At 33.2% G+C, this 72,089-nt stretch overlaps 1 protein-coding gene across 1 annotated transcript; it reads left to right on the top strand.

Annotated features, from left to right (window-relative positions):
* The first annotated feature begins 5,142 nt into the window (after positions 1-5,142).
* On the top strand, positions 5,143-57,058 carry LOC129224709 (glucose dehydrogenase [FAD, quinone]-like). The gene is made up of 11 exons (XM_054859259.1): positions 5,143-5,306; positions 12,911-13,113; positions 16,835-17,024; positions 18,698-18,829; positions 23,036-23,157; positions 26,936-27,103; positions 28,606-28,756; positions 36,451-36,596; positions 39,666-39,843; positions 52,837-53,059; positions 56,848-57,058. The coding sequence occupies exons 1-11, from the start codon at positions 5,147-5,149 to the stop codon at positions 56,987-56,989; spliced, it is 1,815 nt and encodes a 604-aa protein (XP_054715234.1). The 5' UTR covers positions 5,143-5,146; the 3' UTR covers positions 56,990-57,058.
* Positions 57,059-72,089: the final 15,031 nt, after the last annotated feature.

Below are 72,089 nucleotides of genomic sequence, written 5' to 3' on the forward strand. Positions count from 1 at the left end.
ATTAATTCGCGTGAAAGATCTCATTGATAAGAAGTTAGCTGTTGCCATTTTTCTTGAGTTTGAACAAATAAATTCTTTCTTTATTGTTTTATGGCTTTTCATGCAACGGGGGGATTTAAAACTTTTTCTATTTGATATTTTTAGCGATTGATTGATCTTGCAAACTGCGTGAGTACAAAATTTGAGTATAGTCACGGCTTCACTTGATACCTGGACCGATTATTATGAAAATTGCTATATATATATATATATATATATATATATATATATATATATATATATATATATATATATATATATGTATTTTTCCACGGAGAAAGTGCATAATATGCTCATTGAAGCCACTCGCCACCAGGCGGCACTGCAGAGTAGCAACTTCTGCCCCGTTCAACCGATTGTCATGAAAATCAGTATAATAATGTTTTTTTTTTTTTTTTTTTTTTTTTTTTTTTTTTTTTTTTTTTGGCGTAGCAACGCGCGTCGGGTACAGCTAGTTTCTAATAGTTTAAATGCTTGAGTTTCTTAAATTATGGACGTTTCATTGAATAAGTTAAATTGAAAACTCATTAGAAAAATAAGTATATCACTTATTTAACATTTGTTTCCTTCCAATTAATCAGATGAATCATGAATAAAATCTAAAGAAAATTAAAAACGCAAATTAAATTTTGAATTCTAAATTTTTGAATTTAAATTATGTGTTTCGCAATCACGAGTTGCGACAGGACCGTACTTATTGGAGTTATTGTTTTCTAGAAACGGCTCCTGTCCCCCCAAGCCTGCCCCTCCTCCTGGGCGGTTACATGTGTATAGTTGTATGTGTGTAAACCTGTGTGTATGCACTAAGGCGTGTGTGTATGTGTATTAGCGTGCGCGTGTGCATGACATGGACGCCACCGACCAGAAGAAGTAGATTCCGGAGGACACAATGCTCAGGACCAGAGGAACCGCGCCTGCAGAGGACGGTGGGCGGGAGTGCTGCAGAGGAAAGGCGGGTGGGGGTTGGGGAAATAAAATAGCGCAACGTCAAGGACAGTCAAATGACAACAATAAGCAATCGTGATTGCTCAAAAATAAATGCATGATGAATAATTTTTTTCTAAATTACGACTTTTAACCTCAATATTTCTTTAAAAATCCAATACTAGCACCCCCAGTGAAAAGTAGAACATTTGGAAAGTTTGATGCAAAATGCTTTTCTAGAGATTCGCCTTCATGTATCCAATGGAGTCGTTTCCGAGATTTCAAAAGTATTTTTTTTTTCTGAAAGAGCATGCTTAAAAACATAATATTTGACCATTTGTAAAATAATTTGACAAATATATTCAGTTAAATTACCGCCCAATAGCCAGGGCTAAAGCAGAATTACATGAAATACACCGCCAGCTCAGTCATTTCCAGCCGAGGACTGCAGTTTCGTGCTTATTAGCACTCATCAGCCCGGCATAGGAAAGTGACTGAGCTGGAGATGGAAAACCTCTTAAGGAAGCCAAGAGTGCACAACAAACTGGTAGCTAATATAGAATTAGCGCAGACCAGACGAGTGACCGAAGCAATGGTTCGGTTCAACTCGAGGATTGAAGGCAAAGGCATGGTATATTCAGTAAATTACCGCCCAATAGCCAGGGCTAAAGCAGAATTACATGAAATACACCGCCAGCTCAGTCATTTCCAGCCGAGGACTGCAGTTTCGTGCTTATTAGCACTCATCAGCCCGGCATAGGAAAGTGACTGAGCTGGAGATGGAAAACCTCTAAATTTACTGAATATACCATGCCTTTGCCTTCAATCCTCGAGTTGAACCGAACCATTGCTTCGGTCACTCGTCTGGTCTGCGCTAATTCTATATTAGCTACCAGTTTGTTGTGCACTCTTGGCTTCCTTAAGAGGTTTTCCATCTCCAGTTCAGTCACTTTCTTATGCCGGGCTGATGAGTGCTAATAAGCACGAAACTGCAGTCCTCGGCTGGAAATGACTGAGCTGGCGGTGTATTTCATGTAATTCTGCTTTAGCCCCTGGCTATTGGGCGGTAATTTACTGAATATACCATGCCTTTGCCTTCAATCCTCGAGTTGAACCGAACCATTGCTTCGGTCACTCGTCTGGTCTGCGCTAATTCTAGGCTTCCTTAAGAGGTTTTCCATGTCCAGCTCAGTCACTTTCCTATGCCGGGCTGATGAGTGCTAATAAGCACGAAACTGCAGTCCTCGGCTGGAAAGGACTGAGCTGGCGGTGTATTTCATGTAATTCTGCTTTAGCCCTGGCTATTGGGCGGTAATTTACTGAATATACCATGACTTTGCCTTCAATCCTCGAGTCGAACCGAACCATTGCTTCGGTCACTCGTCTGGTCTGCGCTAATTCTATATTAGCTACCAGTTTGTTGTGCACTCTTTGCTTCCTTAAGAGGTTTTCCATCTCCAGCTCAGTCACTTTCCTATGCCGGGCTGATGAGTGCTAATAAGCACGAAACTGCAGTCCTCGGCTGGAAATGACTGAGCTGGCGGTGTATTTCATGTGATTTGACAAAGTTCAATATTTTTTTAAAATTATTTTATTCGGTGCGCAGATTTAATTTACTTACTTACGCTTCCGCACATGACATAACAAGTGATGAAATCCCATCCACTGATGCCGTTAGCGCTGAGCGCAATATTTAATTCGCTTCTTTACTCACGTCTGTTGGCATCGATAGAGGAAGAGTAAACATTTAGCGGGCCAATGGAGTGCGCGCCGAGGTTCATCACTTGTGATGTCATAAAGACCACTCCGTGTTTGAAAAATTGGATAGCTTAAAAAAAATTAATTAGAACTTAAACGTTTTGTAAACAAAAGATTTTCCTCGCTGCATGTTTCCACCACCTCCCCTGACTCCATTTTTTTTTTTTTTTGCTCATTCTATCAACTTCAGTGACTAAAAGTAGTACTCTTGACTGATGGAAACAGCCCATTGCCCTCAATTTTCGAGTTGGATCATATGCAATTTTCAAAATGTGAATCGTTTATTTATTTATTTATTTATTTATTTGTAAGTCATATAAAATGTCATTTGCGTAAAAAGTTGTTTTTAACGGCCTTTGTTCCAAAACACAGTTTTGAACAGTTCCAGGCAAATTCGAGTAGTATCTTTTATTAAATTCTAAATTGTCTGCATGTCCAGATGAAAAAAAGAGTGGAATTTAAGTAATTAATTGTCTCGCTAGTAAATCTTTATGCATGAAATGACATCGAAACGAAAAGAAAAATTAGATCTGATTTCATTTCTTAAAATAACACCTGTATTTGCTTAATATCAAAGTTTTACGCTGTAAATCACAACTATTGCTTCTTTTGCAATGGTTTTTGTTTGGCGCTTAATGGGGTTGTTTCCTTCATTCAAAAGTTACTAGGTCATTCCATCGTGACAATTGAGAGACTGTTTCGTTGCATAACATGAGTTTCAAACGTCTAATAATCATTTGCTAGTGGTTTTGTGAAACTTTATGAAAGAATAAATTTCTGTGTAATATTCATGCGAAAACACAGTATAAATCACATAAATTGGTTTTTGAAACTAAATTACTATAGTCTGACGAACGTAACATTTTTGCAACCTCGAATTTGTTACATGAAATTCAGCTCTCATTTTCTCTTAAATTTTGGTAGTATTATTGTTAAAACAATGTATTGCGTAATTTTCATTCCTTAACTTTATTTTTCATGCAGATGAATGATCAGTATTTATTAAGTAAGTTTTGTTAATAAAATTAAAAATTTAACTTCAAGGCTAAACTTAAGTAAGCATATCATCGGCTCAGAACAACAGTAGGATATCTTAGTGTTATTCCTGGGATTAGATGTCTTACTGTTGCTCTGATGCGACGATATATTTGTGGATTTTGGTAACTTTAAACGTTTCTAATAAAGCAGCTTTTCGAGGATTTCTTTGATTCACGTCAAGTCATAAGTTTAAGAGAGTAATCCACATCTGTCACTCAATATTAAACTGATACTTAAAAGATCCTTCCAAATAACTTCTAATTTATTGTAAAATTCATAAAAAAAGGTGGAGGGGGGATGAAGAATGAAAGGAAAAACTAACTTTTTGCACACTTTGCTGATGATGATTATTACAAGTGCGTTGAGTTTTCAATAACTATTAGAAGCAATGGGTTTGTTTCCTTCAGTCAAAAGTACTACTTTTAGTCCCTAAAATTGGTAGAATAAGCAAAAAAAAAAAAACATGGACCCAGAAAATACTTTTATTATCCAACCATTTAGTTTTTAGTCAATTTTTTGAAATGTCAGATTTTAAAACGAAAATGCTTCATCGTGTGACTCCACAAATGACGAAAGCCATCTTGAATCGGAGCGCATGGCTGTTTTTTTTTTTTTTTTTTTTTTGACAAGATATCGCTTTTTAATGACTTTTCACCGCGAGCAATTTATTAGCGGAACGAGAATTGCTAGTTGAATAAAATATTCATTTAGCGAAGTTTGGCAGCGTCCTGAAACTTTATTCCGGAAACCCTAGCGATTTGCTCACTTGTGACGTCAGCAGTGAAAATGAAAACAACCAGAGCCGCTAAATAGGCTGACGTATCAGCGTAAGTTTAGCCATTTTGAATCGGATTTTTTATTGTTGCGCTGCTAGGGTTGCCCACAACAAAGTTCTGGGTTTCGCCAAATTTGCCAAAAATAATATTTTATTGAATAAATAATTCACGGGCCGCTAATAATCGCTCGCAATGAACAATCAGCAAACGCAATAACTCGCCAGTAAATGCAACCATTCAAACATGCGCTCCGACCAAAAACAGCTGATCTTAAGCTGATGCGCCGGCTCATATATATATGGGGCCTTAAAAAACAAGGGCCGAGTTCGTTTAAGATTGTTTTCCTAAGAAAGAATATAAGTCAAAATTAAGAAAAAAAAGTAACTTACCCGATGTTTTTGCCCATGCTCTTTCAGAAAAAAATGTTTTTGAAAAATGGGAAACAACCCAATTTCAACAGAAATTTGGACGTGCGTCTAGCCACCAGTAACCAATCCATTTTATTCGTTAATGAGAGGAAACTATTTTACAATTTATAATGGAAATTGAATTGAAAATATGTAAAAAAATGCATTTAGGATTTTTAATTTTTCTCTCTCTTTTCAAGTCAAATGGACACTACTGAGCCAATTGATTTCGTTAGGGAGTTAAGTTATCCTACAACATTTGCAACATCTCCATTGTTTCCTCTGTTATTGATATCTCTGTCTCTACAAAGATCAGCACCGAGGCTAAAATCAATCTTCCGCTCAGAATACGATTACATTATAGGTAAGATTAAAAATAAGTACCCATGTAAAATGGTAAGTATCTTAAGTTAACATTGTACAAGACTTAAGATTCAAAGATTAACTGTGTTAACTTAAAAGTAAAAGAAAACTAAAACAACGTAAAGGCACAAATAAGCTCACTTCTATTGCATTGTAAAAGGCGTTCCGTATAACGCCGAAACACGTGTAAATGGAGTTTCCTCCAAAAATTTGTGCCTTTTATTTTGTTAGTTTTCTGTTATTTTTCATACACTAAGGACGGAATTAAATTCTTGTGTTTACGACGGAATTTTGAAATACTTAACCAAACATGTTTTTATTTGGTAGACAATGTACTATGGTAAAGAGTATCTTATAAATAAAATTTCAAGTTTATAGGTGAGAAAAGAAGGTAGAATAGAATAGGTATGAAAAGAGTTATGACACGTCCGATAATCCGGACATATGTTACTGAAATACATATTTCAGATAATAAAACGATGAAACATCAAACAAGATTCTTTGTAAAATATTCTCTAAACAATAATAAGACATAATATAAGCATTTGAAATGATTAATATAAGATTGTATATTTTTTTAAAAAATCAGAAAAAACTCGCTTTTACGATGAGAATCCGTGGATGGGAAAATGAGCCAGTCATATTCTCCCAACCCCTATTTCTTTATGTTGTCAATCCTAAAATGAAAAATTCTTGCGTAGTTTTCGTAGTTGTAAAGAGTCAACTACGAAAACAATCGAGCAATTTGTTCAATTTATAAATAATTAGCAGTTGTTTAAAGTTCATGTCCGGTATACAGGACGCCACGTCTGAAAGTGACTCGGTGGTTTCGAGTATGTAGACGCGCTTATCTACAGAAGCATTGAATATTTTTAAGGGGCACACAGCTGTTACAACTGTATCATTTATAATATAAGTTGGGGTTTCAAAAAGTAACTTAACAAGAGCTCTAATGAGAGGGCGGATTCTCTTTATAAATAAAAATCACGCCGAAGATAACAGAGCTTTCAAGCGGTACCGTTGGGTGGAGCTGCGTGTCCACTAACAAGAAAAAATGTCAGTTAGAAGATGACTGTGTTGACGGAAACATGTCCCGCCTATAAAACATGATGTATGATAAAGCTTTAGCTTAGGGAGGTAATGAACTACCCTCCTTACAGTCCCGACGTCGCACTAAGTGACTTCCATTTCTTTGGACCTTTAAAGAAACAATTGAAGTTCCGACATGGAAGAAATCATCGTCAAGAATGCGAAACCACGTCAAGATGACTTTCTGAACGGCAGCATCAATTCTGAACTGCTGACCTCTCAAGTGTTGCTCTTCGGAATCGAACACACAATCTCCGACAAATGAAGCGAAACTTCTACCACGGAACCACGTATTTGTTAGATTTGTTAAATGTAATAAAATGTTCAATGCCCGAGCATAGTAATAGAATTCATAAAATATGGTATTGTTTTTGTTACCCATTAAATAAACTGCAACTTCAGGATAGCACAAACTAATCTTGATTATTTGGAAATTAAAGTAGGGGGGGAGGCAGAACAATTCCATTACGAAAAAGAGGGGAGAAGGTATAAAATGTTTCCAAACCACTGAGTTAATTGTTTCAATTACTGCATTTTGTGTGAAGGTGCTTTTTCTTTCTTTCTTTTTTTTTGTGTGAGTGTATTATGCACTATATCAACTTTTTCAAAGTACTATTCACTTGCTTAAAACTTTAAATATCTAAACTTTGCACCTTAATTGATCATTTTTGCAATTGGAAGTATGCACTTAGAACTAATGGTTGTGAAAACAGAGGTTTTGCAGATAAAAAGGGGCACGCTATATACATGGCTCAAAGCAAATGGATAATTGAATAAAATGTACGATAGACCAATACATATAGCAATGCAAATCATTGAAAAAATTGTTCATTGTACCTTCCCGCAGATGAAATTTAAGGCAAAATCCATAAGAATCCTTTCTTTATCATTGAAAAATTACGTTCTAGTTCATAAATTATTTATTTATTTATTTTTATTAATTTATGTATTTATTTATTTATTTATTTATTATTATTATCTTTTTTTTTTGCAGACATTAATCGTAAAAAAAATATTATTTAAAGTAAGAATTTTATAAATGTTTAAAATAACCGTCTGCACGTTGAAGTATCTGCGAGAAAATTCCGATGGGAAATGCAAATACAAAAAGAAAAATCATCATGTAAAACTTGTTTGAGTTCAATTCATACAAACCATTTACAGAAATCGTTTCAAGTGTAGAGAAATGAAAATTGTTTTGGTTAACTTACAGGTAACTATCAAAATAATGGAAACACTTTGAAAAATTTTGGGAATCGCTACTCTGCAGTAAATGTTTTGTTTATAAAGGTGCCCTTCTAACTGTAATCACTCACACTGGTGAATCCAGGTGTGATTAAGTTCTGTGGTCACTTTGCTGCTGTTGTTCACTTTTTAGACATTACAATTCATTTCAATACCCCGTCGGTTTCTTTTTCTGAGCTTTTCTTTCTGTCAACTATTTTACTCAGCTCTACTTGTCTTACCGCGCTGTGTGTTATGCTGTTATTTCTTTAGATACTGTACCTCTAGAAACACGAAAAAATTGAGATGTTTCAGTTACACTTACTCCTGCTAGAAGGGCTCCAATAATTTTGCCTCTTTTAAAATGTTAGAGGTCCGATATTTCACGTTCTTGAAATAAATCCAAGACGTCCAGAACTTCCGTTAAACCACCACATACTACCAGAATATATACATTGCTATCTATATATATATAAATGGATGTATGTTTGTGGGTGTGTGGGTATGTGTGTATGTTCCTTATACAAATCCACAGTTTTCGTTGGATTTCTTCCAAATTTGGCACAATGGTAAATTGTTGCTTAGGAATTCATATAGGCGGGTTTTTGAAATTTTAAAAGGACCCAAAGAGGTCTAATTTCATATTTTGAGTCATAAAATTGCTCTTTTCTGCACGAACTAATTTTTGTATAGTTATGAATTTAGTCTAAATGAAAAGTCCGCAAAAAACTGCCCTACATGAAGTTTCTTCAAAGATTGACTTTAATCGTTAAATTTGTGAATCTTGGTTAAAAGCAAATGAAAACAGTTATCAACATATAACCACCAGGAGCTATTTTAAATGCAATCAACACAAAACGTATCCTAAACGATGGCCGTCAATGCCATTTAGCGATGAGTGTTGAAGCATGTTTAGCGAGAAAGCCGTAGATATAATAAATGATGCTATACATCGTTTCTTAAACTGCGACCTACGAGGCCCCAGGGGTCCATTGACACTCATGGTGTTACTTAATTTGCTGTTACCGTTTAATTATAATTTTTAAATATTGTTTAATTATAAAATCCACAACAGTGAGGCTTCGTGTAATTTTTGATCAGTGTTTATCCCGTTAATAGCAAGAAAATACAAACATGAGTAAGGTAATAGTATTGCATTTAATATTGACGTAAAATCTTCGACTGTTTCAACATTAGACTACTTTTATTAAAACCACATCTATTTCATCCTTGCAACAGAAATTTTATTTAATGTTCTATGATCCTTATCAAACCAATTTGCAATTTGTAAATTTTCTTTATACTATTGCTTGATTTACGTCGAATCTTTAAGTAATTCGGTTCAACTATATCGGTATTTGTGAAATTTGGTTCAAAGCAAATGAAAATGGTTATCAACATATAACCACCAGGAGATATTTTAAATGCAATCATCACAAAAAGTATCCTCATCAATGGCTGTTAATGTCGATTAGCGACACACGTATAGCATGTTTGGCAAAAACGCCGAACGAAAAAGATATGCTGTCTTTCAGTAGTTCTTAAATTGCACCCTGCAAAGACACAGGGATGCATTGAAATCACCATCGGTGTTTCTTCTTCAATTTGCTTGCGCATTTCGCTAATAAGTTTTCAAGTAATAATACTGCAACAGTAAACGAAATTTGGATCTGTATTTTCTATGCATAAACAGCACAGAAAATAACAAAATGAGATAGGTATTATCGAAGTACAATCTTCAACAGTTTTACAGTTAGAATACTAAATTTATATTAAAACGACATCATTGCATCGGAAATATAAATTAGTATTGTATTATCTTTAAACAAATCAATATGTATATGTTATTTATACTATTCCATGATTTACCTAATTCAGTTCACCTAAGTTTCACAGAAATCGCTCCATTTTATCAGAGACCAGGGGTAAAAATACTAATATGGCTAATGAATTGCAAAATAATCATTTTTGTGCATAGTAGCGTAGATTGAATTTATCTTTCAAGGGGAAGGGGGATAGTCATGGGGTTCATTACATGTACATAAACTATCATACTAGGATTGCTAATGTGTGGTAGAGTAAAAGGCTGTGCACCTTTAGACTCGAAACCACACGAAAATTTAATACGGCGGAATTCATAGTTTTAGAAGGGTAAAAGTTTAAAGTTTGAAAAATGTGAAGAAATATTAATTTACATTTAAACTTTTAAAATGCATAAAATGTCTCAATTTTTACGTAAACAAATTTCCTAATCGTTTAAAATTTTATATTACTTTAACGCTCGAAGCAATAGTACACTTGAAGGAACATCATCGCTGACTAGCAATAATTTTAAACCAGTTAGCGGGTATGAGGCAACTTTTGACACGAAGAGATTGCTACTGAAATGGGCATGATGAAATATTACGCCACATTATAAAGTTCTTTCGTTTCAGTCTTCATCGGGAAATTAGTTGAGCGAAGCTCCATTTCCAGTTACAAGACTCTCAGTTCGATAATTTTATTGTAAACAATCGAAAAATATTACTGTTTGTAACTACCACTAAGTAATTCAGCCGTCATTGAAAAAATGCTGTAAGATAAAAATGGACACGTATCAGAGTTATAGAAGCAACTCTGTTCACAGTGGAGGGATAAGGTGAAACAATTTGTATCTCACGTATATCCGCTAATCTCAATACATCATTCTTTAAACTTCAAGAAATTAAAATCTCCAGTGAGACTTAAGTTCTGTATCACGATCAATAAGTCAGAATGGCAGGCGATTAAGTACTTTAAATGCATGTGAAATTTACCTATTTCCCATAAAGATAATTTTATGTTGCATGCTTAAGGTTAGGTTCATTCAAAAATGTATTTCATTTTGCTGCTAGAAGGGGGACTAAGAATTGTATTTAGAAGCAAGATTTGAGTTAAATTTAAGAATTAGAAAATTTTGAATAATTTAACTTTTTAGTACTTGGATTACGTTTCTAAACGTGGAAATACATTTCCTTCGTTTTGAAGCTGCGGATATGGGGAACAGAATGTGCAACAAGTTTTTGTAAAACATAAACAAAAGAATTGTCTATTATACAGTTGTAAGTAGAAAAACAAGACGGTTTTTTTCTGTCTTTTAATTTCTTGGCCTGCAAATAATTAAAAAATAAAACGACGCGGATAGTGACCAAATTGTGCACGCCTATTTCTTTTTCTATAAGGCAGTTCAATTGACGGGTTTCATATAGTTCGTTTCATAAGTTCGCGTCCACGTACTCCATTTTTAATGCTTTATGTATCTTAAAATAATAACTGTAACTGTTTCTATGGTAACTATTATTCAGTGGAACCATTCCTACCCCTTATGACGACTGTGTCTCTGCAAATTAAAATTTCGATATTCTCACAGGAATACTTCAGAGCAGCAAATCTAAATAAGTGATCTTACTACCTGTATCAGTTTGAGTTATCATGTACAATATTTACGGCAAGTGTGAGGTTTTAAAAATTTGAAATAAAATTTTAATCTAGACAAATTTTGAATCGTTGCAAGACACCAATATTAATATCTAACTGTCATTTTTACCTACGAAAATAGAAATTTGACATAAATATAGGAAATAAAACGTAGTTGACATACGTCTTTTTATACAATTTACACTTATCTAATATTACTCCATGGCATGCTACTAAATCGCCACGGAAAGGGAAAACAGACAAATTTTGTGAAGTTATTTATACTAAGTGAACGTTTTCTACGAAATGTGCTTACATTCCTGAACACTTACAAAAAATTATAAAATGAGTCTACCTAACACGTGAAACCTTGAAAGTAAAAACACCGCCAATTATTCGTAAAACGAAATGTTAACGGCTATTAATAACAATGACCGAATTCCTTATTTTCTGTACAGTGGACTATCTGTTTAGCTTTTGGGCCATTGAGGATGATTTTCATATCTGAAAATATTGTAACGGTGGCATATTTTGCATATATTTGTAACTAATAAAAGCCATTGAATTTATTAACGACTCTTTCTAGGAAAATACTCCAAAAATTTTTTTACAGAATAAAATGCATGTGAAGAGTACTATAGCATGCTTTAATGTCTTGAGGTATACAAAATCGTCAAGGGCAGCACAATGGTTTTCGATTCGAAGCACCACGCAAAAGGTTGTCCCACAAGATATGCAAGGCAATCATTTGTCTCTGCATTAAGACATTGGATGTACCGCCCATCTGATTCAACCGCAGATAACGTGCCAGTGGACACGGCAGAACCAAAGAATATCGTTGACAGAACCCCGATAACATGTCTCATTGCTTTTTCGTTTTTACTTGATGCTATTTTTCCTGCAAATGCTCAACTTTCTGTGCTATTTACAGTATTTTGAAAATTTGAGCCTAGAGTGGTGTGAATGCAGTTTTTTACTCTCATTTAGATAGAATTCATCCATTTAATTATCTAAATGATATGTTGCACTAAAAAGCACCCGGGCAACGCCGGATAATAAGCTAGTTTATGAAAAAAAAAGAAACATATCTAGTTTTATTCTTTATTTCTGACGAAGCGCATTCAAAAAGGTCATTTTTATTCACAGGTGTTTGCACTATTTTGATAATTATTTGTAATTTGTGACTTCTCAACGAGTATTTAGATAACAGAAATACTGGCAGATATGATAGGGCTTTATTTATTTTTTATTATTTCAATTTTAAACAAAATCTTGTAGTTTTTAATGATAATTTTCGCTCATTCCTCTTAATTTATTTTTTGATGATTGCTTCGTGTGTTATCGTATAAATTTTTAAAAAATTCCAATTTATGTGTGTTATTTTTGTAAATAATATTTCGCATGAAAAAAATTTGAAAAAAAAGTATGATTTATGAAAGATTATATTTTTAGAAAGAGGGAGTAATCATCAACCCATAAAGCAGAGATATTTAAAAAGAAAAAAGAGCGTTTCAAAAAACAAAAAACAATGTTTCAAAACCTAACTATTATCAATCCTTCACTGTAAAAAAATGTGTAACCTTACTCCGTAAAAGCGGTCGCAGCTTAGCTACCTCCATAGAAATGGAGTGACTTAACTGATAAAACTGGTGTAACGCTCATACGTTACACCATTTTTATCAGTTAAGTTACTCCAGTGCTATGGAGGATGCTAGCCGCCGGAATAAGGTTACACAAAGTGCAGAATGCTACCACCGTATTTACGGAGTAAGGTTACACATTTTTTTTTAGTGTTGGTTGAAAAAATTCTCCTTTTTCACAGAAACAAATTCATTTTTTCTTCTTTCGTTTCTTTAGTTGGAGGAGGAACTGCCGGTTCTGTTGTCGCTAGTCGTTTGTCAGAAATCCCTTGCGTGAGCGTTCTTTTGCTAGAGGCTGGCAGCAACCCGCCTCTGATTACTGAAGTACCAGCCGAATACAGAAGGCTAGAGAAAAGCGATGTTGACTGGAAGTTTCTAACCACCCCGCAAAGATATACGGGAGCAGGAGTTATTGACAGGGTACAGCATTGAATTATATTTGATTTGAAAAACTTTGTTAATTTTTAACACTTCAAACACACACACAAATACATAACATTACGTTTTGGAATGAAATCTGAATAAGTTATATGTCCTTTCTTTATGACCCAACTTTGTATCCTACTTTTAAGCATTTACGTGTTAAATCACTGCTAGAATACGATGGACGTTCGAAAAGTAAGTTCCATTTTGGAAGAAAGAAAAAGAACTTGTACAGATACAGCAAAGGAATTTATTGCACAAAAAAATCATTCACCTTTACATTATTTTTGGACATAGCTCCGTGATTTTCCAGGCATTTGTCATAGCGTGGTACGAGTGTTTGTTTGTCCTCTTTGAAGAATGTCGCCGCCTGTGTAGTCAACCATGAGGTAACAGGTTCTTTCTGCTCGTCATCGTTGTTGCACCGCTGACTGCCAAGGAAAGACTTCAGACACCAAAACAAATGAAAGCAGCTAGAAGCGAGGTCGGGGCCATACGGAGGATGGTCAAAAACGTCCCAGCCAGTTGACTCCTTGAGGGCTTTGGCTGGGACGTTTTTGGCCATTCTCCGTACAGTCCCGACCTCACTCCTAGCAACTTCCATTGTTTTGGCATCTGAAGTCTTTCCTTGATGGTCAGCAGTACAACAGACATGACGAGTTGAAAGAACGTGTTACCTCTTGGTTGACAGGCGCTAACATTCTACGAAGAGGGTACACAAAACTTGTACCACACTATGCCAAATGCCTGCAAAATAATCTGAGCTGCGTCGAAAAATAGTGTAAGGGTGATAACTTCTTTTGCAATTAATTTATTTTCTGTATCTTTACTTGTTCTTTTTTCCTTTCAAAACGAAAACGGTGCTTTCTGAACATCTTTTGTATTACAAATTGTCTTATTAACAAATCTGGATTGCTGGAACCTAACCGAAAAATAAGTCAAATGAATTGAGAAAAGTAATTCGTACATAGGGGAGAGTAGGGAGGGATGGGAAAGACATAATTATACTTAAAATAAATATTGTTACTAACTTCGTACTCTTCCACCGTATAGATCAATCACGGCCCCATATTGGTTGATGTAATTCATTTTGACTGGTGGGTCCTGTAAAACTAATTTCAAAAAAGATTATTTCACATCACTAAAAGTAAATTACTACATCTTTTTCAATGTAAATTTTCAATATCATTCATTAACGTTAGCATAATTTCTTTTAATGTTGCATGCGTCTTTTGTTTCTTCTATTGGGCTGAGCATAAATGGAATCTACCATTCGCAGACATAGTGCGATACCCCGATATGACGTAACTTTTTTCACGTGTCATCCTTAATAGCGAAATGTCATTACCACGAGAATTTGACAATCCGTTTCCAGCCAGGTGGAAGCACATGGGCTCTAGTCCATTCGAAACTGCACAAGGGATTTAATTTTGCCGAGGGCATTTCAAAGCCAAACGAAGTACCAAAAGGAATCTTTTACATGCCGTGTAATCAAACGACTCGGGTTATGACGATTTTCAGCATCCACCAACTGCACCAGGTTCGAATCTGCATCTTTGGGTGTAAGAGACCAGCGTCTAACCACTCCACCACTCGTAAGCGCACACTTTTAACAAGTTTATTTAAACCTTATTACATAGTATTTGATACTATGTCTTTGTCTTTGTACATAATATTTTGCAAAATAATTGAATGTATTTTAATTTTTAAAAGCATGCCCCATTTCTAACTTGCGTAAGGGAGGGATTGAAAACTGTTTTCTGTTGTCTTAATTATTTTTTTAAACAAATGTTGTAATAATTACTGTACTTTTTTTTATTTTTAAAACATGTTAAATGGTTTAATTTGTTGCTTGGAAATTTGCTGTAAACTAATTTTAAAAATATTTGTTTAAACTGTCAGATCCATCCCTGCCCTCCCCCCATCTATGCATGCATTGCTTCCACAAGACTGATCAATTCTCTTTTTACGCGAAAAAAATATGTTTTGTGATCAGAAAATAGTTTGAACCGATCAGAAACGCAGGGAAAATATTTATGAGCTAATGCTGCGGGATAGCTTCTCTGGTGAATCGATATTGGTTTTAGAGGAAAAGTAGCTTGTTTAGTTCTGGTAGAATTTTTTTTTTTTTTTTTTTTTTTGTTCAATATTGTTTTTACATTTCGTATTTGTTGTTTTTATTATGTATTGGCACTCCACATACTAATACTTTTTTTTTTTCTTATTTCTAACTTTAGATTCAATAGATAAACCATGTGATACGCGTAAATCTCTACATAGTATAAAATGAAGTCCCCAAAAAGCGTCTGTGTGTTTGAACTTCAAAACTCGAGAACCACCCTGCTGATTTCGATGAAATTTTCACAGTTTGTTCCTTTAAGTCCTGAAATGGTTTGCAGATCAGTTCGAAAAAATTCGATGAATAGTTCTTTTTTTATTAAAATTTAGGCCCAATTTTCTCATAAATTTTAAATTATGGGGGTGAAAAATTACTTGCACATATTAATATTACATATCGTTAGAAAGGATAGAATTTTCCGCGTTCTGCGCAACTTTGTTTCAATGTTCTAACTTTATTACGGCGGGAGTTATTTGCGTTTTCAGCTCGAATTTTTTTAGACTTAGCTGAAATTTACGTACTACTTTCTTCCTTAAATAAATCAATAAAAAGTGAAGGAATTGTCCCACAGCTTTATTTTTGACGCCATTGGAAAAAACGACCTTTTTTACTCCAGATCTAACTCGACCTATGGTCGAAAAAATAAGCTTTTATCTCAAAAGGAAAAAAAAAAGTTACAATCCTTTTTAAATCAAGTTTAAGAAATTTCGATTCCATTCAAATTGTGAACCATTTTCTTTCGCATTTTAATTCCTTAAACTTATTTTATTTTGTGTTTCCATGATTACGCATTTTAAATTCATCTTTCTGGATTTAATTACTTAAAAGTATTTTAATATCTGCCGTCATTGTCTGGAAGGGAAATCATGATGTTATTTTTAATTTATTTTTTACGCCTGATTGTTGAATTTATGTCACTTGACACAATTTTTGTTTTCAAGTTGGACCGGGCAAAGCCGGGCAACGCAACTAGTCGCATCTAAACGAAAGTTTAACTTAACTAAATATTAAAAGTATTCAGTTTAATCAGTATTCAAAAATTTTTAGTACTTGCACGAAATTTACCATTATTGTTATCATTAGTAGTAGTAGCATTTTATTTTTCGCGGTAGCAATTGAAAATGCAGAGTATATGTACAATGTTACTGCGCCTGTTACTTGATTTTGACTGTTTACATGTTTAGTATTTTTTTCTTTTGCAGACAGTTTGATTCTTTAACTACGTCAAAACGATGCTAAAAAAAAGTGACAGTATCTCTTTGACGAAAATTAGTAACAGACAGTTTTACAAAGTAGGGAGGGGAGCATTATCTAAGGTATCCCAAAACACAAATTTGGAAACATTTTAAATCGCACCAAGAACCTACAATAATTGAAATTTTCCAAAACATCTAAAGCAAGAATAGTGGGATTACGGGCGGATACATTTTTTTAAACCGTTTGTGTTTCAATAGCTATATAGAAAAAGCTTTAGACTATGTACAAAAAAAAAAAAAAAAAAAAAAAAAAAAACTGATAACTCGTTATAAACAAGTGAAATTTCATGTTTCGGAAATTCTAATTTAGTAATTTCATTTCATAAATGATTTTCTTTTGCAGAGAATACCTTGGCCAAGTGGGAGGATTGTAGGCGGAGGCAGCTCAATGGGTTCTATGGCATATGTTAGAGGTAACCGACAAAATTATGACGATTGGGCTCGACAGGGAGCAGCAGGTTGGAGCTACGAAGATGTTCTTCCATACTTCATAAAGATGGAAGATTATAGAGTACCGGAAGCTACAGAAAGTGGTAAGGATAAAAAAAATGTAGTTGTTGTTGTGAAGTTTGTTTTTATCAAATACTTAATTCAGTTTTAAGAAATCTAAAATTGAACATTTTTTTTTTTTTTTGAAATTCAATTATTGTATAAGTTGAGGAACAAAGTCTTGAACATTAATGCATTTTGGGAAAGGGCATGAAAATAAAAACAACGAAAAATTCTTGCTAAAAAACAATATCCATCATTATTTGTGATAGTTAAACCTCTTTAAGCTTCAAGTGTTGAAGCCGCGTTCAACGAAATCCAAAGTTTTAGAATTTATTGGTAATTTCATGTTTTACCAATTGTTATTGTGTCTGTAGACACAATGAGACACTTTTAAGTTGAGCTATGACCTTGACAATGGGTATCTCTTTTGGGGGCGTTCAGAGAAAAAGTGTCGTTTTATTGCCAAGGATTTAAGATCGAAAACTTCTGCAAAACTACTACGAAATTAATTTAACTCATACCAGCGCCAATTACCTTTATTTATAACCCCAAAACGAGGTAAACATTGACAAAATCATAGTCCAACTTATCAGGATTGCACTACATCGCAGTCTTCGTAAATAGGAGGTGCCATTGCCAGAGAAGGGGTGCTCTTGTTATCTCATTTTGGATCTAAACACTCAAGCGATCCACTTAGGCAGAGTTTCTCAATATTTTCAAACCACGTACCCCTTTTTGTGCAGAATTAAATATGAGTACCGCAAACAAGAACTTTATTTTATTTAAAATGTTTTATACAGTAAAATCTGTGAAGTTGATCACCTTTGTAAGTTGACTACCAGTCTAAGTTGACCGCTTTTTTCTGCAACGGAATTAGCCTTTATCATACACATCAACCTTTGTCAGTTAACCTCCTGTTTAAGTTGACCACAAAAGTAGTGCACCGCAAATGGTCAACTTACACAGGCTTCACTGTATTAGTAAAAGTTTAACTGTTAATATTTAATTCCATACCGGTAACTTTATTTCAATGGACATTTTAGTACAAATTTTTAATTAATCAGACATAGAATTTAAAAAAGTCTAAGGAAATGATTAGAGGGAACGCTGGTTATTTTGTTTTTTCACGAAGTTCATCAATGCGTCCTGGAAACCATCATACGCCTGGAGAACTTTGCGACGACGTCATATTTAACGTGCACCAGCGAATCAAAAACACTCAGTTTCAATTTCAGCACATTATGTTTAGTCTTTCCCAGTCGTCTCCTTAAAAATAATTGTCTTTAAAACTCAAATATGTTCAAAATCTAATGCATGAAGCTAGAGCTTGATTCTTTAAAACTTAATATAGGTGTACAAATCTAAGCCTTGAAGCTTAAATTCTAAAAACAATTTAACGCTCAAAACATTTGAACATGGGAAATTTACTTTGTTCAAACACTTTGCACTTGAAAGCTAGTTTCTTCAAATTATAATACTTCGAAATCGATTCTTTCTAAATCTAGCCAATAAGCTTGATTCTTCAAAATTTAGCACGTAAAAAAATTGTCCTTAAAACTTAAATCCTAGAAAAAAAAGCGTGATACTTAAAAAATCAAGATTTGCAAACCCTTTCCTCTGCTAGTAAACTTCAGTGAAAATCTAAATCTTAAAAAACATATTTATAAACAGTAACATTTTGACAATGTTTAATGAATCATTGCATATTTCATAGAGTACCATGGTTATGGAGGACCAATAGCGATATCTAAAGAAGATGAGCCCAATATTGCGGACGAAGCCATTAGGAGAGCTGTTGAAAACTTGGGTTACGAATTTTCGGATGTTAACGCCGAGAGTCAAACAGGTATGTCACATGTTTGCACAGTACACATACTACACTAAAAAAAATCCGGAAACGTTTCTGAGTATATCGTGCAGCTGTGGTTCATGAAAGTTTCAAAAACGTTTCTGAGTATTTCGGAATCCTCTTTCTGCAATGTCCAGAAACGTGTCTGAGTATTTCGGAATCCTCTTTCTGTAATTTTCAGAAACGTTTCTGAGTATTTCGGAATCCTCTTTCTGTAATGTCCAGAACGTGTCTGAGTATTTCGGAATCCTCTTTCTGTAATTTTCAGAAACGTTTCTGAGTATTTCGGAATCCTCTTTCCGTAATTTCCAGAAATGTTTCTGAGTATTCTGTGCAGCTGTGGTTCATGAAAGTTTCGAAAACGTTTCCGAGTATTTCGGAATTCTCCAAATAATTTTCAAAAACGTTTCCGAGAATTTCGGAATCCTTTTTCCGTTATTTTTTCTAAAATATAATTCTTTATTATAGTATTGCATACCATATCAGTTTCAATTCTTTCATATCTAAGAGCAATAATACAAGCAATTTTAGAATCATTCGTGGATTTTTTTTTTTTTTTTTTTGGAATTTCTAATGACAAATAGCATGGTTAACAGCATAACATATGCACAGTTATAAATTTTTGAAAAATTATGAAATAATCTAATAGTTTCATTCCTAATCACAAAATCGTCGGGGAATTGGATTGGGGGTACCTTCTGAAAAGTGGGGATTGTTTGTTAAACAATCTTAAACTTCAGTTTTTCTCTCAATATTTTCAAGACAAAACTATCAACATATTGTATTTTTAATGCAGAACTTAAAAACATATCTTGTATCAAACTTGATAGCTTTTATCTTCGGATAAAATTTGACAGGACTTACCTACCCTTCGCGTTCCTAAATTCGTTCACCTCAAGTCAATTTCTCTGACGAACAAAGTGTACCGAAAAGTACCAACAGAGAAATTGATGAATTTAAATATGACACCAAGTCCCCCTGCTGGAACCATTCGGGTTGATTCTTCTGTTCTTGCCCTTTTCCATCTCATCACAAATATAAATACTTATTCAAAATAGATTACTGATTTTATTTTTACAGTGTGCGCAAAATGCATTATATATTTTATTTATTAAAACATTGAACTCTATTACATGATTATTCCATTTCATATATACAAGAATACCCCCCCCCCCCCACCATAAGAGTGATGGTGCACCCATAAAATGCTATGAAGCGCCCACCCCCCCTTGAAAAAGCAACATCATATACATTATAAATCAAAGTATCATATACATTATAAATCAAAGTATCATATAAATTATAAGTCAAATACTTTAATATGGTGTAAAAATACAAAATTATTTTATTAAGTCTTTTTTTTTTTTTTTTTGCTTTTGGTAAAATTGAGGCTCGTAAAACGAAAAAAATGAAGACACTTTTAAATACATATATGTATCTATTTGTTAAATAAATTAATACACATTTAACTAATTTAAAGCGTTTCGCTAATGCAAATATTTAAAGAGATATCGTCATTTAGATAATACTGAAGCACAATGTTCCTAATTACAAGAGATAGTTTTTTTTTTTACTTCATGGGGCATTCCAAGGTATTTTTGACATTTATATAGAGTCCGTAACGTGACCTTTTTTGCCATAACTTTTTAATTTACTGTTTGATTAGCATATTATTTTATTTTGATCTTTTCCTACCAACACACCAGCTCAAATTAAAATAATTTGCAAATCTAACGGTAAATTAAAAAGTTATGGCAAAAAAAGGTCACGTTACGGACTCTACATAATGTCCAAAATACCGTGGAATGCCCTTCATACAATCTAGCTACACTGTTTACAAGAGAATGAAAACATGCAACCTTAAAGGCGAACTATCAAACCTGACAATTTGCATATTATAACATTTAATTCATAATGCTTGATACATAAATGTTCAGCCAAATATTAACTGAGATTGACACATAAAAACAAAGTACACAATAACACTTATTTAAATTTTTTTATAATCTTCAATTCATAAATTTTACAGAATAAAACTAGACACACTTGCACTTTAAATATGTGTTCTATATAATGTAAAATATTTTCAAATTGCAATAGTTCACAACAAAAAAATAATACTGAAGAAAATAGTTTTTTTTTTTAACGAGATTTATATGAACTAAATCTCTTTAAAGTAATAGAGTTGCAAAGCGACTTACCTATTCGTCGGTGGTGGTCTTTTGCAGGCTTTGGTCACCAAAAAGGTGATTTTTATGACAGAATAAAATTCTGCCAACAAAAATTACCCATTTGGTGTAGAAAGAAGAAAAGTATCCAAGAAAAAAGTGAATTACCTACACAAGTTATGCGACGCAATGAATTTAGATGGCGTCCTCTCGGCAGTTATTTGGTTTTTAATTTCAGTTTGTATTCCTTCCGCGAGCATGCGTCGAGAATTTGCACTTCGTACTTAAAAATAAGTGACATAGCTTCAAATTCAATCTCATGACGATACATATGCAAGAAAATATAAGACTTTAAAATTATCTTCAGTGAATTCATGCGAGGAACAAAACTTCTACTAATCCCCTTGATGAGTGTTACTTCGCATACATGAGTCAGCACTTATTTTCATTGCGTGCTTTCGAAAGTTTCAGTTTAGTTTTGCTGCTGGACTATAAAATTGCCATACATAAATATAAACCAGCCTTACATTTTCCCCCTATCTTTTTCTTCCTCTTTTTTTATAAATAGTAATGTGTATTTAGACAAAGTTTTTTTGCAAACGGAAGCAAAGATAGTTAATTTCATGATATAAATTCGTATTCTAACGGGGCTTACTCTTTATGTACTTATTGTTGGGGAAAGTTAAATTGTTAATTATTGAGCGCGTGTGTAATTAATTACGAGACTCAAGCGTTATCGCAACCAGAACCAAAACTATCGTGCGTTCACAACGAAATCGCACTTGGCTCCGCCTTCTCAAACGCAGAATTCAGTTTAGCGCAGGTGGGATCAGTAAACACTTCCCGTGCTTGTAAATCAGGCAACTTAAATATTGGCGTGCAATTAAATGTACGAAAAAACGTATCACTTGCTTCACTTACCTGCTGTTACGTTCAACATTCTTTAACTTTTAAAAACTGCTGCTATTGTGGCGAAAAACTATGATCATAAGCCTTCTTCCGAAAACAGCAAAAGAGAATCGTCGAAGACCACGTGACGAAGGTGGAGTCAAGTTCCTGATAAATGGACAATACTTAAGTGGCCAAATTTGCTTTATATTCAATCGGAGAAAAACTAGCTCCTTAAAAAGAAAAAAAATTGCATTTTAGATTTGAAACGATTAAATTATTAGTTTGTTCGAAATGCTATTTCTAACATTATACTAATATAAAGATCAATGCATGTAACGACGCAACTTAAATATTTAAAATGGTAAACATTGCACAAAGTTACTAAATATAAATGACACGTATTAAATAAGAAATCGGCAAAAACACAGAATTATGTCAGTTCAGTCTTTTTAAATAAATAGTTTATTGAAAAATAAATTTAAACCTCATAAATTCAGCAACTGAATTTAAGGTTCATCATTCTATGAATTGATGCACATAAAAGCAAAGATGTTTAAATGTCAAACAATTTCGAGTTAAATAATACAAATGATAGGACTAACGCTCCTATTTTTGGGGCAAGATATACTATTAGTAGCTGTGACAATAGAAACTATAGATAAATAGAGTTAATAGTAGCAGGGTATGTTACTACTTTTCAATGAAAACGTAATTGTGGTTTGAACTTGACACGCGTTTTTATCAAACCTTAAGCCTTTTGACATCCGTTTACTTTCATTGCCTCAATTATAACCTTCTTTCAAAAGAAAATAATTAATAAAAGTATTTTCTCTCCTATTTAGTTCAGAGTTCTAGGACAATTGTATTTTATGAAGCTTTTTCTCAATTTTAAAATGGTGTGAAATTTGAAAGAAAAAAAAAAGAGTTCTTAAATAACATACTGTCTAAAACAATCTTAAAATATACATAGATTTAAAAAAATCACATTTTTCTGTAAAAGTTTAGCCAATATATCCTCAAGGGGAGATATTAATTTTTTGTCAATTCTTGTGTAAAACCATCAACGATTTTAGAAGTCTATAACTACGAAACAAACAGTCAGACTTTCAGAAATATAAACATTAAGTATTTTCCGCTTCTTCAGGTTTCTACGATAACCCACTGACGACAAGAAATGGACAGAGGTGCAGTACAGCTAAAGCTTATTTGGTTCCAGCTGAAAATCGAACTAATCTGGACATCGTGGCAAATGCATTTGCAACAAAGGTAATAGGTACTTTTCTGAGAATCTTTTATTTTACTCTGACAAGTAAGATAACCACTCTTTATATAAATTCTTCTATATTTTATCTGACATTTCGTGATATTGATCTTAGACCAGAATTAATCTTGTTGAAATGTTAAGGAGTTCAACTTAACAACTTTCCGTGACCAAACGGTCGCAATGCATTTTATTATTGCTATCATTATTTTAATTACCTCCTAGAATGTGAGTTTAACACTATATTTTTCTTCCAGTTAAAAATGAAAATTGAAAATCTTCTTTGACTTTGAAAACCTAATTGAAGCCAGAAAAAGAGTATTTCTAAAATTGAAAAACCACGCTACTGCGAAATTTTGATTTACGTATTTATATTTTTACTGTGATGACAGAGACGAACTTGTCTCTGGAACTGTTATTTCTTAGGAACATTTTTAATTTAGCGCTATCAATAATAAATAGCACTATATATATAATCTCTTCAGTTAATTATTGTAGGGTAACATGGGGCAAAGTGAAATAGCGGGCAAAGTGAAACAGTGAAATATTTACTCTGTTTTTACCTATCTGGTATTTTTTGAACTATGTAGTACCGCAATGTAGTCTATTGCAGTCAGGAAAAAAATACCGCCGAAGATTAAAGCATTTGGTAATACAGGCAATTTTAAAAAATTGATATTCATGTTGTAACATTTTGTTGTAAGTCAAAAATTATTTTTGTTACTATAAAATGATAAAGTTCTTGTTATTAACATTTTAAGTATTAATTGAGACCTCCTAATATTCAATGCAGTATTAATTTAGTTAATATTAATTAAATTAGTCAAGTACATACGGGGCAAAGTGAAATAGTTTGTTTCATTTACTCACTTAATCATTTAATATAAATCTTTTACGTTTTCATTTATTAATTAATTAATTCACATTCTTCATTTAGTAATTCACTTATTTATTCATTCATTCACTTATTTTCTTATTCATTCATTCTTTTACTCGCTCATTTATTTTTCTTCATATATTAATTGATTTAGTCATTTAATTTTTCGTTTATTGTTTTATTATCTTTTCATTAAATCATTTTTTTTATCAAAAATATATTTTATAATCGAATAGAAAATTTTTCATTAGAAAAATATTTTATTTTTCACTTTGCTCCATAAAAAAAAGTGAAAAATTTCCACTTCTTTTTGAAAATTCAAATTTACTGCCAAAAATAAAAAATACTGTTTCAAAGCAAGTTTTATTATAAAATACAATGTTCTTTCTTTATGTATTTTAATTTTCAAAACAATTTTCCTGTTTGTTCATTTTGAAAAAAAACTCAGTGATCATAACCATTTCACTTTGTCCCACATTCCCCTACCCTGCTTGAAAATAAATGCATTTCATTTGTATACGAGTGTTTTTGATGAAAGACGAGCAATGTTATGTGTTGCCGAATATCAAAACTCAAAAGTATTCACTAACTAAATTGCGGTAACTCATAATATTTTGTCATTAGTTAAACATATTAATAAGCAAATTAACCTATGCATAACGTTTTTTTTTGCTTTTTAGCCTACTTTCCCAGTAAAAGTCAGAGAAAGAAGAAAAAAGCATGAAAGAAGGCTTAATGCACCTTGAAAATATCGCAAAAAGCAAAAAATAAGTCAAAAAATAAATAAATAAATAAATAAATAAATAAATAAATATCGAAAAATTAAAAATTGGAAAATAGGTTATTGAGATGGGAGAAAATGTCTGTCGGTCTGTCTGTCTGCCCCCCCCCCTCAATAACTTTTGAGTGAATAGTCCGATTTGAACTTTTTTTTTTTCGAAAGATCTTGGCAAGGGCACCTCATTCCCATAGTTCACTTTTTGAGTTGAACAATTTATTGTTATTTTTTGAACAGTTCAAAAAAAAACTTAACATTAGCGCCTACGGCAGTAATCCCGCATTTAGAAGCGAACTTAATTTAAACAAACTTGTAGGAAAAAGTTTTTGATGAAAAACATGTGCATGAAATATCTTTTTGATTTGAACAATTTTCCGTTCAATTTTGAACAGTTCAAATCCTTTAACATTAGCGCCTACGGGGAAACTGAAAGTCAACGTAGATTCCGCACTTGAAGGCAGATTTACTTCAAACAAATTTTGTTGGAAATAGCTCTTAACGACAAACTCCTGACTCCGATTCCGAGAATTTTGGGGCACCTGGCTCCAACTCCGAATCCTGTGTCCGAAAATTAGTCGGACTTCGACTCTGACTTCGTAGTTTTGGCAAAAATTTATATGAGGAAGAAAAATGACTGACTCCGATTCTTGTATACTCGACTCCGACTCCATTATTCCAAAATAAGTCAGATTCCGACTCCGCAAACATTAACAGAGTTTATATTCAGTAAATTACCGCCCAATAGCCAGGGCTAAAGCAGAAATACATGAAATACACCGCCATCTCAGTCGTTTCCAGCCGAGGACTGCAGTTTCGTGCTAATTAGCACTCATCAGCCCAGCATAGGAAAGTGACTGAGCTGGAGATGGAAAACCTCTTAAGGAAGCCAAGAGTGCCAAACAAACTGGTAAATAATATAGAATTAGCACTAACCAGTCGAGTGCCCGAAACAATGGTTCGGTTCAACTCAAATATTGAAGGCAAGGCATGGTATATTCAGTAAATTACCGCCCAATAGCCAGAGCTAAAGCAGAAATACATGAAATACGCCGCCAGCTCAGTCATTTCCAGCCGAGGACTGCAGTCCTCGGCTGGAAATGACTGAGCTGGCGGTGTATTTCATGTATTAACAGAGTTGCTACTTTAAGGGAAATGACCGATCCAAACTCCGAGTCTTTGAATTAAATACCTTCGGCTCCCGAATCTGACTCTTTAATTCCAAAATTAGATTGACTCCAACTCCGCAGCCATTGTTTCAACAGTGAAATAAGTATTGTTTATATGACTTGTTTTTATTTTCACTCTAAAGTTTTAATTTATGTATTCAGTTTTCGTCGGATAAACTCAAAGTCCTTTATGTTTCCATATTAAGATATGCGCAGACATTTTTTTTTTCTTTTTGACAGCGAAAATTATTTCTTTAGTAGATTAATTCCTTTAAAAAATTATTTTTTGGCAACAGGGGAAAAACAAACGTTTTTTTTTTTTTTTTGATATGATGCATTTAGTTTAATGAGCTTATTAATTTTAATTATTATTTTTTTAAAGCGATTAAAGAATTTTTTTAATGGAAAAACGTGTATTAGCTGCTTTGTTTAAAAAGTGCTGCTATTTTATTTGTTCGTTTATTTATTTAATTTTTTTACGCATCTAATTCTTTAGATGAGTAAGGCATATTTTATTCCTAGAAATCGGCTTAAAATATTAAAAAAATATGTTTGAAATAATTTGCGATTTTAACTATTTTGAGAACATTGATTAAGTACTAGAAAGTAGATATGGGTATGCAAAAAAGTAGGTTCGTGCAGTTCTAGATGGAACTTCTTGTTTCTAATGAGGCTGCGTAGAGACTACACACCATTCGCAAACCTAGTGCATTCCCCGGTTATCGGCAACCATTCATTCATTGGCATATCTATCGGCGGATGCGATTACCACGAGGATTTTGACACCCAGCTTCGCTACCAGACGGTGGCATTGAGGAACTTTCGATGCAAAACTGCACTAGAAATATGAGTTTGTCAAGAGTAGTCAAGCTATGCATAATGTAGCAATTTTTTGTGCAATTTCAAAGCAAAACATGAAGGGATTTGCTCTACTCTAAATTAAAACTCTTTTATTTTTCCAGATATTAATCCGAAACAAACAAGCCGTGGGTGTGGAGTTCGAATTTAGGAATACCCTTAATCGAATAAGGGCAAGAAGAGAAGTGGTCGTGTCTGCTGGTACGGTAAAAACTCCCCAATTACTCATGCTGTCAGGAATAGGACCTACATCGGAGTTGGCAAAATTTAACGTAAGTGTTCATCACATGTAAATTAGTTTATCGTAGAAATGCTTCTACCTTATAGGCGAAAGGTTCACGACCCTAAATAGGATCATGAAGAATTTTTTATGGGGTTGCGGGATTATACCTACTTTTGAAATACAAAATTTTTCATGGTTTTAAATCATTATGCAAGAAATAAATAGCATAATTTTCTTTTTCTGTGTCCCTTCAGATGTTAATTTAATCAAAAAAAGTACGTTTCAAAGCTTTGTTTAAAACTTTTCTATAGCTCCTACTTTATTAATATTTAATTGTATTATGTGTCTATATATTGCATTTATAAAAATTGATTTTTCAAGATTAATCACGAATGTATTGTTAACTGAAATATCAGTACTAAAAGCATGAATAATTTTGAAAGGCTTGTAATTATATATTAAAAAGATTATAATACTTTTTTTTCTGACTTTTACAATAATTGTCTAACGTACATTATTACTACGCATAAATAACAGGAATGTCTCAAATAACTTTAGCGAACTGAGTGATATTTAAATTAGCCCCAAATTAGTATCAAAAATCCAAAATTCGAACACTGTTAAGCCGCGCCCCGTTTTTTAAGGACTCAAACACCAATGTACAGGAAATATCAGTTTGCTTTTTAATGAATTTACGATTTATTTTCTAGAAGATAGTTTTATGCGATTACTAGAGAAGCTCTTGCACAATGGGGCGTGGTTTAATTGTGCTCAATCAATTTCAATATATAGTACAAAAGTATTCAAATGAATCAACTGCTTTGTTACAGAATTTTCGACTTAAATTCAGCGACTAATTTGGGTCAGAGAAAGTACTAAAAACTACAGTAGAACGTCATTGATCCAGACAAATAAGGAATCCAGGTCGTCTAAATTAATGAAAGTCCGGATTAAATAAGAAACTAACCTATATAAGTGAAGTCAAGGTACATAAACAAACTTCTGTACACAGTTCAAATTGTGTTTTGAGTTCAAAAGAATGAAATATAAAATTAAATTAGAGATGATTACAACATGCATTATAAAAATACAAAATACGGTCCACAAATATACATTTTTGCGTTAACTCGCCTTATAATCATACAGCATGTACAATGGCTGTCCGGATTAAGCGAAGTCCAGTTGAATTGGGTGCAGTTTGATGAGGGTTTACTCTACTATAAGCGCGTTTACATGAGACTTTTGCAACACGCATTTCCCCGCTCCAACTACGAAAAAAACGGATAGAAAATAAGCCGTTCACATTCAAAAAAAACCTTGTGCCCTGTATCCGAGAAAGCGGTTTTACCCCGCATCCTTCACGGCTATACCTAGCTAGTGAACAAACTCGCAGAAGAAGGTTCCACATTAACCCGGCAAATAATCGGAATGTGGTTAAAAGCAGGTTTTTCCCGGGGTTGAAATGGTTCATAGAAGCGCGGCTAATGATAACGGATGGTTGGATGAAAGTTCATTAAATGTAGCTGTGAGTGGTTTTTCTTTTATTTTCAGGTGTCTGTCATTGAAAATCTTCCCGTTGGTCAAAACTTGCAAGATCATGCTGGTTCGATACTTAGTTATGTTCTCAATAGCAATGTACCGAGATTCTATGATGAAATTCGAGATCCTGAAAATCTTGCGGAGTACATCAATAACAGAACAGGTAATTCTAGTGCATAAATAATGCTGAAGTTTTTAATCGCTGTTTCAGTTGGAAAAATGGAAACATCAGTTCAATGTTTCAACTTTATAACTTTCATTTTCTTTTGGAAATTGAGAGAGAAAATTTTGTGCATTGTGTCCAAAATTACAATCTCTAAGAGTAACTAGGAATGAAAAATTTGACTTTATAATTATTTATTAGCAAATGAAATGATTTTTACATTTACATCAGCATGTTTCCATTTACCATAGAGTATAGGGGTAAAAGGAAACAGCGATATCTTTCCTCCTGAGGCGGATGTAGGTAGATAACAGCAACATACACAATCAGCTTGGGAGCTTAAGATGATCCACATCAATCTGCAGCCTTATATATGACATGTGACTGGCTGAATCTTTCCAATGTATCCTTATATATTATTTCTGTAGCCTGTTTTTGGTTTCTACGCCAGATTTTCCTCAATTCTTGATCGATTTCTTTGATTTACGCCTTATTTTAAAGCTTATGGTGTTGGCTACTGACGAAAAATAGACCCACGGTCTAAAAATTGTTTTTTTCAGCCGAAAAACCTGTTTTAAAGAACCAGAATGAGGTTTTCGGTTAAACTTATAACTTTAATTTGCGCTATGACCGACAGAGCTGAATAGCTTGATCGGCAGAGTGTTCTCTTCGTAACCAGGAGAATGCGTGTTCGGACCCACGTCCGGACAATCTGCAGCAAAAAGTTAGAGAAATATCGCGCATTACATGCACACTTAAGGAAGTGAATAACAACAATGAAGAAACAGAATAAATGAGAAGGAAACGCTCCTTGCTGATATGAAAAATTGAAGTGACATTATGCTAAATTACTTCTGAATTGTACGTTTTTTCTTTTTAAGCTTTGGCTCTGGTAAGAAAATTAAAGCATAATGTAAGCGAAAATATAAGTAACAGGTTTAAGATTTCAGACTACAATAGAATTGCTTTTTGTTCAGGAAAAAATAATAAATCGTCTATTGAAATATATATTCTTCTAATGAGTTTTTGACTCTTTGTAGAAATAAAAAAATTACTACCTCAATTTGAAGGGTAAAATATATATGTTTTCTTCTTTTTGTAAAAAAACAAATAGCTTATCACATTTTTATTACATTCGAAAAGCTACGCATAAAAAAGAGCATAGTTCAATTTATTTTGTATTTTAACCGTGCTGTTAAATGATGAACACGTGCTGCCATCTAAGTTATAACGGTTCAAGCAGCCTGCGGTAACAAATTGTAAAAATTTTCAAGAATAAAAAAATGTTTCTTCAATATCTTATCTTATATATTATTCCCTTCTCATTTTAAAACTTATCAGGCTGGCTAATGAAGAAAAATAGACTTACGGTCGAAAAATCAAGTTTTCGAAAACGCCCCTTGCTGTTTCAAAACCTTGATGCTGCCTGTAGTTCTTATGCATTTTTTAAAAGCAAAGTTCTAATGCAGTTTTCCATTTTTTACGTAGCTTTAGGCAAAGAAAAGAAAATAGCCTGTGTGTGTGTTCATATTTTAATAAAGCTTAAAAGCACTGGACTTAGTTGTTCGGTTAAATTGATAAGTTTTTTTCGGTAGAGCGTTCGGCTATAAACTATCTGAACTTCGGGCAAGTTTGGGCTGTCCGATATAATATCAAATTTAGGTTAGTATTACGCATTACATGTGCTCATAACATACAAACGTAATAAAATAAATGCAGTGGGAATGCTGCTTGGTGTTTCGACTCCTTTATGCAGGCTACAGTTATCATTCGGATAAGTTGACTGTTAATCGAAGGGTGTTCTTCCCTTTTTTTTAAGCTTTGACTACATCCAGACCACTCAGCATAATGTAAGCATTAAAAAGTATTAGATTCAACTAAAGGAAATCATTTTTGTGCAGAAAAACATTTTCATTGTATGCTGAAATGTAGATGTTTCTGATAGCAGTGTTCGATCTTTTGTACAAATGAAAAAATACTACGCCAAATTAAAACTACGAGTTTCAATCAGTAAACCTTTAATTTTTTATTCGCGCGAATACGATATAAAGCATTAAAATTATTATCAACTTCATTAGCAAGAAATCATTTTCTACTCCTCTGCTTTCTGCTGAAAAAAAAAACATTTTGTCTACGTTCGAAAAATTACACTTAAAAAATGGATTCAGTTCAACTGGTTTTGGTTTTGAATTTTAAGTGTTCGATCAAAAGAGAAACATGTGCGGGCATTTAAGCCGTAACGGTTAAAGCAACCTTCTATGTGAAATAGTTCAATATTCAAAGATAAAAACACTTATTTTCAATCTAATTTATTACTTCTCTAGAATATTTGTTTCAATCGCTACGTCATTCTTTAATCAAATTCCATGCTTTGCGAATAATTTTAAATCGTATCATGCTGGTTAATGACAAAACATAGAAGCATGATCTTATTATTATTATTATTATTATTATTATTTGGCAAAAAGCTTTTTTGCTGTTTTTTACAACGCATTCCTTCAATGAATAGCTTTCGAAAAGGAAGGCGCAATTGCTAGGTTTGTTGGGGTGTCGAGCTGTTAATCAGAATGGCGCCAATTCGAATCCGTGCCAATAAATATCTCTTTAATGTTTCTTTTTTTCCCGTCAGATGCTCACATGGGAGGACTGTGTTTGCCACAACCTGTTTTTTTAATGCACAAGTATTGCTTTTTCACGAGTCACTACTCAGTCACACTTTTAATGATATTTACGTTTGAATTGAAAATATGTACGACCAAAAGGTGAGCGATGATCAAATTATCACAACGTTGTATTTAACGAGGTTTTGTTACTGATGTCTTTAAATTACATGCCTTCTCTTCTGCGCTTACTTTTTTTTCGGTTCTTCTTCATAATGTTCTTCTTTTGAAATTCTTAAAGAGCGAAATACCTTATGAAACGATTCGAAGAACAGTGCGGAGTTCCGCACGGGTCGACTAGTCCTTATATATTATTTCTGTAGCCTGTTTTTGGTTTCTACGCGAGATTTTCCTCAATTCTTGATCGATTTCTTTGATTTACACCTTATTTTGAAGCTTATCCTGCAGGCTACTGACGAAAAATAGACCCACGGTCTAAAAATTGTTTTTTCGGGCAAAAAAACCTGTTTTAAAGAACCAGAATGAGGTTTTCGGTTATATTTATAACTTTAACTTGCACTGTTACCGCCAGAGCTGAGTAGCTTGATCGGCAGAGCGTTCGCTTGGGAACCAGGAGAATGCGTGTTCGGGCCCACGTCCGGACAATCTGCATCAAAAAATTAGAAAAATATCGCGCATTACGTGAGCAATGAATGACAAAAATGAGGGAATACATGAGGTAGAGATGCTTCTAGCAGTTATGAAAACTTGATGCAAAACGGAGCTAAATTCATACTCAATTGTAACATTTGTTTTTTAAACTTTGGCTCCGGGAAGAAAATTAAAGCTTTATGTAAGCGAAAATATAAGTATCTGATTTAAAATTTCAGACTATATTGGAATTGTTTTTTGCTCAGTAAAGTGTAATAAATCGTATGTTGAAATATAGATTCTAATGAGTTTTTGACTCTTTGTACAAATAAAAAAAATACTACCTCAATTTAAAGGGTAATATATATTTTTTTCTTCTTTTTGCAAAAAAACAAAAAGCGTATCAAATTTTTGCTACATTTGAAAAGCTATGCTTAAGAAAGAACTTAGTTCAAGTTATTTTGTATTTTAACCGTGCTGTTAAATGATGAACACGTGCTGCCATCTAAGTCATAACGGTTCAAACAGCCTGCGATAACAAATTGTAAAAATTTTCAAAAATAAAAACACTTCTCGGCAAGAAAAAAAATTTAAAATTACCTGTGTTTTTTTTTTTTTTTCGGTAGAGCGTTCGGCTGAAAACTGTCTGAACTTCGGGCCAGTTCGGGCTGTCCGACATAATAGCAAATTTACAGTAATATTACGCATTACATGTACTCATAACATACAACAGATAACACACGTAATAAAATAAATGCAGTGGGAATGCTATTTGGTGTTTCGACTCCTTTTATGCAGGCTATAGTTATCATTCAGATAAGTTGACTGCTAATCGAAGGGTGATCTTCCCTTTTTTTTAAACTTTGACCCCGTCCAGACCACTGAGCATAATGTAAGCATAAAAAAAGTATTAGATATACCTCAAGGGAATCCTTTTTGTGCAGAAAAACATTTTCATTGTATGCTGAAATGTATATTTTTCTAATAGCAGAGTTCGAACCTTTGTACAAATGAAAAAATACTACGCCAAATTAAAACTACGAGTTTCAACCATTAAATCTTTAATTATTTATTCGAATACGATATAAAACATTAAAATTATTATCAACTTCATTAGTAAGAAATCATTTTCTACTTCTCTGCTTTCGGTTGAAAAAAAAACATTTTGTCTGCGTTCGAAAAATTACACTTAAAAAACGGACTCAGTTCAACTGGTTTTGGTTTTGAATTTTAAGTGTTCGATTAAAAGAAAAACAAGTGCGGGCTTTTAAGCCGTACAGGTTAAAGACGCCTGCTATGGGAAATTGTTGAATATTCAAAAATAAAAGCACTTATTTTTTTAACCGAATTTATTACTTCTCTAGAATGTTTGTTTCCATCGCTACGTGAGATCTTCCTCATTCTTTAATCAAATTCCATGTTTTACGAATAATTTTAAATCGTATCATGCTGGCTAATGACAAAACATACGCGCATGATCTTATTATATTTTTTTCGGCGAAAAACTTTTTTACTGTGTTTTATTACGCATTCCTTCAATGAATAGCATTCGAAAAGGAAGGCACAGTTGCTAGGTTTGTTGGATTGTCGTACTGTTAATCAGAATCGCGCCAGTTCGAATCCGTGCCACTAAATATCTCTTTAATGTTTCTTTTTTTTTTCCGTCAGATGCTCACATGGGCAGGACTGTATTTGCCACAACCTGTTTTTTCACATGCAAAATTACTGATTTTTCACGTGTCACTCAGCCACACTTTAAATGATATTTATATTTGCATTGAAAATACGTACAACCAAAAGGGAAGCGATGATCAAATTATCACAACGTTGTATTTAACGAGGTTTTGTTACTGATGTCTTCAAATTACATCCCTTCTCTTGTGCGCTTCCTTTTTTTCCGTTTACTTTTTTCGGTTTTTCTTCATAATATTCTTTCTTTCAAATTTTTAAAGAGCGAAATGCCTTATGAAACGATTCGAAGTACAGTGCGGAGTTCCGCACGGGCCGACTAGTTTGAAATATTTTTGGAGAATCCCAGGTTGCAGGAACACCTATGTTTGTCATCAAGGTTTACCTACCTGTAAAAGAATCATTTGGTTTTACTGCTGATTTGCGATCACATATCGGTGGACAAGCTTTCCCTCAATTGTGCTTGATCATTGGCAAATTCTACCAGGTGATCCATTGGATGGAAAGTCCAGGCCTCATCAAATTATTATGGACACAAGAAAACGCAAAGGACTTAAGGAGTCTCTACCAGATCTTGACCAATAAATTATAAAATCCTTTAAAACGAAAAACCATACAAAAAAAGTAATAATTTACGAGGATTAATCCAAAAGTAAGGTTCCCATCAATTTTACAAATATACAGCACTGTCTATTCTCATTGAAATTTACATCGTTGGAAAAAAAAAACGTTTCTCTATTTGTATACATAATCACCATCTTTTTCTGTGCATTATTGTCGACAGTGCGCTAACTTCTGTATCGAGTGTCACAGAAGTCCACCGCCAAACCGTTGAGAAAGCGTTTCACCCCTTTTTTGACTTCGTCGTCGCTCCAGAAACGTTGGCCATTAAAGTGTTCCTTAAACTTAGGAAACAAGTGGTAATCACTAGACTCGAGCTCCAGACTGCAATCAAGAACTGAGATCGGTTTGTTGACTGTCATGTCCAACTCTGGTGGTTGAATTCTGTGATACTCGATACAGAAGTTAAGGCCCCGTCGACAATAATGCACAGAAAAAGATAGCGATTTTGTATAAGCACAGAGAAACTATTTTTCTTTCCAACGATGTAAATTTCAATGAGAATAGACAGTGCTGTATATTTGTAAAATTAATGGGAACTTTGCTTTTTGATCGACCTTTGTACAAAAACTTCCGCACAGAATTAAGACTGAACATCTAAAATAGCGTCACCAGTCTAAAATAATTCCTATAAGAATAAGGATGTCAGTTCCAATAAATATCTATCAGAAGAATGACAACAGTTCGTAAACGTCGTCAACACTCCCGCTAAAAGCTCTCATCAGAATAAGTACCGGCGCTAAGAAGGCTGACTCGATAACTGCAGAGTTCATTTCCTTGCGAAGAAAAGAATTGTGATCACATGACACATGTTTAAAATTTTCTAAAGAACAAAGAAAAAACACCGATGCAACCTTGAAATGGTCATCAGAATAAAGGAAACAGTCCCTAAATAAAGACAGATGCCTCAAAAAATTCCCATTAAAATAGGAACAACACTTCCTAAAAAAAGTCATTGGAGTAAAGAGATCCGCTTCTAAAAATCCCACCAGGATGAAGACAAGTTCCTAAAAAGCGTAAGCAGTCTCTCTAAAATTCTCAATTAAAATAAGAATGGCTGTTCCTTAAAAGTATGTTGCATTAAATGAATATTAAGTGGTCAGAAAATGAACAAGATTTTGCAAGCAAGATAAGGAAAATAAATGCCACGTGCTGACGGTAAAGCATTAAAACGTGGGCTAAAAACAGTGGTCAGAGTTTTATTCTCTAACGTATAGGTAAGATGACAAAAATATAGCTTTTCATCTATCCATTATTTTAATTTACCATGTTTTATAGTTGACGCCTGTGTAGAGTTGAAATTAGTAGCAGAAAATAAATGCCACAAGAGACATTATTGAATATCAAAATATTGCTGATTTGATTAACTGAGTGAAAGCTGTTGCAGAACTTTGCAAGAGAACTCATCAAACCAAAAGACAGAACACACATGCATGTTTGCATTTAATGTCAAAGAATCAACAATAATTATTGTATAAATGAGAAACAATCTCACATTCGAAACTAATTTGAAACTGTTAATCGTATACTCACGGCGTTCTACAACTAAATGAACTAATCATCGATACTTAATTCATTTTACTCGGCTCCTTCGTTATGCTGATATGTTATTTTCCATCAGCACTGCAATTTGAGAATTTGAGGCAGATAGAGAAAGTTAAGAAATTGACTCGGGGTGTATATAATTTCTTCTTTCTAAACGACGCCCACCAACGTCCTTTCAGACATAAGACCTCTTGCAGTCAATGCGTCAACAGGGAGAAAGGAATCAGAAAGGGAAATAACTCCAAAACTATCACAGCATCGGACATATGGAAGGGAGGGGCAAATAACAAGATGCTATCCTGTCGTGTGTTCAGTATTGTCGAGGGGACAAAGGGGATATTCAGCAAAGTCTAATCTTAAAAGTTGGGCCTGTAGAAGATAATCATGTCCAGACATGACTTTGATGGACGTATCAACGCTTAAACTCTTCAGAGAGTACATGAAAAAATAAAAAGGAAGTAATGTCATGTCTTCGAAAAATTGGATCAAATTAGAAAGTAATTACGGAATTGACAATATACTTAAAAAGTATATTGTCATTTCCGAGCTCATTTGATAACTTACCGTAATTATTGCATATTTTTGCAGGTCCTCTAAATGCAATAGGAAGTTATCTACGGGCATTTCTACCTAATAATGATCGACGTTCGCCAATGGATAGTCCAGATCACATGCTGTATCTGTTAGATCTTGACCCAATTGTGGCACGCGAACAAGTAAATTTCCGGGACGAGGTAAGGGTCTTTTTTACCAAATTCTTTTAATTACAGAAGAACTTCTAGTTGCGTACGGCTGTGAAGAGTACTAAAATTTTCCAAATTTATAAATAAACAGGCTTAAAAATTGTAAATACAGTAAAACCTGTAAAGTTGACCACCTTTGTAAGTTGACCACCTGTCTAAGTTGACCGCCTTTGTCAGGAACGGAATTAGTCCTATCTTACATAATGAGTGAAAACCTCTGTAACTTGACCACCTCTCTATCTTGACCACCTCTCTGTCTTGACCACCTGTCTATCTTGACCACTAATATACACCAACTTTGGTTTGGAGTATTGTATAAAACCCTTTGTAAGTTGACCACTTGGCAAAAGAATTAGATTGTACTAAAAGTTGAATCAGTTGTGCCTCAAATAAGCAACTAGACATTTAAGAAAAAATCTATGAATATTTATGTTTCCATCGAAAAACATTGGGCAAATATTAAGTCCCAGAAAATGTGCATAACTTTAATAAGGAGTTATTATGTTGATAAGTAGATTACCATGGACACAAATGTACAAGAAAAAATCAAATGAAGAATTTGAGTCACTTTTAACTTGTTATGAATTTTTAGGAATTGTTAATTTCAATTAAGCAGTTTTTCATAAGCAATGAGACTTTTTTTTAAAATGATATTTTGATCAATTTTAAATTTGTATGATACTTTACACGTCATTCTGGTAAATAATCTCTAAAAATATTTTAACATGTTCTCTTATTGTTTCAAAGTAATGTTAAACAATGAAAGTGAGTTTAAAGTATTCCAACTCTTTAAAAAATGAATGCATGTGACAAAAATGACAAAAAAAAAATATATAAAAAAATGTTTTCATTACTACACTCTATAAGTTGACCACCTGTCTAAGTTGACCACCAAAGTACTGCACCGCAAGTGGTCAACTTACACAGGTTTCACTGTATTTTCATTTGCAAGGATTTTAAATTATTTTATGTTAAATACAAAATGCTACATTCATTCTCCATCATAATGAATGATTATAGTTGATAACAAATTTTTGTTGATTTTATAAATGTTTTCTTCAAAAATAGTTTTACACAGTGATGTAGTTGGGAAAAAAACGTTTGGAGGAAGTCACCTTGGGATTTAGAGGGACTCACCGAAATAGGTTAGATTGAACAAAGTAACATTACATTGGCGTAATGTTTACACTAAAAACGAAATATTTCTGTGAATGATGTATCCCCCCCCCCTCCCCACTACAGCACTGGTTCTACTGATTACCGGTGATGACAGCAATGCAATTTTCCAAATTCAGTGCAAAACTACGTTTGGAACATGCTTTATCAAATAATTTCCAACGCTTTTATTGATTCTAATTTCTCTCAAGCCATAAAAAGCAAAAGCAAAAGCAAAATAATTATAAATAATGTTTTCTAGAAAACTATTCTATTTAATTAGATGAAAGACTTTTTTTTTTTTTAATCAAGTAACCATGTGGAAAAAATGTGTGCAAACACAAGTTGCAGTATCCGGGAGTCCTCTACGAAAATTTTCTAAATTGAACCCTCAAAAACGTTGTTTTATGCTAGACGCACATGACCCTTCCAATGGATCCGCGCTTGAGACATGCCTACAGCATGGAGTCAATTTCAGACGGGTTAATTCTAACCCTGGCGTGCATCATCATTTCGAGCATCGTTGGAGAACAGTGACATTCATCGTTTGATTTCTTTCCGTCAGCCTTGAACTTCAGTGTCCCCCACTTTCCGCCAACCCAAAATTCCTCCTCTCTGCTCCTGTTTTTTAGTTTCAACCTTACCTTTTGATACGTTTCAAGGGGAGAAAATTTTAAATGTCAGCCTTGAACTTCGGTGTCCTTCACTTTCGGCCGACCCGAAATTGCCTCCCCCCATGTTTTTCAGTTTTAATCTTACCTTTTGATACGTTTAAGGGGGAGGAAATTTAAATGTTGGCGAAAAGTAGGGTAAACCTGAACTTCGATTCATTTGTGTTGATAGTTGTCTGCGGTGAGATTTGGGATTTAGTGCGCGTTAAATGTACCTAAAAAACTATTCCACATCAAAGCCCCACTTTTCCATACATCTATAGATTTTGCATTTGTTTTATGCTTGATGCATTTAAGCGATGAATAGTTTTCCTGATTTTGGATTCCGGCAAATGATTTCACTTGGACATCGGCCTTGGTTCAAGTGAATCATTTAAAACAGTTAAAGTTCCTTTTCCTTCGTCATCGTTAAAGCTTCCGTTTTGATTTCACACAGTTTTTTTCTTTTTGAAAACCAGTATTTTTGAAATTTGCACTAACTTTTAATTTTAATAAATGGAATCTAACTGTACAGTTTAATACTTTCAGTCAGTACAGTTAAGTGCCTTAAAGTTGTCCTTCAGTCTTTTGAGAAGAGTAGTTCCGTGATAGTTAGTAGAAGAAAAGTGCATAAAAACAGTCTGAAAACATCCTATCATTTCGATGCGTTAAAAATAGAAATATAGTCTAAACACGAAAGACGTGGAACCTGGCAAGCGGCCAAGTTAAGAATATTCCATCTGAATGAATCTAGCAGGGGAGAAGGAAAAATAGCGATAAGATTTTGATGTGCGCGTTTTGTGCCATTAGTGTCTTATTAATATTTTGCATTCTCTAAGTTGAAAATGATAGGAAACAAAGAGTTTTCCATGGAAACAACAAAGGTTTAATAAAATGTTTTCATTTCGTCCGAAAATGTAAAAGCAAAATGGTAAACTCAAAATTATGTGTAATAAATAAATCAATAAATTTTTCTAGTGAGAATATAGTTAAGATTTAAAAAATTATTGTAGTGAACAAATTGTCATTTTTACCAAACTGCGTGTAAATAATTAAGAGGCAAAAATCGCACATCCGTAACGAACAGACTTCCACCCCTGAAAACCAATAGATGAGTCCATTTCCGCCTCTAATCCAGACGTTTGCGTTCCCATATCATCGGCACAGCTGGACAGACTGTAATGGCTACATTCTCACCCAAGTTAACATTAATTATTTTTTGTCTGTCTGACTAGCTGATGATGTATTCTTTCAGGTCTTCGAGCAATATTTTGGACCACATACATCCAATACGACCGTAACATGCGTTGCTCAAACTTTGCATCCTGCCAGCAGAGGAACAATCACACTGAATTCTACCAACCCATACGACCAGCCTTTGATAGACCCAAATTATTTCGCTGATAACCAAGATCTGCAAGATATAGTACAAGGTAAGGTATATTTTTAATTAAATTCTATTTTTACTTTGAGAAGAGCTGTTGTCCGTGGACTTCAGAAATGTTTTTTGCCTCCTCAGTATTCTCCGTTCGATGCAAACAAAATAATTTTTAAAAAATGGGCAACTACCAAATTGCAGTCTGAACGGTTTTTGAATTCGCTATTAAAGATAAAGGTAAACTTTCAAAATAAAATGGATGTTATAAAAAGGTAACTGTTTTACATTTACACTCACTAGCCAATGAATTAGAAACCTTTGAGAGTTGCATTAAAAATGCGTGCACTTAAGCAAGGGTATGGAGGGTATGTCATGATATGGAGCATTTTCTGCTGGCATGGAAGTGGTGCCCTCTGGTGTTCCTCTAAGGTAAACAAACAGCCATGCGGTACCTATAGATATACTGGCAGATCGAGTGCACCCTGCAATGTTGCATTTTTTCCCTGATGGCGACGGATATTTCATGGTCGATAGTGCAGCTACACATCGTGCCAGAAGTGTCGAAAATTGGTTCTCTAAGCATCAATCTGATTTCCAACACCTTCCAAGGCCACTGCATAGCCTGGATCTTAACCCCATAGAAAGTGTGTGGGATATAACAGAAAGACGCATCCGACAGCACTCTCCTCTTCCATCTAATTTACAAGAGCAAAAATGTTGCATAGCCAATGCATGGCATTCTCTGGATGTAAATGCACTCCAAAAGCTTGTAGACGATGCCCAAACGAATCTGAGCAGTTATCCGTGCAAAAGGTGGTCCAATAAACTATTGATCTCTGGTTTCTCATTCATTTACTTTCCCTTTCGCAACAAAAAATAAAGTGATTATGATTATATTGTACCAGGTTAACCAACTAACTGTTGTAGACGACGAATTTTCAATTATGTTATGCAGATGCATGTCTTAAAATGTCATGCATATAAAAAAGTGACCTGTGTACACATAAAGGCGAACTAAAAAAAAAACTTTTTCTTCCATCGCGGGCGAAGAACCGTGTGAGTATTGCTAGTTTAAAATAATCAGTTTCTTTTGTATGATGTTTCCTATAGCTTACTGAAAACCAACCTTTTCGAAGAAAAAAATAAATCGTATCACCAAAATGATAGAAAACGCTTAAATCTGGTAAATGTCCTCTCTTTCAAGGCCGTCCCCAAGGGTAGGAAATTAGGGGTTAAACTTTTCCATATAAAGAAAATGAAAAGCAGAATTAATTTTTAAAAATGTAATTAATTAGTTGGATTTAATGCGTCACATTGTCTTTTCGAGTTGTGCGTCAATACTTTGCACCCCCCCTCCCCCCCCCTCCTTTTGAATATTTTCAAGAATTATAGGATTCCCATACGCCTTTGCAGCTCAATGAAATAAGAAAAAGTCAATGCTGAAAGAATGGTCGAACAGTCAGGCATTGCTATGCATCCAGGAGAAAATTACGTTACGATTCGGCTGTTAGGTGAATTTGACGGTTCCCATAGTAGTAGAATTTTTCTATGCGAAACAGCAAAGAGAAAACGAAAAAAGAAAAAACAAAAGTCTAATTGCTTGGTACAAAATTTTTATCGTCATTGAATCCTTCTTTAGTGTGTAGTTTGATAGAATAAAGATTAGCATTAGGTGTGACACTATAAAAAGAATGTGTGCTCCTTCTTCCAGTTTTTTAGGTTGCTGAATTGAACATAAAACTAGTATGTTGTGGCTATCACGAAACTTTCTTCTACATTTTGATTTTTTTTTCTGATCCCTCCCCCCCATGCTTGACGAGGAAGCAATATTCCCAAAAAAAACAAAATTACACATGCAAAAAACTTGACGACCATTCCAATGTCTGAATTATTGCAAAAGCAAAGCAAAGAGCGAAAATTGAAAGTTATTTTAAAAGCCTTGCTTGAATTAATTACAAATATTTTATTTGTTAACAAACATAAGATGGCAACAGTTAAAAATTTTAAATCATTGAGATAATATTTCCAATCATTTCCATGCAATTAAAATCACGAGAAATACGCAGACGACAATCTATAACGATTTATAGATAGATAAGATAGATTTTTTTTTTATAGATAAGATAAGATAAAATTTATTAACAAACAAAATACACATACATAACAGTAAGCAAAATTAAAAAAGTAAAGTTAAAAAAAAACTTACAAATTATAAAACATAAATTACAAACTTCATAACAAAATATTAAGAAAATCTTGACTATAGTTCAACACGAGTTAGTATTAAATTCACACTAAAGAGCGCCAAAGGCACTGTCCGCAGTGTTTTTTAATTGGTTTAGTATGGAGTACAAACACAAATATGTATTAACAGAAATATTTACAAATTAATTTTACACAAGTAGTAAAAATTTTACACAGAACAATTATTGGACTGTTTGACTCCAGAAAAAAAAACACAATAACTCGCATTGAAACATTCAATAGTATAAAAATTACAATACAAAATCCCCCCCGGTTGGCAAGTCAGTATATTTTATCAGCTAAAAGTTAATTGTTGATAGAATGTCATTACTTTGTATATATTCATTGACCCCTTGTTTATATTTTTTAAAGTTCTTCTCATTCCTAACATCTTCCGTTAGTTCATTAAACAGCCGCGGTGCCAAGTAAAAGAATTGCTTTTTAATAATCGTTTTATTTGGTTTTATAACTTTATATTGTTTACCTGAAATTCGAGTATTATATTGTTTTTCATTAATTTCAAACCAGTTATTGTTGTTATGCAAAAAATACAATATTCTCTGTGCATATATTTCTCTGATATTACAGATTTTCTCTGACTTTTGTAAAATAGTATCGTTTTTATTAAGTTCTTGTTTAGATCCATAAATTATTTTCAAAATTTTTGCATAAGTTCTATTTAAATTGGTAAGATTTGTTTCATAATCACCTCCCCATGCACAAATACCATACGTAATTATTGAATTTATCCAAGCATAAAATAAACATCTAAGAAACTTTTTCCCAACTATATTTCTCAATAGATAGAGCCAATGTATTCTACCTCTTAATTTCTTCACAAGTTTATCAGTATGGCATTTCCATTTTAAATTTTCACTAAAAGTTATACCTAAATAATTTATATTTTCGACTCTTTCTATGGTAGGGCAGTTAGTTATTTGTGCAGTCACATGTTGGTTCGTGATATTTTATGCCTAAATCAATTTTATTAATTTCATTCTTTTTTAAATCAAACTTTATGTATTTTGTTTTATTTATATTAAGAGATAACATATTGTCAGTTAACCATTTATTTATAGCAGTTAAATCAAGTTCCATTTGGTTTTTTATATCATTAATGCTCTTTGCAGAATATGTTAATGCTGTATCATCTGCATATAGAGTAATTATACCGTATAATTTAATGTATGACATGTCATCTATATATATAACTAGTATGTTGTGGCCATCACGAAACTTTCTTCTATATTTTTCCTTTTTCTGATCCCTCCCCATGCTTGACGAGGAAGCAATATTCCTAACAAAAACAAAATTACACATGCAAAAACTTGACGACCATCCCAATGTCTGAATTATTGTAAAAGCAAAGCAAAGAGCGAAAATTGAAAGTTATTTTAAAAGCCTTGCTTGAATTAATTACAAATATTTTATTTATTAACAAACATAAGATGGCAACAGTTAAAAATTTTAAATCATTGAGATAATATTTACGATCATTTCCATACAATTAAAATCACGAGAAATACGCAGACGACAATCTATTACGATTTATCTTTCTTATTGTTGCATTAATAAAACTATTTTTATTCGCAAAAAAAAAAAAAAAAAAAAAAGAAAAAAAAAAAGAAAAAAAGAAAACAGCACCTCTTGGAGCGATTGGAGTCAAAATTGAACCAAAGCCTGTTTACGTATGGATTCACATATATTCCAAATTTCAACCAGAACGTAGCATTACTTCTTGAGATAGGGCACTCACAATGGAAAAAAAGAACGGGGGGGGGGGGCGATACCCCCTTTATAGCTGTTGACACTTAAATAAAATTAGCTCTTATACCCACTAAGGGCTACTCGCCGATAAATTTTTCTTTCATTCCGTTCATTTTTTCTTGAGATACAGCAGTCACAATTGACGACAAAAAACGTTGTATAGCTCAACTCCCGTTTGAGTTATTGACACCAAAATTGAATCAGCACCTGTTCCTGTTAATGGCAACATATGGACCAAATTTTTTTTGATTCCGCCAGTTACTTCCTGAGGAATAGCAAGCACGCGTAACTCAAAAAACGTCCCATTGCTCCACCCCCCTTGGAGTAATTCGCGCCAAAAACCAATGGGCACAAGTTCACATTGGGGCACATATGTGTACCAAATTTCGTTCGATTTCATGCGGTAGTTTTTGCTGTAGAGCGGCCACAAAAAACTGGTCACACACAGACGTGACACACATACACACACACACACACACACACACACACACACACACGCACACAAACACGCACACACACACACACACACACAAACACACACACACACACACACACACACACACACACACACACACACAGACAGGCAGACATTTTCCAAAAATAGTCGAAATGGACTCAGCACACCTCAAAACGTTCGAATCCGTCAAAATTCGAAATTCGAAAATTTGCACGAATCCAATACTTTCTTCTATATATTAGATATAGAAGAAAGTAAAAATGGAGTTTGGTAAATTTGTTCCCTAATATCTCAGAAACTACCCGGCAGATTTGGCTGAAACTTTCACCGTTTGTTCAGTTTGGTACTGGGAAGGTTTATAGACCAGTTCGAAAAAAATCCGATTGATAGTTCCCTTTTTATTCCAATTTTAGTCCCAATTTTCGCATAAATGCCCCAATATGGGGGTGGAAAAAAACGTGCACGTATTAACATTATATGTCCATCGAAAGCGCCAATTTTTCTGCTGAAGAAAGCATCTGTTCGAAGTTTCTAAGTTGTATAAAAAACGAGTTATGAGCTTTTTTGTTCCCTGTTCGAAGGCTTTCATCAACCCAAGTCATTATTTAGTGTGTCATCTCAACTCCCAAGCATTGTTGTATTGTTGAATATTTTTGCGTTTCGTCTGACTTTTTGAGGCTTTTCTCAAGTCAAATCTTAAAGTAACGTTTTTCCACGGAACTTATGTAGTTAATGGTTTATTATTATTATTTATGCTGATTCGACACTTGCTCACTATATCCAACCAACCAGCAGAAATATCGCCAGAATTTTTTCAGAAAGATTTCAGTAGCTGATGCATTTGGCAGTTTTTTCCACTGTCGCAGTTTTTGAGCCCAAAGACTACGTAATAATGTTTCTCAGCTTTCACCATATAAACAAAATATCGTCAATCAAAAATACTTAAAAAAAAAAAATTACTGTGTAAAATAATTCAACAACTAAATTAGGCAAATCCATAAACCGCACAAAAACTTCCATTAATTTTTCTTTTTGCACGATTTCAAACAATCGCCAAATTTTACTTCTTATTTTTGAAACAGTTCGGATGAAACCGTTTAGCGCCATTTTTTTTTTTTTTTTCTGACCAAAAGTATCTCAGCATCTGGCAACAATATTTCGATAATAAAAATTAGTAAGAAGGGGGAGTATTATCGAAAGTGTCCCAAAATGATTCTCGCAAATTTGGTAAGGTTTTAAACCACATCAAGTGTGCACAAAAATTAAAATTTCCCAAAATAGCTAAAGCAAGTGTAAGGGGAACACGGGAGGCTACATTTTTTTTAAAACAGTTCGTACATCGATAGCCATACAGAGAAGGTTTTAGATTTAAAAAAAAAAAGTACTGACAGATAAATCTTTTTAAACATGTAAAGTTTAACTTCATATTTTGGAAATTCTTCAAATTTGTATATGCTTAAATGTCGTGCTTTCGTTTCTAATTGAATACTATTTTGTTCTTTATACTTATTGCTATTTTAGTTTAATGAGTAAGGAAGAAGCTCGATTTTTAATCACGTCAAAAAGGTTTGTTTTAAATTCTTTCGCTTAAAACAGAAAACAAGGGCAAGTAACGATTGTTTCTCATAATTATTACTGACCCAGGCAACGCCGGGTATTTTTGCTAGTTAATATATATTAAAAAAAGTAATGGACCTAAAATTGATCCCTGAGGGACTCCCGTTTTTGTTGTTTTATATTTGCTTATACAGTTATTTAGTTTTGTTGCTTGTTTTCTGTCCGTGAGATAGGATATTATCCATTTGTAAGGTATTCCTCTTATTCCAACATTGTATAACTTTTTTATCAAAATCTTTATGCTTACACTGTCAAATGCTTTACGTAAATCCAAGAATACTGCTGAAGTTTCATAGTTTTCGTTAATGTTCGCATAAATTTCACCTGCTAATTTTAATACAGCTTTTTCAGTATTTCTGTTTTGCCTAAATCCGTATTGTGCGTTATGGAAAAAATCATATTTTTCTAAGAAATTCATCAACTGAGAGCTATAACATTTTTCCAATAATTTTGAGAATATTGGTAGAACTGAGATAGGTCTGAAATTATTACAGTCATCTTTAGCACCTGATTTGTGTATCGGTGTAATTATTGCTTTTTTTAGATCTTCTATGAATTCCCCTCTTTGTAGACTAATATTGATGATTTTTGTCACAATTTCAATATGATAATTAGCAATTATCTTAAGTGCATTACTTGTAATTCCGTCATGTCCCGGTGTTTTGTCATTTTGCATATTATCAATAATATTTTTAACCTTACTTATTTCCATTGGGTAAATATACATAGAATTTGTTTGGTGTGTTATGTTATTATCATAGTTTGATGCTTTATCGCCGTTTATTTCCACGCAACAATTTATAAAAAAGTCATTAAATTTTTCAACTAGTTCATTGCTATTATCTACATCGATGGAATTCTTATTCTTAATCCCTGTAATATCTTTAATAATATTCCATTGTTTTCTTCCATCTTTTCCAGCATGGACAAATTTTTTATGAAAAAAATCCTCTTTTTCTTTTTTAATCAACTTTTTTAATTGTTTATTGTATTCTTTATAATTATTTTTATATTCCTTATTATAAGGAAATTGTTTTGTTTTTTTATATAATTTTTCTTTTTTATTGATCATATTTACTAACTCTTGTGTAATCCAGTGTTTTTTTAATTCATTAGCTTTTTTTATCTTCTTGTTTTTTTCCATGAATTCCTTAATTTTACTGATAAAAGTGTTATAAATCTCATTTATCTCCATATGTTTTCATCTATTAAGCTAGAGAAATTAATTTCTTTAATATCCTGTTCAAAAGTTCTATAATCGATGAATGTTTTAATTATTTGCTCGCTACTCCGATTACGTTTCAAATGTTTTTCTAATAATTTTTTGTTATCAATTTTTACTAGTAATGCATAGTGATCGGTTATTGTTGTTTTATGTACTGCAGCTGTTACTGCTCTATCTATTCTGTAATTACATTTATAAAAGACATGATCAATACAGGATGAGCTTAGGTCATTACACCTAGTTGGTACACCTAGTTGGTTTATCTTTCTTATTGTTGCATTAATAAAGCTATTTTTATTCGCAAAAAAAAAAAAAAAATCAACACACTTGGAGCGATTGGCGTCAAAGTTGAACCAAAGCCTGTTTACATATGAATTCACATATATTCCAAATTTTAACCAGAACGTAGCATTACTTCTTGAGATAGGGCACTCACAATGGAAAAAAAGAACGGGGGGGGGGGCGATACCCCCTTTATAGCTGTTGACACTTAAATAAAATTAGCTCTTATACCCACTAAGGGCTACTCGCCGATAAATTTTTCTTTCATTCCGTTCATTTTTTCTTGAGATACAGCAGTCACAATTGACGACAAAAAACGTTGTATAGCTCAACTCCCGTTTGAGTTATTGACACCAAAATTGAATCAGCACCTGTTCCTGTTAATGGCAACATATGGACCAAATTTTTTTTGATTCCGCCAGTTACTTCCTGAGGAATAGCAAGCACGCGTAACTCAAAAAACGTCCCATTGCTCCACCCCCCTTGGAGGAATTCGCGCCAAAAACCAATGGGCACAAGTTCACATAGGGGCACATATGTGTACCAAATTTCGTTCGATTTCATGCGGTAGTTTTTCCTGTAGAGCGGCCACAAAAAACTGGTCACACACATACACATACACACGGACACACATAAACACACACAGACAGACAGACATTTTCCAAAAATAGTCGAAATGGACTCAGCACACCTCAAAACGCTCGAATCCGTCAAAATTCGAAATTCGAAAATTTGCACGAATCCAATACTTTCTTCTATATATTAGACTAGCATTCCCGTAGCCGGTTTTGCTCTGGTAATGGAATTAGCAGAGTTAACAGTTCTTGGTGCACCTACAGTGGTGGACAAAATTATAGACTCAATTTTTTAAAATTTTGTTTCAATTACAACATGACTCAGTTTAAATTATTTTCATTGAAGTAAAGATGAATAGTTGAAGAAATGGTTCTAAAATTAGTACATCTTATCAATTAAATTAAAAAATTAACAAAATTAGAAAATTTGCAAATTTAATATTTTATCATTATATGAAACCTGGACATAAGTATAAACTCAAAGGTAAAAAATCCAGGATTACGAGAAAGTTTCGTTCGAAAATGTTAATTTAACGCCATAGAATGAATAAATGTTGCCATCAGCGATTGCTAACAGTTTTGTTTTTGGAAATTTATGAGAAACATATAAATGCATCGCTGGACAAAATTATAAACTCATTTTTTTTTTCATTTTTTCAATCATAATTTAATTCAGTTAAAAAAAATTTTGTTCCAGTAAAGATAAATAACTCTCTCAGTATGGTAAAGCAGGATTGGCATTTCTTAATGGAAGATAGAACGCTGAAGATTACCAATTAATACTGGAAGATCATCTCTTACCTTTTGCTCATCTGATTCCTGGAAGTAACTGGTTATTTCAGTAAGATAACGCGAGTGTACACACAGCGAAAAGTAGAAAAGAATGGTTCAAGCGCTGGGGTATCAAAGTTACCAAATGGCCAGCTCGTAGTCCGGATCTTAATCCGATTGAAAATCTTTGGGGGACCACGGTTCGCAAAGTTTATCATGATCGGCACCAGTACCAAACCATAGAGGAATTAAAAAAGGCAATATTTTTTAGCATGGAACCATATGCCACTGCAGCTGTTGGAAACGCTTGTGAAATCTACATGCCCATTCGCATATTCGAGGTAATTCAGAAAACTGGGAGCATAACTCGTTTTTAAAAGTTTGTAGTTTACACTAATGGCTAGATTTAATGCAGTGTTAATTTTTAAAACATTTCAACTATTGATTTTTTTTTTTCAATTTATCCATGTTAATAGCAAAATTACATTTTCCTAAATCTACGCTTTTGTTTTACTGAAGTAATTGCAAATGTAACTTAATTAAACTCAAAAAAATTAAAATTTTGTTAGCTTATAATTGTGTTTATGCAGTATTGTAAGTTTGTAATTTTGTAATTCAGCATTGGTTCATTTTTGGACATTAAATAATTGGATTAAGTATTTGAATAAAATTCTACCAAACTTCAGAGTTTCTTACTTTTGTGAGTTGATACTTTTGTCCAGGTTTCATGTATTATAAAGATGTTAAAGTTGAGATTTTTTTAATTAAATTATTTATTTCATAAAGTTTATGAGTTATACTGAATTTAGGACTATTTAGTCAGTTATTTATCTTTACTGGAACAAAATGTTTTTTAACTGAGTTAAATTATGATTGAAAAAATGAAAAAAAAAAAAGTGAGTTTATAATTTTGTCCAGCGGTGCATTTATATGTTTCTCATTAATTTCCAAAAACAAAACTTTTAGCAATCACTGATGGCAACATTTATTCATTCTATGGCGTTAAATTAACATTTTGGAACGAAACTTTCTCGTAATCCTGGATTTTTTACCTCTGAGTTTATACTTTTGTCCAGGTTTCACATAATGATAAAATATTAAATTTGCAAATTTTCTAATTTTATGAAATTTTTAATTTAATTGATAAGATGTACTAATTTTAAAACTATTTCTTCAACTATTCATATTTACTTCAATGAAAGTATTGAATTTGAGTCATGTTGTAATTGAAACAAAAGAAAAAAAAATTGAGTCTATAATTTTGTCCACCACTGTAGTTTCGAAAATCCCCTATAATAATTACTTATTATCTATAATTTTTTCTAATTTTGGGAGGATCCCGGGGCCCCTGAACTCCTTATATATATGCCCTTCTCCTTAACCGATCTTTAACTGTTATCAAAGATCCTTTTAAAGTATTGATTTTCTTTGCAAACACAGGCCATCCACATTTTATTGTAATACCTATGTTTAAGCAAAAACTTCTTTGTATACAACATATTTAGTTTTTTTTTTTTTTTTTCTGGAGCTAAAAGTATTAAACTGCTTTATTAACTGACTTTCGAGCAAGCTACATAAAATTGGTCGTGTTTGAAAAAAAGTCCTCTCTTAAATCGCTCCCTGCTACTTTTAATGTCTGTCCTTGTGACTTGTTAACAGTTATTGCAAAGCAAATTTTTACAAGAAACTGCACTCTTGTAAATTCAAAAGGATAGTTCACCTGTGATGATGTTCTTAAAAACTTCGTTTCTAGTTTTGAAAAAAATGAAAGCAAAAGACAGAAACATTATTATTTAACTTGAGAAAAGCCTCGAGAATCACGTCAGAAACAAAAACAATATCAAATTTAAAATTCGCTATCGAGCAAAAGTTAAGAAGTACTGAATAATGATTTGAATGGAGGAAAGCCTCCAAAAATAAGGGATTTAAATTTCAATGACAGGTTTTAATTTCACAGAAATTAAGGGGTTTTAATTAATTTCTCCTGAACTAATTGATATTTCGAAAAATCCTTTCTTAGTGGATACTTTCGTAATCATGTGGACATGCCTGCCAAATTTCAAGTCCGAGGCTTCAGCGGTATTGGCTGTGCGTTGATATATATATATATATGTTATCTCATTACATTGATTTTTATATATTAAGATATAGAAGAAAGTAAAAATTGATGTAAAAAAAATCAGAATAAGGTAAAAAGTTCTTCTCATGAAAATAATATGAATTATTTAACACGCTTGTGGCAAGTTAGGAAGAAAAGAAGTACAAATGCAGTCGTACGAACTGTCTATAACAGAGTGGCAACCAGTCGCGGGTTGCTAGTACCAATAGTACCGATTTACATGTGGCTGCCAATAGGTTGCGGCTATCATAACTTTTCAAGTTCTTTAAATATATATCTTTGAAGTAGAGTATAGTTTATTTCAATAACAAATGCGTCATTTTTACCCCAAAATTTCAAACAATATTAATTTGATAAAAAATACTTTCGGACACTTCTGGCTAGGCTACCTAGCCAAAACACATTGCCCCTTTCTTAATCTTAATATATAAAAATCAATGTCCTGAGATAACATATATATATATATATATATATCAACGCACAGCCGAAACCGCTGAAGCTTCAGACTTGAAATTTGGCAGGCATGTCCGCATGATTACAAAAGTAACCACTAAGAAAGGATTTTTCGAAATCTCAATTAGTTCGGGAGAAATTAATTAAAAACCCTTAATTTCCGCGAAATTAAAAACCTGTCATTGAAATTCAAATCCCTTATTTTCGAAGGCTTTCCTCCATTCAAATCATTATTCAGTACTTCATCTCAACTTTTGGTCGATTGCGAACTATAAATTTGATATTGTTTTTGTTTCTCACGTGATTCTTCGAGGCTTTTCTCAAGTCAAATCATAATGTTTCTCTTTTGCTTTTATTTTTTCAAAACTAGAAACGAAGTTTTTAAGAACATCATCACAGGCGGACTATCCTTTTGAATTTAGAAGATTGCAGTTTCCTGTTAAAGTTTGCTTTGCAATAACCATTAATAAGTCACAAGAACAGACATTAAAAGTAGCAGGGATCGATTTAAGAGAAGACTTTTTTTCACACGACCAATGTTATGTAGCTTGCTCCAAAGCCAGTTCATTAAGCAGTTTAATAATTTTAGCATCAGAAAAAAAAACTAAAAATGTTGTATACAAAGAAGTTCTAGCTTAAACATAGGTATAACAATAAAATGTGGATGACCTGTGTTTGCAAAGATAACCAATACTTTAAAAGGATCGTTAATAACAGTTAAAGATCGGTTAAGGACAAGGGCATATATATAAGGAGTCCAGGGGTCTCGGAATCTTCCCAAAATTTGAAAAAGTTATAGGTAATAAGTAATTATTATAGGGGATTTTCGAAACTAGATGCACCAAGCACTGTTAACCCCTGCTAATTCCATTACCCGAGCAATGCCGGGTACGGGACTGCTAGTATAATATAAATAAAAAATGAAAAAGGGAGAGGCTCAGAGAATGAAATTGCTAGAGAGACTGTACTCTATAGAACTGCAATTGTTGCTTTTTAGCTCCTAAAATTTTAAACAAGTGTTTGTTTTTTTCAAAACCACTTTTTCAAAGTCTGTGGTCACTCCCATTTTAAAACCAATTGACCGATTCATTTCAAATTTAGTACACACATTCTGCATACAAAAAATCTTCCCCGACGTTGAATTTGAGGTTTTTGTTTCCAATGGGTTTTTTTTTTTTTTTTTTTGCTAACAAAATAGCAGAACTTTTTGTGAAGAATAACACTTTTAACTCCAAATGACCGTCAAAAATTTTAAAGTCAAAAAAAAAAAAAAAAAAAATCTGAAAACTTAGGGTGGGTGTGTTGAATCAGTACTGTTCACGATTAAGTGCTGCAATGAGTTACTGTGTAGAAATTACACAAAATAATGAGTTCCGAGTGTTAAAAATAAATTGCAACGTTTTACTTACGTTTACTATTTTTTCTAACTGCAAAAAATTGCTTCTCTTTTCCACCAGTCCAGTTAGTCCTAACAGCACTGTGTTGTGAAGACAGATAGAACGGCCTTAAATTTCAATGTCTTTTCTTTATTTCTACAGGTCTAAGAAGCTGCAACAGGTTAATGTCGGACCCTGCCATGAGGGCAGTAGGCACACAACCTTTCGAAAATTTAATGCCTGGATGTGAAGGCTATGCTGGCAATACTCAAGAGTATCTTACTTGCGTTGTAAGAACTTTTGTTGTAACAACTGGTCACTACGTTGGGACTGCGAAAATGGGTCATCCTAATGACAGGACAGCAGTAGTTGATCCACAATTAAGGTACGTTTCCAAGAATTGAATTTCTGTGGATCCAGGAAGTAAGTCATCAGGTACAGAAAAAAAAACTGTATAAGTGTGTCTGGCGATGGGCCCTTTTCATTTGAATGTTGGCAAGATGCATTCAAAAGATGTTTTTGCAGTCCGAATTGTGATAACATCTTAGCACGTTAGCAGCGCGATAACACGTTCTTCATCGGTTAGTTTTCGTCGAAGCATGACAAAACTATAAGGTATAAGCCAACCTAAGGTAAGGAGGAAGTCGGGAAGGTTTAAACCAACTCCCTTAGTTCGTATATAAATTTGACTCAATCTTAATATATAAAAATCTTCTGGGCGGACGTTTGTCACCATAAGGCTTTTAAACGGCTGGACCGATTTTGATCATTTTTTTTTGTGTGTAATTAAATTGCGGCAAGCATGGTTTCGAAGCGCGATGGATCGAATCGGAAACGTTTTTGTTAATTAATTAATTAATTTTAACATTGGATGGTTATGTCTCACAAATGAGTAATATTTATTTTAACCTATTGTTGAGCGAGAACTGAAATAAATAATTAACCCGTTGCCAAAGGACGATAAGAAAGCCAACTCTGCTTTTTGTAATGAAATTTCCTACTGTGATACGTCAATTGAGAATAGATAAAACCAGTGGCGTAGCTAGACCCGACTTTCGGGGGGGGGGGGGGTTACTTCTTTTATATATATATATATATATATATATATATATATATATATATATATATATATATATATATATATATATATATATATATATATATATATATATATATATATATATATATATATATATATATATGTGTATAATCGCTTGGAATTTTTTCCTTTTCTTTTTTTTTCTTTCTCTTCTCTCTACTTTTTCTCTTTTTTTTTCAGACTAACTTTTCGGGGGGGGTTTTGTCCCCAAACCCCCCCCCCCCCTTAGCTACGCCCCTGGATAAAACGTAGAGAGAGAAAGTGAAGCCTTCATTTCTCTCTTGAAAGCAACGATTTTAGGTCCCGAGATATATTTTAAAGTAAAGTACTGGAAGGTTCACGCAAAACGTGTGTTCTGGCGTCGTAGTTGAACCGAAACCTAGCAACATTTGTTTCTCCTCTGAAAGCCATCTGAGTTTTGACACCAATGTCAAGAATACTTTAAAGGTTATCAAACTAATCAGTACATTATTAAAGGAAAAGATGATGGAATTTAAAGACGAAACAAATTTTATTTTCGTCCAGATTAATTACAATAGGGTAGTTCTGTACACAAAAGATCAGTGCAGTGGAAGATCTTTACCTTTGCTGCAAAGAACAAACTAGGCAATGTATGAAGTTTTAAAAGTTTTCGTTCAAAAGATCGGACCGCTAATCGGTCGGAGTTGGCTTCGCTCACTGATCAGCTGGATTACAGTAACGTGATGGCTTGGCGACTTTGGCTATAAACAATAGAGTTGCGTGATCATTTGCTTACATTTTAAAACTACTGTTAATGTAATTTATTGTATTTTTTGTTTATTTAGCGAAATATTTCAAACTTCAAAGAATTGTTTTTTTGTTTTTAAAGAGTGTTAAGTCATTTTAGTTGAAGAATGTATTTATTTTACATCAGGAGTGGGGGTCGGGGATGAGTGATTTTCACTTATTTTGAGAACAGTTTTTACTTTTATCATTTTTTTTAAACGATATCCTTTCGATTGTTTTATTCTTTTTCATATGGGGGATATTGCAGCGGGATTTCCCGTTTGTTCCAGTTGGGTAGTTAGTTTTTTACACTTAATATCGGAGGACGCTTTTTATCCTTTGATTATGGCTAAAGGAACAAGCCATCAAGTCCGGGAGAAAAAAAGGTTCATAAAACTGCTCAGTGGGCTGTAGATAAATCAAGTTGTAATAAATATACGCATTCTGACACCAAGCACAGTTTAAATAATTTTTTTACTTATTTTTTTTCAATAAAACGGTGTAAACACTTGATAGTTTATTGAATTTTTTTAACTTTTCAATTTTTAAAGTTTGAACAGAACAACGTCTGTCGGGGCCTCTAGTTATATAATAAAATACAATCAAACTTTATTAACATCACACATAACGTTGTTACACCCCAAGAAGTTGTCACTCAATTCCTATTCCTATTCCTATTCAGAGTCACAACTGACTACAACTGTATTTATGTCGAGGACTGCATACTAAGTGCCTTGCCTCCATTATTTTATATACCGATAGATGGCAGCACCATCACCGGATCGAACAGTTAATAAGAATTTAGAACTAGTCCAGGAGCTAATAGCTACCTGGTGCTAGCACCCCCAGAGGTATCGTTTCACTTGGAGGACATTGAGACCACGAGCATATTTAACGCCGCCCAGTCCCCTTTAATGACGACGGTGGGTCTTCGACCATCGAGTTTCGAGCTCAGGACCCTCCGGCCCCGAATCCGACTCTCTGCCGATCGGGCTACCACGGCCAAGTCGCTCAATTAAATTAACAATCTATCAAACACTATCTCGTGCGTCTTCTTACTTTTCAACAATGAGGTGTTGCCATTCGGCAGTTTGTAAAATGAAATAAATAAATATATTTAACTATTGATATACATTAAATATGGATGAGATGTTGCTTCATATATTAGAGATGATCATTACGTGGGAACATTGAAAAAGGAACCGGAATGTCATTAGCAGTCAAGTGAGGATAACAAGCAATTCGGATTGCTCAAAAAAAAAAAAAAAAAACAGGTATTTTACGTGATTGGCTAGGAAATCCGCTGGAAAAGCAACACAAAAAAAAATTGTGAAAGTTAAGTAATGAAAATATTATTCTTCTAAAGTTATCTCAGAACAAGACAGTTGTTTGCACATCAAATGTTGTCACTGTACCAGTGTTTCTCAACAACTCAGGTCTCCGCTTTCTAGATAGCTGAAAAATTTGCCTAATGATTTATATTTCGCCATGGTATTTTAGATATGAGAAACTTTTATACATCCCTATAGAAATCCGAATTCATAATGGTATTCAATGAAATAATGCTGTACTTTGGATGTTAGATTTCCCTTTTAAAAAAATATAAAATGAATTGAAAAAAAAAGAAGAAACAGTCGAGTTTTTGTTTTAACTGCATATGTAGATTATAGAGCATTCAATTCAATATATTGCTACTTTTAGAAAACTTGATAATTGCAGTAAAACATCTTGTAATCAATATTTGAAATATCAAACAATGTATGTAGAAAGGACCTGCTCACTAAATATTACTTAACTGTGAATTGGAAGCATCAACAAAAATTTTTTTTTACATGGCTTATTAAAGATCAAGCGGCAAAGTTTATTTTTTTATATAGAACAAAGCCCAAACTCACATATACCAGAAGGCAATTAAGTTTGTATTGTGACAAAGCTGCACATTTTCCAATGAAATTTACCTCATGTCCCTTCTATTGATTATCATCCTTCTATTCCAAAACTGTTTTCCAAACACCCGAAATTATAAGAATAAAAGTTAAAATTTCCTGAATGTATTAGTAGTTTTCTTGCAATGTACGATTAGTAATAAATAATAGCTCTTTCTTAAACATGAATATTTGTATTTTTCAACCTCTTATTGTAGCTCTCTCTCTATTGCCAATTACATTACAACTAATTAGAATCTTTAATTTTTGACACATCCTAATAACCGAGTTCAACTGTGTATGCACTTTTATTGAAATATTAAAATTTCCTTATTTTATAATTTTCTTTTTTATCAAATAGTATATGAATTTGAATGTTTTTAGTTGATTTTTTTTTTTCAGGGTGAAAAACATAAGGAATCTGCGAGTTGTAGATGCTTCTATTATGCCCACAATACCGTGGGGCCCAACCCTCATACCGACCATTATGGTTGCAGAAAAAGCATCAGATATAATCAAGGAAACTATCGATTGTGATGACTAAGCAACATAAAAAGCTTAGTTGAGTAATTATGTACAGTTTAAATAAATATTCATTTTTGTTTACTAGGAACTACTAGGTCATTAAAATAATTTCGATATTTTACTTTTAGCTTGAAAATCAAGGGCATAAATTGTAACTTGGTAATACACTACCAGTTCTCCACTGAGTACATCAATATTCATTGATTTTTCATCCAGTTTCAGTAAAATGCCAATAATGAAATATACATGTTATTAAAATTCCATTACAAATGAAAAGGGAACCAAATATTCCTTTTTTGGGGGAGGGGAAGTCTTATAACCAGAAAGTTTGAAAAGTCTTAAATGTACCAGTCTCAAAAAATCGTAAGATCTCGTTATTGTTTTCAGTAACGTAAAAAAAGTAAAAAAGTTGCCAAATGTGATCTACTTGCAACGAAAAGGTACCAAGAATTGTACTTTCAAATGTAAAGAAAGGCAATGCTCATATTTAGTGTTTGTGTTTTAAATCAAAATCTGCATAAAAACTGTATGAAACATGTATAAAGAACAAAAATACAACGTAGTAGTTCTATAGTAAAAAAATACTTCCAATTACACGCCTACTTAGTTGCGAACCGATGCAAAAAAGTGTTTTACAGATAGCATTCATTTTCCTAATATCGATACCTTAATTTAAACATGATTCAATGGATTGCTTGCTAAACATCGCCAAACTAAACCAGATTCGAAAAATAATTTATTTCGCCAAATTAGTGGCCATCTTGGTGGTATATGGCCAAGCTAGTGACCATAACCTTAGCGATATATCACCAAGTGGTCACCAAATTACAACATCAGACATCACTTGAGTTTGCATTGAAATTAACTGATGGTTCAAAAAGTGTAGAAGACCCTTTTGGAACATCAGAATGTAACTTCAAAAGGGAGGTGCACGACTAGAAGACCTCACTCTGAATCTGCAAACGAAATTTCAAACTCCTATGGCATAGTTTTTGAGTTACGTGAGATACATTTGCACACACAGTGTTTTAACTACTGTAATAAATAAATATTTTTATTTATTTATTTTTTGTACACAGTGAAACCTGTGTAAGTTGACCACTTGCGGTACCCTACTTTAGTGGTCAACTTACAGATGTTGATTTATATGATAAGGGCTAATTCCGTGCCTAAAAAAAGCGGACAACTTAGAGAGGTGGTCAAATTCACAGGTTTTACTGTAACTTCTTTTCTGACAAATAATAAAAGGGAAGAATACAAATACTAAATATGTTAAAACACGCTGAAATTTAAGTTAAAAATACACGCAGATAGAAATCTAATGAAATTTAAAATGGATATTTTAAAAAGGGGATTGTTAGGCAGCGCGCAAACTGAGCAGACATGTGCCTGAGACCAAATGCTTGTGTCTCTAGGGGCAGCGTCACACATCAGACAACTTCACTTATGCGCGCACACTAAGAAGACAAAAAGGAGTCTGACATTCTTAAATGCCGCAAATGGCAATTATGTATGTTTTTCCATTTATTCTAGCATTGAACTGCTAGAAATAAGGGGAAAACATTTGGTAGAATCCATGTCAATTCAACAAAGGCTGTAACATGATGGTCTTGGATTTTTTTTTTTGAATTTAACATATGTTAAAATTCGTAAAAAAAATAAGAAATATGTTTTTTTTTTTTTTTTTTTTTTTTTTTTTTTTTTTAGCTCAAAAAATATCCTGGTCCGAGATACAAGTTGCCAAAGATGGCAGTCCTGTCATGATTTCTCACTTGGGATTTTCGTCAAAATCTTTAAAGCACATTATCTCAGAAACGGCAGAACATATTTTGCTGCGGTTTGTTTTATTTAAAACTAGTGGCACCCGCACGGCTTCGCCCGTAATAGAAAAATTAAAGGTCTTTTGGTTCGCTTGTATATTTACAAATAATGTATGGTGAATTTTCTCGCCAATTGGCTTGTACCGACGTTACAGTTCCACGTTATGATAATTTCGTATCTCGTCAATTGGCTTGTGCCCATGTTACGGTTCCACGTTATGATAATTTCATATCTCGCCAATTGGCTTGTGCCCATGTTACGGTTACACGTTATGGTAATTTCGTAATTTAACCATCTTATGATAGTTTTTTTTCTTAAAATTGGAATAAAAAAAGAACCACATCGAATTTTCGAAAAATCGCTTCGAGGTGCACACCCCCATGCTACATACTAACTTCGTGCCAAATTTCATGAAAATCGGCCGAACGGTTTAGGCGCTATGCGCGTCACAGACATCCTACAGACATCCTACAGATATCCTACAGACATCCAGACATCCTCCGGACAGAGAGACATTCAGCTTTATTATTAGTAAAGAAGATTTTTTTTCTTGTTTAAAAACATATGCAACATTTTGAAATATGTGATTTAGGTTTTTTCCAGTCTTTTGAAAAAAAAAAAAAAGATTAAAATAATGTTTTTGATTTTTCTCAAATATGTCAGTTTCAAAAATTTATTTTTTTTAGTTTATTAGTACCACTGAGCACTACGTTTCCTGAAAAGGAGAGCTTCCACTTTTTCGTTTAACAGATTTTATAGGCATTTGAAAAAAAAATGAGGGTTTTTAAGGAACTCTTTACCGAATTGCAGAACTGAAAATTAAAGTTTTTTTCCCCGCAGCAAGTGGACAGAAAACACTTTAATTCAGACATATAGCAAAACTTTCATTTTGAGTCGCCATATTATTCAGGATATGAAATTTAGTGAGAACAAGATGGCATTGCGCTTAACTATTCTTTCGTCGCTATACTGAAAGGATTGAAATCAGCGTATTGCGTTAGCGTATTGAAATCACGGAGTAGGAAGAAGGAGAGATATGTCCTACGGGTTTGCTAGTGTAAAAGTGGCAACGATTGTTCACTTTTTTCCAGAGGGCGCAGCAGATTAATGCAAATGATGCTAAGTTTCTCATTTTTTTAGAGGCAGCTATTAAAGCAAAAACAGAAACAAACTACTGGAAGTTGGTTGTAATAAGGGGACAATATAATGGACGATGTACGGCTTTCGTACACAGGAAGTTAGCGCAATATTTTGATGGAAAAATTAATTTTATTTTTCATCACGAACTTGCCGAATTCGTCTGCTATTAATTCGGAACTCCAGCGCTCGAATACGCTACCTTGCGGTGATTTACAAAACTGCAAATGAAACTAAAACATTGCCACGTTGCGTTCTACGTGTGTCTGTTGACGTAAACACAGGCAGTTTGTTCTGAGTATTTATTAACGCAATCGATGTGTCTTAGTTTGCTTTCAGCTACAGAAATTAATTCGTCCCTTAGTAGTATTCTCGAGCTTCTCAAAATAATGTTAGTTTTCATTATTTCCTTAATAATTGGTGAAAGCGAAAATTCTGGATTAAAAAACTTGGATAACGTTATACCAGGTAAAAATTTTTATTGTTTTGTATGAATTTGTAAGAATATAGGGTTTTTTTTTAATCTTAAATTAATTAAACTTACCATATTTTACAGCAGCATTTAGTTGGAATGGACAGTATAAAAAAATATTTTCTTGAATATATTATCGTAGAACAAAATGAATAACCGAGAAAGAATTTACTTTATTCCTTTTATTCTCAGCTGAAAGGTTTTGCCATATTTGTTTAGGGTTATAGTTTTAGTATAGTGCGAGCAAAGTAGCCTTGGCGAGCTTTCGCGTTTTTAGTTAAACCATTTTTAATTTTTATCATGAGTGGAATAAAATGGTAGTAAGATTACAGAATTCGATAAGTGAAAAGAAATAATGGTCAATCAACTGAAAAGAAAACTACCACCATACAGAGGCTCCCAAAAGTGTTCGTACACCAACGACTTTCAATGAAATAGGCCCTTATCCATTGGTTAGAATTAATATTTCGGAACAGGTATTTTATTATAAGATTTATGATCTACTTATTACAAAACTAAAAGAAAATTTTTAATAAAACATTAAAACTTAATTTTTTTTAAATCAAAAACCAAAAACTGCCGGAAATTTTATCCCACAAAAGTCTTCGTACACTTTGCAAAAATGTCAAAAAATTAATAAATAATCTAACTTTTTACTAAGTTATTACTTAGTAGAATATCATGCAGTAACAACAACAGCTTTTAAACGTCTGGGAATAGATTTCATTGTGGACTTTCAGTTTGAACTTTTTTATGGTGCAATTTCTGAACAGATAAGTGTTACAGCCGCACTACGAGTCTTACAGTTTCTAGTTCGCTTTTCGTTTCAATGGTGTATTTTCGTAATCTACCCACCAGATATCTCCAAATATGTTCCATTAAGTTTAAACCTGGAGGTTGAAGAGATAGTTCTAAGCTTAAGGACAAATTTTGAGACACCAAACGCGAACGTGTGCTTCTTATCGTTATCTTGATAAAAAACAAAGTTGTTTCCAATTACCAAATTTTGGGCTAATAGTTTAAAATTGCTTTTTAAAATATTTTAATGAACAGCATAATTCATTATTTCACCAAAAAATTCCAAATTTCCAAGTCCTGATGCTGAGATGCACCCTCATACAAGAACACCTTCACCGTCCTGATTAACTGATCTAACTAAGTTCTTAAGATTAAATTCCTCATTTTTTTCTTCTATTTACAATTATACAACAATTTAACCCAAAATGTTGAATTTATTTTCATCTATAAGTAAGACGTTGTTCCAAAACGTTTTGAGCTTATTTATCATGGATTTTACAACAAAAAGCGTAAGCTTAGTTTTTTGCACGAACAAGAAAATTTCTGCCCATTTAATCCAGCTAATCGGAAACCTTGGCGAACAATTTTAGGTAAAAATTAAACGTAAAATGTTTCATTCAATTCTGCAGAAACTTTTTCATTTTTGAAATGTGTATTTTTCATGTTATTTTTAACTGTAAACCTCCGATCACGCTTTGTTAACTTTGCCAGTTGACCTTTTCTTACCTTGTTTTCGATCCGATTCTTGTCTTGTAAAGCATTTTATCAAGCACTTCATTATAGAATGGTATAAATTAACCAATTTAGAGACATTTCAAACAAATTTACTGCTACTGTGAGGGGGAAAAAAATCAAATTTCGAATCGTGTTTGTTGTTTTCTACGCATACCTGTCATTTTAAAATAATAAGCAGAATATTAGGGAATAAATACAAAAAAATTAAAGGCAAATGACTTTATAGTATCATTACAATGCAAAAATAATAAAAAAACCTCATACACTGTTAAAACTACAGGTTGCATTCGGCACCTTTCAGGGGTGAAACGCTTGTTCACCAGCGGCACCCATTACGGAGCCGAAATTGCACCTCTAACTAGGGTGAAAAACAGGCACCTTTCAAAAAGTAGGCAGCCGGGGTGAAAAGAATGAACCTACGGAGAGAGAAATGGCACCCTTACTGTAGATCCTCCTCCCCCCTCCCCCGTATTGTGTGCTTTTTTGAATATAATTCTGTTTTTTTTTTTCTTTTTAATAGTTTTGTTTTGATTCATGACAGTCTACGTTTTGCACACTTTTCACATTGCATGAATTCAGTACTGGAAATGATTAAAACTTGTAATTACAGCATTTGATCATATTTCAGAGTTTTCAACATAGTTAAGGAGTGCTCATTGCTTTAATTCATCTGATCATTCTCTACATCAGTGTTTCTCAACCTCTTTTGACCCACGGGTCGGTAAAAGCAAATGAAAAACATTGCGGATCTGTGAAATTTTTATCCTTTTCTTAAAAATAAATAATAATTATAATAACTCTCGGGGCGGTAAAAAAAAACTTGTGAAAAAACTCTGCGTACTGATAAGTTTTTTTTTTTTTTACAAAGTAATATTAAAAATGAATAAAACAATAAATATCTACAGACTTTATTTGGTATCAAAGAGTTGTCACAAATATATTTAAAGTTAAAGACGAGTAATTATTTCAATAATCATAGTTAAGTTAATGATTATTTGTGAGAAATAACCGCACCGAAAGTAAAATGTAGATGTACTTATGAATTATTTACATGAAGAGCCAAAAATATTCTGGGATATTAAAGTTACGGAAAAACAAAATCCTTTCTCGAACGTTAAAAATTTCAATCAAGAGTAACAATAAAATAAAATGCATATGAAATTTTTCGACAGTTGAAAAACCTAAAGAAATAAGAAATTCCTAACGCTAACGAAACATTAAACGCTAACAGGAAATGATTCAAACACTTGAACGAAAAAGAAAAAAAAAAGCTAGACGGAGAGAGATTTCCTTTTTTTTTTTTTTTGCGCTCGCTGTTGTGTAGTAATCTACAAAGCACAAGAATCATTTTTATTTAGGTTCTCACTTGTTGATTAGTGATAAATTGCGGTTATTATTTTGGTGATTAAATGTTGCTTATCGAGTACTCAAGAAAATAATGATAGATATATTTAGTAGCGTTCTGAATGATGGAAATTTCACGACAGTAACGGTCAACTGAAAATAAACAACTAACGGTACTAGGTATCGTAACGAACTACCGGTAACTGAAAAGCATTAAACGTACTTTTAACTATGTTTGAAAGCCCTAAAACCTACAAAGTGATCAAAAGCTGTACTTGCTTGTTATTTTAAAGAATTATCCTAGAAAAGTTGAGATTTAATCCAATAGTGTACTTCATTCAATGTGAAAGACATTGAAGCCACGCTTAGATGCAACCTATCATTCGTCCGCCATATTGAAGTGGTTGAATGGTGAATGTATGCCGGAAGCACATGCGCTAGCAAGTCATTTTGCGATTGCTTGCTGTTTTGGCACCCCTGTCTACGATTGTCTGCTGTTTTCGCACCCCTGCTCTACTTCCTGGCTAGTATTGCACCCTTGGGCCCCTTGCTTTCACCTTAGGGGGAATATATTCACTCGTCTGGAACCTCTGGTTGTAACAGTGTATGATAAATTTTAATTATGAATTTATTCGAAACTATTTCAGTGTACGATGACTTTTGTGGCGTATCTTTTCTCTGTCTTTTCGTTTTTTGACAAATTTCAAAAATAAAAACTTTCAATATTTTGAAAAAAAAACTACTGGGTTTTATTCAGAATGGCATGGGAATGGTGTGAAAAAAAATTGGATTTCATATTCGAATTCAGTTTTGCGTTATTTTGGTTTTACTACAAAATTTCAAGGTGTACGAACACTTTTGGGAGCCACTGTATATCCGTGAGAATTTTGTTGATGATTTGCATAACATGACACAATTAAATCGTAACTCAGAAATTAGAAAAATCGAAACAGAAAATTTTTAAATTAACCGATTCGGGAATTCGAGAGAAATAACTCAGCTACAAATGGAAAACAATAAGCGCTAGCCAAGCAAGGCAAAAATGTATCATCTTCTTTCGATAACAATTTGTAATGTCATATTGAATTTTCTAGCATTAATTGTTATTCTTGTCTGGCCACAATTATTATTTAGTTTTATCAGGAATTGATAAATATAGAATTCAACATCGTGGAAATAGCTGCTTAGAACTACGAACTACGTAGTTTGCATTAATCTTTGACGTTTAGTAATGCTTCTTGAATTCTTATTTCTTTCTACGTGGGCCAGAATATCCACAAGACTTTGAAAATTAATTTAAAAAGAATAAAGCGAAAAAATCATACGTACGAACAAAAATCACAACACTTTTAGCATTTTCTTCGTTACCATGTGCGTTTGTTTTAGTTTTTAAGTCCGCCATTAGACAGTGACTTCAGTGCCCCCTATAGTTCGTTGGAGTTGCGAATATTGCGCTGTGCGATATTTTATTTATTACGAGTTGGAATTTTTCTATTCCTGAATTGACAAAATGAGAATGTAGTACAATTATTTACGTAAATACATTTTTTTAAATTAGTTGTAAATTTCTTGACATGTTTTGAGAACTAATTAAAGCGGAATAATTTTTTGCTTTCACGACCTTTAACAGATAAAAATAAATGTTCTATTTACTTAACTTCAAGCTGATATAGATTATAAAAATTTTATTTATGTATTTACTCACTGCTTAGACATAATTATTATCATTGCTTTTTATTATTATTGATTTTTTTTCTGCACCTAAATTGAAAAAAAAAAAAAAAAAAAAAATCGGAAAACCCTTTTTTTCATTTAAAAAATACATGTACAATAAGAGTAAATTTTAATTTTTGAAAACTTGATTAATTTCAACAGAAAATCCCGCAAATATCTCAAAAAAGCGTTCCAATGTATAATTTTTTTATTGAATAAGGTTTCTCGATTTTTTTTCCCCATTTGGTTGTCGAAATAAATGCAATAATAATAAAAAGCAATGATAATAATTATGTCTAAGCAGTGAGTAAATACATGAATAAAATTTTTATAATCAATATCAGCTTGAAGTTAAGTAAATAGAACATTAACATTTATTTTAATCTGTTAAAGGTCGTGAAAGCAAAAAATTATTTCGCTTTAATTAGTTCTCGAAACATGCCACGAAATTTACAACTAATTAAAAAAAATGTATTTACGTAAATAATTGTACTACATTCTCATTTTTTCAATTATTTACAGGAATAGAAAAATTCCAACTCGTAATAAATAAAACATCGCACAGCGCAATATTAATAGCAGACGAATTCGGCAAGTTGGTGATGAAAAATAAAATTAACTTTCCCATCAAAATACTGTGAAAATTTCCTGTGGACGAAAGCCGTACATCGTCCACTATATTAGCCCCTTATTACAACCAATTTCCAGTAGTATTTTTCTTTTTTTGCTTTAATAGCTGCCTCTAAAAAAATGAGAAACTTAGCATCATTTACATTGATCTGCTGCGATTGACGGGAGCGGTTCGCCGACAGCGCCCTCTAAAAAAGTGAACAATCGTTGCCACTTCTAGATAGGAAAGATTTATCTCCTCCCTTCTACCTCCCTGATTGAAATACAGCGAATCGGCTGGAGACCGCATTCTAGTTTTCATAAAAAATAAAACTCCTGGATAAAGTAGACTTAAAACGAAAAGTTTGCTACATAACTTAATTATAAGTGTTTTCAGGCCACTTGCTGCGAATTTTTTTTTTTTTTTTTTTTTTTTGAATTTTCAGGTCTGCAATTAGGTAAAGAGTTTCTTAAAAACCCTCATTTTTTCAAATGCCTCTAAAATCTGTTAAACGAAAAAGTGGAAGCTCTCCTTTTCAGGGAACGTAGTGCTCAGTGGTACTAATAAACTGTAAAAAAAAAAAAAAGAAAGAAAAAAAAAGAATATTTTTGAAATTGATATATTTGAGAACAATTAAAAAATCATTTTAAACTTTTTTTTTCAAGACTGTGGAAAAAACACTAAAGCACATATTTCAAAATGTTGCATATGTTTGAAAACAAAAAACAATATCCTTTAAAATAAAACAAACCGCAACAAAATATGTTCTATCGTTCCTGAGATAATGTACTTTAAAGATTGATGAAAATCCCAAGTGAGAAATCATAATAAGACCGCCCTCTTTGGCAGCTTGTACCTCAGCCCAGAAATTTTTTTGGGCAAAAAAAAAGTATTTCTTAATTTTTTTATGAATTTTAACATATGTTAAATTCAAAAAAATCCGAGACCATCTTGTTACAGCCCTTGTTGAATTGACATGGATTCTACCATTTACATAAAGTGCAACATTAATTAAAATAAAAAATTTTGGCTCATTTGATAAAATAATTGGTCTCCTAAGCTTAGGATGTAAAGTACAAATAAATATGTAGCCATCCGAAATTGATAAAAATACTAGAAAAAATAAAAATTATGTATCAGAATAAATGTTACATGAATATTTTAATGTTGGAAATTAACTGAAGGATTAAAATTCTATCATCATAAATTAGAACTAATTTAAAATAACTATTTAAAGATAACTTGCTGGTTTTGAGATAGTTTTCTTTACTTTCCCTTTCCAAAAATGCTTGGGCATTATCAAAGTTGGCTTTTGGATGTCAAAAATTGATTTTTGACTTGACTTGACAACAGGGTCTGAAAATATCATGATGTTCTCCAAAATATTGAGAATATCCAACATTTTGATCAGTGCCGGCCGGATCTTTAATTTTTCCAAGCCGGGGCAAAATCATGAAACTGCGGGCCTTACTTATCTTTTCTTTCGAGTTTTATATCGAATATCGATGAAACCCAACCCCCCCACACACACAGGAATAGGGTAAATTCGTTGCCCCCCCCCCCAGATCAGGCGATGGTTCTGATATCAATCATATATTTTGATATATTCAATATTTTTGATCAAAACAAACTGAATCTCTTCACATTAAAAAAAGTTCGGTCAAAGAAAATCTGAAAGGAAGTCTGTGGCGGGTTCGTGTCCAGGAGACCCAATTGCACCTTGAAATTTTGTACAAAGTTGCCCCAGTGGTTTGGTTTTTTAAAATTTTATATTAGATTTTTCTAATTAATTTTTTAAGCTCAAATTTTGCATAAATTACCTTTTAAAGGGGTAAAAATTCCTTGCACATCTTATTATGTGTCATTGGAAAGGGTGGAATTTTCCCCATTCTAAGCAATTTGTTTCACTGCTAACTTAATTACGGCAGGAGTTATTTGCGGTTTTAGCTCAAACTTTTTTAGGTTTAGAGGAAATTTAGGTACTACTTTTTTCATTAAATCTATCAGTAAAAAGTGAAGAAATTGTCACCCAGTTTCCTTTTTGACGCACTGGAAAGAGCGGCTTTTTTAACTCCAGATCTATCTCGACCTATGGTTGAAAAACTAAGCTTCTATCCCCAAAGGGAAAAAAAGTTACAAGCCCTTTTAATCAAGTTCGAAAAATCTCATCTCCATTCAAATTATTGATGACTAGCCTGCGGCTTCGCTCGTGTTCATGTAGTTTTAGTCAATCGATTCTAGTTAATGACCAACACAGGCAAAGGTCAAATAGTAACAAAAAAAAAAAAAAATGCGTACCAGCAATCAGGAAAATTTATAGGAGTAAAAAAGTAGAAAGCATTGGCAGTTTTAAAAAACTCCAACTGGAATAAGGTCAACATCGCCCTTAAATCCCGATCTCCATCAAATGGGGTCCGGCTATGTAAATTGTTACGCAACTTTTTGCCGGAGAATGGAATGGACATCAAGTGACTCACATCCTTCCTGAATAAATAAGAAGAAATACGCTCAAAATTGCAAAGGCAACAGTCCCAAAAAAGCATCAGCAGTCATTACAAATCCTAATTTGAATATAAATCCTAAAATGTCCCTTTAGAATGAGAACATCAAGCCTTTAAAAATAGAATAAAAATGTTAGACACACAAAATCCTCATTAGCATCATTAATCCTTAAAAACAAAAACAAAAAAAAAACTACTAAAACGTTTCATAAAAATTTAAGATTATTCAGCAATGCGCTAAAGTGGTCACTTGGCAAGACAGGAGATAAAAAATAGATTTGGCGGATTAATGTACATATTAATTTATTTTTTAATGTTATTTGAACGTTTTATTTCAATCATTTGGCAGATTATTTTAAACTTTAATATGGTATTTAATGATCTGTTTACCTTAATTGATTTGGTGCTTTTTTTTTTTTTTTTTTTTTTTTTGCCATTTTAATGTAACTTTTGCAACGGCTTGGGTGCCAAGACATTTCGTCACGACCTTATTATGGTAACTCTATGAGCACTAAAAAAAAAAAAGATGTCCTGCACGTATTTGGGTTATTGGCGATTTTTTTTTTTTTTTTAATAGTTGAAACTTTAGTAGGCAAATTTTGGAAAATGATCGTTTTTCGTTTTTTTATACATCAACCAAGCCGTAAACCATTAGTACATAGTCTTTGGCGGCGAAACACTTGGCGACAATTGAAAAAATTGCCAACAGTATTAGTAATTGAAATCTTCCCGCAAGTTTCTCGAAGTTTAGGTTAGCTGAGTAAAACATAAGGACCAAGAAGTAAAAGGTGTGGATATAATATGTTTGTGAATACTTTTTTTAAGTTGAAAATAAATTGAAGACCATCCCTTCTTTCACACGTTGAAACAGCAGAACTGTTCTGGTCTATTAAAGAAATCCCAGTCAGTAATTATTACTCTGAAGCAAGACAAACCTATGCAAATTTTTTTAGAGATTTATAATTTCCAAAATGGCTGCCATTCAATACTCAATTATATTACACAGCTGCACCCGCACGACAGTGTTTGCTCTATGGTTAAAGATAAAGCTATTTGAGTATACATAATAGTGGTAAGTTTTTAACAGAAGTTTTAAAAATTCTTTTAATGGTGATATTTTGGTTACTTTGTGAAAACCTGGAAACAGTATTACATAATCTTTAGCTTCAAAAATAGCAACAGTTAAAACTAGTATGTTGTGGCCATCACAAAACTTTCTTCTATATTTTTCTTTTTTTTTTTCTGATCCCTCCCCATGCTTGACGAGGAAGCAATATTCCCAACAAAAACGAAATTACACATGCAAAAACTTGACGACCATCCCAATGTCTGAATTATTGCAAAAGCAAAGCAAAGAGCGAAAATTGAAAGTTATTTTAAAAGCCTTGCTTGAATGAATTACAAATATTTTATCTGTTAACAAACATAAGATGGCAACAGTTAAAATTTTAAATCATTGAGATAATTTTTCCAATTATTTCCATACAATTAAAATCACGAGAAATACGCAGACAACAATCTATTGCGATTTATCTTTCTTATTGGTGCATTAATAAAGCTATTTTTATTCGCAAAAAAAAAAAATCAAAAAAAAAAAAAAATCAACACCACTTGGAGCGATTGGCGTCAAAATTGAACCAAAGCCAGTTTACATATGGATTCACATATATTCCAAATTTCAACCAGAACGTAGCATTACTTCTTGAGATAGGACACTCACAATGAAAAAAAGAACGGGCGATTGCGCTACCCCCTTTTTAGCTATTGACACCAAAATAAAATCAGCTCTTATACCTACTAAGGGCTACTTGCCGATATATTTTTCTTTCATTCCGTTCATTATTTCTTGAGATACAGCAGTCACAATTGACGACAAAAAACGTTCTATAGCTCAACCCCCGTTTGAGTTATTGACACCAAAATTGAATCAGCACCTGTTCCTGTTAATGGCAACATATGGACCAAATTTTGTTTGATTCCGCCAGTTACTTCCTGAGGAATAGCAATCACACGTAACTCAAAAAACGTCCCATTGCTCCACCCCCCTTGGAGGAATTCGCGCCAAAAACCAATGGGCACAAGTTCACATAGAGGCACATATGTGTACCAAGTTTCGTTCGATTTCATGCGGTAGTTTTTGCTGTAGAGCGGCCACAAAAAACTGGTCACACACAGACGTGACACACATACACACACACACACATACACATTTTCTTCACATTTCATTCACACAGACATTTTCCAACTAGTATGTTGTGGCCATCACGAAACTTTCTTCTATATTTTTCTTTTTTTTTCTGATCCCTCCCCATGCTTGACGAGGAAGCAATATTCCCAATGAAAACAAAATTACACATGCAAAAACTTGACGACCATCCCAATGTCTGAATTATTGCAAAAGCAAAGCAAAGAGCGAAAATTGAAAGTTATTTTAAAAGCCTTGCTTGAATTAATTACAAATATTTTATTTGTTAACAAACATAAGATGGCAACAGTTAAAAATTTTAAATCATTGAGATAATATTTCCGATCATTTCCATGCATAGACTAATAATAAGAGTAGACCGAGCTTTCTCATTCTTGCTGATGAAGAAAATCGGTTCATAGATGTATCATGTGACTGGTGGAAGGGCTTGGCGAAGACTTTGGCAGCATGGTTGCTAGATGGCAACATTATCTATAGTTTGGCACTCGACATGTATTTTAAGACAATGTGTTTTCATTAAAAAAAAATTCCAGGTGCAGAGATTGAACTGTTTTTCTTTTAGTTATGCATTATTTTGACATTAGTAATAGTTTTTGATCAGTTTTCAGTAACTTTGATTTCATTTGGAGCTGTCAGCGTTGGCGTGAACGAAATGGCGTAAACGTTTTGCGTTAACGCAAAAATGTACTAATCGGTATCTTAAACTGAAACTGTAGGTAAAAATCTTACCGTTTGCCAATTCTTCTTGGTCGCTTGCATCTTTTAATGCTTAGAGAGTTATTGAAATTGACTAAAGAAAATGCACAATACTATCTAAACGAAAAACTTACTATATTAACAAAATATTTACAACTTAGAATAACAAATTTACAAATCGGACTCCATAAAAGATCATTCTTCCGTGTTCCATCAATTCTATTTATTTTATTTCTCGCTGGCGTTGATCGTCTGCTACGATCAACGCCCGCTGTTGCTAGGATATCCACCAGTCACATGGTTTGGTTTATGAGCAGCAAAAGGGTTGCCATAGCTCGGTCTATTCTTATTATTAGTCTATGTTTCCATGCAATTAAAATCACGAGAAATACGCAGACGACAATCTATTACGATTTATCTTTCTTATTGTTGCATTAATAAAAATATTTTTTATTCGCAAAAAAAAAAAAAAAAAATCAACACCTCTTGGAGCGATCGGCGTCAAAATTGAACCAAAGCCTGTTTACATATGGATTCACATATATTCCAAATTTCAACCAGAACGTAGCATTACTTCTTGAGATAGGGCACTCAAAATGGAAAAAAAGAACGGGTGATTGCGCTACCCCCTTTTTAGCTGTTGACACAAAAATAAAATCAGTTCTTATACCCACTAAGGGCTACTTGCCGATAAATTTTTCTTTCATTCCGTTCATTATTTCTTGAGATACAGCAGTCACAATTGACGACAAAAAACGTTCTATAGCTCAACCCCCGTTTGAGTTATTGACACCAAAATTGAATCAGCACCTGTTCCTGTTAATACCAACATATGTACCAAATTTTGTTTGATTCCGCCAGTTACTTCCTGAGGAATAGCAAGCATGCGTAACTCGAAAAACGTCCCATTTCTCCACCCCCCTTGGAGGAATTCGCGCCAAAAACTAATGGGCACAAGTTCACATAGGGGCACATATGTGTACTAAATTTCGTTCGATTTCATGCGGTAGTTTTTGTTGTAGAGCGGCCACAAAAAACTGGTCACACACAGACGTGACACACATACATACACACACACATACATAC

The sequence above is a fragment of the Uloborus diversus genome, chromosome 6, assembly GCF_026930045.1.
Source record: "Uloborus diversus isolate 005 chromosome 6, Udiv.v.3.1, whole genome shotgun sequence".
NCBI classification, from domain to species: domain Eukaryota; kingdom Metazoa; phylum Arthropoda; class Arachnida; order Araneae; family Uloboridae; genus Uloborus; species Uloborus diversus.

Coding starts and splice junctions, on each gene's coding strand:
- LOC129224709 (XM_054859259.1), top strand. CDS start 5,147: ATGGACACTACTGAGCCAATTGATTTCGTTAGGGAGTTAAGTTATCCT. Junction 13,114..16,834: donor GAGCAGGAGTTATTGACAGG/GTACAGCATTGA, acceptor TTTCTTTTGCAG/AGAATACCTTGGCCAAGTGG. Junction 27,104..28,605: donor CGGAGTTGGCAAAATTTAAC/GTAAGTGTTCAT, acceptor TTTTATTTTCAG/GTGTCTGTCATTGAAAATCT.